The 72,089-nt window shown below is 39.0% G+C and overlaps 1 protein-coding gene across 2 annotated transcripts; it reads right to left on the reverse strand.

Annotated features, from left to right (window-relative positions):
- Window positions 1-19,581: 19,581 nt before the first annotated feature.
- Polr2K (DNA-directed RNA polymerases I, II, and III subunit Rpb12) lies at window positions 19,582-59,221 on the reverse strand. Of its 2 annotated transcripts, none has more exons than XM_067154985.2 (3): window positions 59,074-59,221; window positions 33,664-33,727; window positions 19,582-20,089 (listed from the first exon to the last, which is right to left on the reverse strand). In XM_067154985.2, the coding sequence occupies exons 2-3, from the start codon at window positions 33,713-33,715 to the stop codon at window positions 19,974-19,976; spliced, it is 168 nt and encodes a 55-aa protein (XP_067011086.1). In that variant the 5' UTR covers window positions 33,716-33,727; window positions 59,074-59,221; the 3' UTR covers window positions 19,582-19,973. The 2 variants fall into 2 exon arrangements, with proteins under 2 accessions (XP_067011086.1, XP_067011087.1); XM_067154986.2 differs by lacking the exon at window positions 59,074-59,221 and adding an exon at window positions 54,781-54,987.
- Window positions 59,222-72,089: the final 12,868 nt, after the last annotated feature.

The following is a 72,089-nucleotide window of genomic DNA, read 5'->3' on the forward strand; positions in this document are numbered from 1 at the left end:
GGCGCACAATAATGTCACAAATTACAAGAGTAGTAAACACAATTTAAAAAATATAATCACCACACTACACAATAAAAAATTAAACTCACTAGCGGATAACTATCAGCTATCAACTATCAACTATGTACAAAGTATGGTGTTGTTTGTTACTATCCTCACGGATATATTTGCAAAGTTTCGAGTTAATAAAATAAAGCACATGATCTGCTGTGAAAATAGAATGTAATATCATGTCAACAAAACACTCTAAAATACATCATACAAGGAAACTGAATTAAACATTCCTTGGAACAACACTACGCGCTGAACTGTTAAAAAAATCCTTCAAAGATCTTCCTCATGGAGACAAATGTACGCATAACTTTTCTTACAATCTATCAATTTAAGTAGTTATTACCTCAAAAGAAAGCGCTTGATCCACTGAGTGTTTTAGACCAAAACAAACTGCATACCTCAATTAGAACGAAAGATATGATTGCTTCAATGAGAAAAAATGTTGAAGAAATAAATGAGACGTCAAATTGAATGTGCACTCATAACTTTCCTCAGAATCATCCAATTTGAAAAGTTAAGAGCTGAAATGAAAGAGCTTGATCCACTGAGTGTTCTTAGGCCAAAATGAATTCCGTACCTCAATAAGAACCAAAGATATGATTGTTTAAAAGAGACAAAAATTGAAAATTGCAAATAATTTAAGGAAGGCGGAAGTTAAGTGATTTATAGTACCTGATAACAAATCTGTTAATGAATACTTTTCAGTTAAAAAAATAACGAAGGAAATTGACCGGATGGAATGGCCGGACTGACTGACTTGAGTTTTCATATTTTTTTAAATATATAGAGTATCAAGCCAACAAGCACCAAGACCGACTCCAATCCTCAGACCGTAATATAAGAAAAACATGGCGGCCGAAGTAGCCGAATTACTGGTATTGGCTAACACGAAAATATCACGTGCATTTCATATAAACGGCGGTAATTTAATATGATAAATGAAACATCGTAAGGAAAATCACTTTTACACGTATGAAAACGCTTCGCCAACAAGTACGCACCACATATAATCAACTAGAATCACATATATTCTACTAGAAAAGAGACCAACAAGCTGATTATTTAGACATTTCATTTCTTCAAATAACGTTTTCTCTTAGATTTCACTTCGCTGGATAGATGAAAATACATGATAAAACTGTTAAAATGATATTTCTAGCATCTTTTTGAATACTTCAAAATAAATTAAGGTGCAAAATTCCTCGATTTACTCGCTCTCATGAGAACTATGAAACACAAACATAACTTGTTGTCTTAGTTTTGAAATGGTAGATAATTTCTTAAATTCACCACCCAATGAATGGGAAGTACACCCGAAATCATAATGTTATTCGTTTTACGTCCTACTAACTACATTTTTTACGGGTTTCGGAAACGTCGAAGTGCCGAAATTTAGTCCTGCAATAGTTTCTTTACGTGCCAGTAAATCTACCGACACGAGGCTGACGTATTTGAGCACCATCAAATACCGCCGGACTGAGTCAGGATCGAATCCAGCAACTTGGGATCAGAAGGCCAGCGCCTTAACCGCCTGAGTCACTCAGATTATTGCTAGTTTTTTGCTAATTGCTTTACGTCGCACCGACACAGATAGGTCTTATGGCGACGATGGGGCAGGAAAGGTCTAGGAGTGGGAAGGAAGCGGCCGTGGCCTTAATTAAGGTACAGCTCCAGCATTTGCCTGGTGTGAAAATGGGAAACCACGGAAAGCCATGTTCAGGGCTGTCAACAGTGGGTTCGAACCTACTATCTCCCGAATACTGGACACTGGCCGCACTTAAGCGACTGCAGCTATCGAGCTCGGTGTCACTCAGATCAAGTACACCCGAAATGATTATGTTAACATGATGTTAATATAATGTTGACATATGGCGTAACAGCACTTCACGCAATGATAGTAACCTTAGTAATGAAACTTTCAGACACTAAAGATATAGCCTAATAAGTTTTTACCCATTGAATAACATAAGTGAAAAAACTCTATTGACTAAACATTGATATTTGACCACATGCACGAGCTTCAGTTCGGTACAGTCTGCTTGATATAAGATAGTCATAGCATGAATCGGAAGGTGTTGGTAGTGTAAAACCCTACAAACCCAGCTAATCCCTCTAAGTCACTATTTCTTTTGTGTAACAGTATACAGATTGCTCCATCTGTCACACTTATAAGTTTTGTTATACTCCAAGATCCAGCCAAACATTTCCGCAGGCAAAGCACAGATTATTGTAAAATACACTTGCATCTAAATCACTAGACACTTTGAAGTACATAGACACTGACGGAATAACACAATATCAATTATATTCTATCTAAGTTAATATTTTTCAAGGAACACGAATAGTTTGGAAGTAGAGAAATACATTTCCTAACCTCATACTTATTCTCAAAATGATGTATGCACGCTACGGTTTTGCCATGGATTTCAAAATAATCACGATGTATGTTCCTAATCGATTTCTCTTCTAATGTTCTATTTCGTAGTTGTATGAGAGGCATTGCTATAGTTAGACTAAAAACTGGTCCACCTAGTGCACTCATGTTATTTAATGAGTAAAAATACGATCAAAACAAGCACATTCTCACATTACTGCGTATAATTACAGATACTATGTACCTACCGACTCATATAAATACACTCGCACACTTATATTCTACAAAGAAACAAACATTGATCGTCAAATTTAATAAAATTACACTGACTACATACGATAACAACAAACCAAAACAAACCCACGTTTCCAACAATTTCGGCTACTCGATTCGCCATCTTTGAAGGATCGAGAGTAGCATTAAGGTCTGAGGATTGGAGTCGGTCTTGCAAGCACCTTATTGCAAACACATTGCCAACATTTACGACAGAAAACAATATAAATAAAACTGGAAATGCGGCAATTTGCTGTATACAGCTTCCTGTTAGTTAGTAGGAGGCCAACGCTCCAGCGGCATTATGTTGAAACTCTCCAATTACAGCTTTATGCATCGAGGGATCCAGTCGGCCGTGTATAGAGTCACTGTATTCACAACGAGTAGACAGGTTCTGTAGATGGCAGGCAAGTAGGCATTAAATGAGCGATATTAATAATTTAAGGCAGTTTGCCTCGAAGTGACGTATTTCAAGTCTAACCTCAATCAGGGGCCCTTGTAACAAAGAATTAGTCATATAACGTCAAGCATTATGGACAATAATGCTGGATTGCATCGAATTCGACTTTACCCAATCGATTAACCTTGTTCGAACTCATATCGATTTTATGCGATAGTGCCCATGCTGGGGCCTATTCCACGAACGAACTTTGCAACTTTTCACTTTGCACTTTGCACTTTTCAGTTCAAATTTTGTTCCACCATCACTTTTCAGATTTAGCTTGCAAAGTGAAAAGTAAAAAAGTTAGGAATCTTTTCACTTTTCAAGCCTGTTATGTTCCTTCATTGGTACAGAAATGCAAAGTGCAAAGAAATGAAGTGAAAAGTTTTCATAAATCTTGCAAAGAGATGATTCCCTTTTCATATGTTAATTAACAAGTATGTACACTAGTTTCTCGGCGTAGAATTTGGTTTAGTGATACAAAAACGTTACGACGTGAGCTTTTATTAGCATCAAGTGAGGACAGTGATGAAGAATCCAATAAGAGAACGTACAAAGGCGAGATTAATTTTCATAACCTCACTTCGACGGACTTTCGCGAGTGATTTCGTATTACCCCAACACAGGCTCACTATATTCTTGATATGATCGGACATTTATTGAAACATGTAACAAAAAGAAGTCAATCCCTTTCCGGAAAAGCACAAATTCTTATATGCTTACATTGGTTAGTAAATGGTGCCCAGCTGCATGGTGTAACATCAATGCATGGGACATCAAAATCAATTATTTGCGAACTGTTACCAAAGTTCCTAACAGTACGTTGGCCTGATAATCCACTCAATATAGCGACGGCATTTCTAATGAAGGGTGAATTTCCTTCTGTGTGTGAATGTGTTGACGGCAGCCTGCTCTCGTAAATATTGATGTATCATAATTTGAGAGGTTATCTTTAAAGTTGTCGATAAATGATGTCATGTTTCTCCTTGACAACTTCCAGCACAGCCAGCTACTTGTAATAACTTTTTTCCCATGATAAAAACTTAAACGGTACGACAATTATACCGTCAAATTCGCCGCGAAAAGTAAAGCATTAAAATCGTAGAGTATTAGGCCTGTACAGTTTGCTCATGGAATAAACTCGATCGGATCACTCATTCGCAAAGACTTTTCACTTTGCGAAAAAATTGAAAAGTACAACCTAGACCATGGTGGAACAGAAAGACTTTGCACTTTGCAAAATTTGAAAAGTGAAAAGTGCTAAGTTGAAAAGTTGCAAAGTTCGTTCGTGGAACAGGCCCCTGGTTTGAATTCTGTGTCTATGTGCCTGCGCAGTGATGGGAATATCGAATGTTTTAAACCACGGTCTTAGTTCGTGCTGGTTACCGGTGGTGAGTTGACGTGTGTTTGAGGCGCTAGCGGTATACTGTGCGTGTTGTGCAAGTAGTGTTCGGGTTTAGTGTTGTGTTTTTTCCTTCTTTCTGTTCAATGGGAGTGGTGAGAGAGTTTCGTAATTGTTATATGTGCTAATTTTCTGCCTCACTCTTGGCCTCATGGCGGAGTCGAGTAGGGGTAATAGTATGGAGGAGGAGTCTGTTGTAATTGACAGTCGAGAAATACCTATGGAGGAAACTATTGTGCTTCCTGATACTCCCCTACCTGTAACTAATTCTGCTCTAGCTATTAATATCGGTCCTTCCGTTCCAAAACCTGACGTCCAGTCATACGATGCCCACCATAGCGGTCCATATATAGTCTTTGTGGAAGCCCTTGACGAAAGTAAAAAATTGGGTAGTATGCATCCAATGGCCCTTAGAAATTTTTTTATGAACGGAAATTTGTTGATGTTACCCCGATCTCTTGTAGAGGTAGACTCGGATACAAATTGAATTTCAAACCCGAACCAAGGCCAATCTTTTCCTGTCAAATTCTATTTTACAGGAAAAGCATCTTAAAGCTTTTATTCCTTCAGCTTCTATCTATAAGGTTGGAGTGACCAGAGGGGTGGATAGGGATTTGACCGAAGAGGAAATTTTCAAATACGCTGAAACGTCCGTACTTATAGTCAGAGCTTAGCGGATGAACAGACGTTCCATGCAGGATGGCAAGGTCACATATGTTCCCACAGGAACCATTAAGATAACCTTTCGTAACCAGATGCTACCTTCATTCGTTTCTATTTATAGGGTTCGAACCCCAGTTGAACCCTTTGTTTTTCAACCTACAATCTGCCGTGTCAACGTTATGGACATACTAGAAAAATTGTAGTGCTTAAAGCCATAGATGTGCCAATTGCGCACAAAATCACGGGACCCAAGAGTGTACGGATTCTCGTAGACAATGTATCAACTGTTCTGGGGAACATCCAGTGGGATCCCTTCACTGCCCCGAGCATAAACGCCAACATAAATTGAAGAAAAAGCTGGCTATGGAAGTTACTACTTCAAATCCTGAGTCTTTTTCACCACTGTAGGAAATCGATTCGGCCCACTCATGTCCCTCCAACAATTTCCCCCTCTCCCACGAACTCCTTCTCAAGTTCCACAATCTCCTCCGTCCAGGAAAAGAAAATTCATGGCGGTCGTCACATAGCCTTCGCCTAAACACGATCGCTCAGCAGGATACGATGTACGGGGACACCGTGCAATTCTCCAAATGCCTTCCTTCTCCAGGAGTGCATTTCCCCCATGCCTTCTGTATCTGGGAATCGCACACCGGTTCCTCCTAGGTCGGTGGATACTGATGATACCACGTCCAAAGAACGCTTCCTGGACTCGCTGCCGGTTACTGCCACAATTACCGCTATTTGCGATAAAATATCTGCCTATCCTCGGGCAGCAGAAAATGATTCTAAATGGTCTAAGATGCTTCTAACCATGCAGGAGGAAGACATGGCACTCTCAATTCTTTAGCACTGTCTTTCTCCAATCATGATTATTCTACAGTGGAATGGACATAGTGTCGTACATAAGAGACACGAACTATTTTTACTGATTGATTCCTATCACCCTCACATAATTTTGCTCAGTGAGACTTGGCTGGCTCCAGCCAAACAATTTAATATCCCAAACTGTACCTGTATTGGACATGATAACTATGGTTATAATGGGGCTTGTATTTTGGTGTCTAACCATCTACGGTTCCATTCTACACCTTTGCATTACTGAATACTTGGTACACAGGTGGTCACAATTGCTGTCGCAAACATACATTTTATTTCTCTCTAATGTGCACCGAAAACCCAAGGCTCATATTCTAATTGGACACATATTTTCTCGCAACTTCCGCACTCTTTTATCCTCGGGGGTCGATCTAAACTGTTACCATCAGAGCTGGGGATGCGAGGTCTCTTGTCTCAAAGGGAATAAAATAGCTAAAATAGCTGCATTATATAATTTACGCATTTTGAATGACAGTTCGCCTACTAGAGTGACGTCACCTTTTGAAAAGAATAGTGCTGTTGATTTAACTATTTTTACTAGCGATCTGGCGCACCGAGTCGAATGGGAGATATTAAAGGACACTCATTCGAGTGATCATTTCCCCATCTTTATTGTTTTTGCTGAAAGTCAACCTGCCGCTATGGCCCCGATTAAAGTGAGTAAGAGCATGTTACCCTTCAATACAACCCAGTTTCAACATTTTTTGGTTAACAAGTTATCTGAATTTAACGGTCAACAGATGCCCTATAATACTTTTACGTCAATTCTCACTCAGTATTTAGATCTATACCATCTTAAACGGCCACATTTCCGACCCAAAACTATATAATATGTACGCTGGTGGAATGCTGAGTATGCAGCTTTAATTTCACAACGGAAGACAGCACTTCGCTCCTTTCGACATTTTGGAACTTTCCAAGCATACTTACATTATAAGGTACTGGCCGCCGAAATTAAAAAGGTATTTAACGAAAAACGCCACCTCGCTTAGAAAGCCTTTATTTCCTCTCTTAATAGACAATCATCGTCCAAACATATATGGCGAGCGATTCCCGGCCTGTCCAACCATTTTCTTCGTACTCCATCTACTGTACACTTCAATATGGAGGCTCTTTTACGTTTCTTTCATCAACTAACCCGGATTTTGTATCCCCAATATAGTTTCCATATTCCTTCTATCTACAATAAATTTTCTTCTCTCCTTAGTCCAGTTGATATCAATGAATTAAATCTGGCTATCCAAACATCACACACTTCGGCCCCTGGACACGTTGATATATCGTATTCAGTATTAAAACAACTTCCACTCTTGGCACGGCATACCTTACTGCAGATTTTCAACCGTTGCCTCGAGTCCGCTCAGATTCCTTCCACCTAGAACGAATTTTATTTGGTTCCCATCTTGAAACCAGGGAAAAACCACTTGCTTCCCGACAGTTATAGGGGCATATACCTTGGACAATGCCTTCGGAAAATTTTCAAAAAAAATTCTTCTTGAACGCCTTAAATGGTCTCTAGACTATTACAATTTACTCCCGAAATACCAATTTGCCTTTCTACAGGGTCGTTCTGCCACGGATGCTATTAACCTTTTGTTAACCGATATTACTCTAGCACGCTATCGGAAAGAACCCTTGATGGCAATTTTTTATTTACGTGATGCTTATGATCATGTTGACCTCCAACTGTTACTTCAAAAATTGCTCCTTTATAACTTCCCACCCCTTTTGGTTAATCTTCTCTTGAACATGCTTTTGCACAGAATTCGTCAATTAAAACATTTTCCTCATATCTAGGCACGCATGACGTCTACGGGGCTTCCTCAAGGGTATATTTTCAGTCCTGTTTTATTTGCACTATATACGATGTCCCTAGAGAGAATTATAACACTCAGTGCTCGTATGTTACAATTTGCCGATGACCTGGTTATATATCTTAGTCTCCCGTCCCTCGAAGATATTTACAATTCCTTACATACGACTCTTCTGGAGTTTGCTACTGGGCTTCACGATCATCAATTAGAAGTGGCCTACGATAAATGTAGAGCGGCAATTTTCTCTTGGTCCCAGCGTACTGATCACCCGCCTGTCCTCTATCAAAGTTTTTCGATCCCGATTGTCCAGTTGACTAAATACACTGAAGAAAATGGAAATTGCAACACCCAGAAGGAGTGGTGCTACTTTGCTGTAACTGAACATGCAGGATGAGTATTCGGTTGTGCTTCGACGATTACACTTTCAGGTCCCTCTGATCGCAAGTTTGGACAACAATCAGTACAGGATGTGCCCACCACGAGCTGCAATACATTGATGAATTCGTCGAGGCATGGAGTCAATAAGGTCCTGGATCGCTTCCTAAGAAATTGTGGCCCATGCTTGCTGCACTGCACGGGTCAGTTGTTCCAGAGTTGTGGGTGGCTGAGGACGGTTGGCCAGTTGTCGACCCAACATGTCCCACACATGCTCAATAGGACTGAGGTCCGGGGATCTGGCGGGCCATTCTAAGGTTGTGATGTCGTGCAAAGCTTCTCTGGAGATGCGTGTGGTGTGATCCCGGGCATTGTCCTGCTGAAACATCCCATTAGCAATGTTCGCCATCATAGGGACAACCACTGGATTGAGTACCCTATCAACGTACTGTCAAGCAGTCATAGTGCCTTCAACAAGCACTAATTGTGATTTCACATTAAAGCCAATAGCTGCCCAGACCATAATGCTTGGTGTTGGCCCTGTGAGCAACTCGACAATAAGATCTGGGCGACCCCTCTCCCCGGTACGTCGGCGCACACGATTCCGGCGATCACTGCGGGCAAGGCAGAAGCGCGATTCATCACTAAAGACGACCCTATGCCATTCGTCGATCCACGGCGATCTTTCTCGACACCAGGCCAGCCTTACACGTCGCTGTTGTGGGGTCAATGGAACACCTTCTGCAGGGACACGGGCTCGTAAGCCAGCTGCACGCAGGCGATTACCAACTGTTTTTTGTGTAACGTGGGGTGCCACAGCTGCTCGAATTTGCGCTGCTGTTGCATGGGGTTCCATCCGGGCCATCCGAATTATCCGGTGATCCTCTCTCACAGTTTTCTGTCGCGCTGGGCCTGTGCCAGGTCTATGAGAGTGGGTACCTTCATTTGACCACTGCTGCCATACACGTTCTACCGTAGATGCCTGTCGGCCAACACGTGCAGCGACAGTCCTTAGCGATAATTCAGCCTCACACAGCCCAATTATCCGAGCCCTCTCAAACGGCGACAGTTGTTGATAGCGTGCTCTTCTCTGTCGTCGAGGCATTTTTGGCGGGGAACACTTCACTGCACAGACTGCAAGTCAATTACGCTACACCAGAGTCCGTAAACTGGAGTTGATTCCTTCGCGACCAATCACGTGAGGAGACCTGTAGTTGGGTCTGAAACTTTGATCATTTACATACCTACACGGGATCGTTCAATATCATGAAAATCAACACAAACGACCAATGCCTTCATGGTGTTGCAATTTCCATTTTCTTAAGTGTATTTAAGTATTTACCTCGACAGGAAATTTTTATGGTACTCTCACATTCAATACCTCGTGGGAAAGTCTCTTCCGAAAAAACATTATTTTTTGCCTTACGGCAGCGATCTTGGGAATCGGATCCAAGTACAATGCTACTGTTGTATCGAAACATCATTCGCTCGACGTTTGATTATGGCTCGGGTTTCATAGACACGGCAGCCAATCAAAAGATTTCTAAATTGGACTCGATTCAGGTACAGTTTATTAAACTCTGTCTTGGGGCTCTGCAATCTTCCTCCAATAATGCGACCTTGGTCGAGGCTGCGGAATTTCCATTATATTTGAGGAGAAAATAGCTTGCCTCCAAGTTTCTCTCTTACCCACTCCTTCCCAAATCAGCATTACTCGTACGCTACCAGCAGGAACGTGGTGCTCCCCTACGCCGTTACCCTGCCCTTGCCTGACTTCCCTCCGCACTTCTATTATTCGTACCCCGTCCACATCGAATTATCTTCTTCCCTTTCAAGCAAACTATTGTGTCCCTTCCCTTATTTTACCATCATTCGGTGGTTCTCAACCCTTTGGTCAGTTCTGGTCACACAGTGCTAGGAAGTACGTACGTCTAACTTTGTCCCAGGATGTTCATTACCTTTCACCAATATTCTATACTGATGGGTCCAAACTTCGCAACCCTCCAGGTGTAGGGGCTGCTGTTTTCTCACCCTATTTACACATTTGAAAACAATATTCACTCCCTACGGAGACAGCTGTTTTTACGGCGGAGGCTTTTGCAGTCCGTCAAGCCTTACTATGCATAAAGTATTCGCCACTAGACAATGCCTACATTGCATCTGATTCCCTGAGTGTGCACCAAGCCTTAAATAATCCCAGTTTCCGGAAGGTACATTCAAAATCTTCGCAAACTCTGTTTCGATTTACACCAATTAGGTAAAAAAGTTACCTTAATTTGGATTCCGGGTCATTCAAAGGTAATGAACAGGCTGATGCCTTGGCTCAGGTGGTAGCTCAAGGTCAAGGAGTTGCGTACCATTTGGCGTTACCCTTCACTGATTTTTGGAGCGGTTGTCGCGACAAGATCAGACAATTATGGCAGGATGATTGGAGTCACCCCTCGTGTCGAACAGGTCGTAGTTTGTTTACGCTCCTTCCGACTATTCCGAAATCTCCGTGGTTTACTCTACATTATTATACTAGACGCCACATCACTAATATTATTCGTTTGCGGCTAAATCATATGTGCACGCCTGATCAGTTATTTCGTATGAAATTGGTCGGGTCTAACCTCTTCGGTTGGTACAATTAACCATATCTTGTTTCAAAGTCCGCTGCTAGAAGTTAGTAGAATAAAATGGTTACAGCCGCTCTTTAGGCAACAATTCGCGTTACCCACTCAATTGTCATGTTGGATACCTAATCCCACGCCCACTACGGTGGTAGCTCTATCGAATTTCCTTTCTGACACCAACACTTTCTTTTAATCTCTATCCGTTTGTCTCTACCCTTTATGTTGACCCGGTCATGTTCGTGTGGTAGCAAATCGCCGAGATAACGATCTGGCGTGAAGCTTTGTACCTTGTGTCCTTGCGCTACTCCTGTGTGTTGTAGATTAGTCGTAGATTTCATAACCTCCTTTTTTTGTTAACTTTATCTCTTGCGCTTTCGCCTCTTCCATCCTTTGATGTTCATTATAGGGTCAGTGACTGGGTACGCCGCTATCACGCAATGTCCATTAAATTATCAAGACAAGACAAGACAAACCTCGGTCTTGTTTAAACTATCGGTAGACTACTGATTGTGAAGCGTGACTATCGAATGAAAACATTCGATAGTTTTTATTCGGTTAGAGATCTATATAACTTGTCCTGACTGAGTGACTGATTCTTCAACGCCGAGCCAAAACTACTGGACATAACGAAATGAAATTTTGAGGATACATTTATAGTACAATGTAGGTGCTCGCTAAGGGAGGATTTTTGGATATCCCGTCGCTAAGAGGGTGAAACGGGAGAGGGGTGAAATTTTAAAATGAGTGTATCTATATCTCAAAACTTTTAAAGTTTACAGACGTAACAATTGGTATTTAGGGTCTCCTTTAAAAATAAGGAAACACGTATTATATTGTTTTCGGAAAATCCCAATGGGAGGGGTGAAAAAGGGAGAAAAAAGGGTTGAATGCTTTTAATCAGGATACTTACAGTATATCTCAGAATCTAAAAATATTACAGACAGGAAAATTGGTATTTGGGATCTCCTTTCAAAATAAAGAAACACGAATTTTTTGTTTTTGGAATATCCAATTAATGGGAGGGTAAAAGGGGGGCAATTTTAAAATGAGTGTATCTATATCTCAGAACTTTAAAAGTTTACAGATGTAAAAATTGGTATTTAGTATCTCCTTTAAAAATAAAGAAACACATATTTTTTATTTTAAGTAAATCCTAATAGGAGGGGTGAAAAAGGGATGAATGCCTTTAATGAGGACACTTATATCTCAGAAACTGAAGATATTACAGACCTGAAAATTGGTATTTGGGACCTCTTTTAAAAATAAAGTAATATGAGTTTTTTGTTTTTGGAAATTTCAATTAATGGAGGATGAAAACGGATGTGAATTTTAAAATTGATTGTATCTATATCTCAAAACTTTTAAAGTTTACAGATGTATAAATATGTATTTAGAATCTCCTTTAAAATAAAGACACACGCATTTTTTGTTTTCGGAAAAGCCCAATAAGATGGGTGAAAAAGGGTGAAAATGTGTTGAATGCCTTTAATGAGGATACTTATATCTCAGAAACTGAAGAATTTACAGACCTGAAAATTAGTATTTGGATCTCCTATAAAAATAAAGGAACACACGTATTTTTTGTTTTTGGAAAATCCAATTAATGGGGGGGTGAAAAAGGGGTGAATTTTTAAAATGAGTGTATGTATATCTCAAAACTTTTAATGCCTACAGATGTAAAAGTTGGTATTTAGAATCTCCTTTAAAAATAAAGAAACACGTATTTTTTTATTTTCGGAAAATCCTAATAGGAGGGGTGAAAAGGGTGAAAAAGGGGTTGAATGCCTTAAATTAGGATACTTATATCTCAGAAACAGAAGATATTAAAGACCTGAAAATTGGTATTTGGGATCTCCTTTGGAAATAAACACGTATTTTTTGTTTTTGTTAAATCCAATTAATGGGGGTTAAACAGGCGTGACAAATTGGGGTGAATTTTTAGACAGACTATATATACAATATATCTCAGAAACATAAAATGTTACAGACGTAAAAATTGGTATTTTAGAATCTCCTGTAAAAATAAAGAAACATAGGTGATTTGTTTGTGGAAACACCACTTGAGGGGAACTAACTATAAAGGTGGGGAAATATTAAAATGAGCATTTCTACAGTATATCTCAAAAATTTAACATGTTACTTAAGTGAAAAATAGTATTTTTATCTCTATTAAAAATATAGAAACATGTATATTTTGTTTCCTGAAAAAAACACTTGGGTGGAGGGGTAAAGGTGACTGAAAATGGGGTTGAATTCTTTTAATTATGATATTGATATCTCAAAAGCTGAAGATGTTACAGACGTGAAATTTGGTATTTGGAATCTCCTTTAAAAATAAATAATACGCTTTTTTGTTTTCGGCAATTCACCTGAAGGGGTTGGGGAATTGAAGAATTAGTTGTTTTATTTGTATGAGGATACTATTATCTCAAAAACGAAAGATTTTGCAGACGTGAAAATTGGTGTTTGGAATCTGCTTTAAAATTAAAGAAACACGTATTCTCAGAAAATCCAATGAAAGGGGGGGGGGGATGTGAAAGAATTGAAAAATTAATTGAATTAATTGTTTGAGGATACTTACATCTAATAAAAACTAAAGTTGTTACAGACGTGAAAATTGATATTTGAATCCCCTTTAAAAACAAAAAAAGCGTTTTGTGGGGAAATCATCTTGGGGAGTGGGGGTGAAAAGGAGTTGAATTCCTTTTATGAGGACACATATCTCAAACACTGAAAATCTTAGTCGTGATAATTGGTATTTAGAAGATCCTTTACTATTAAAGAAACGAGTATTTTTTGCTGGAAAATTCACATTAAGGGGGCGCGGGCGTGAAAGGAAGTTAAGAAAAAGTGAATTCATTTTTGGGGATACTTATATCTCGGTTCTGAATTTAACAGGCGTGAGCACTGGTATTTGGCATCTCCTTTAAACATAAAGGAACACGCCTTCTTTTTTGGGGGGGAGGGGTTAAATAAACTTAACGGCGGTGGGGTGAAAAACGAGTTGAGACCAATTGATTTTACTGTTCATAACGTCCTTTTACTGATCATAAACTCATTTTAATCTTTCGTAGTTTCGTTTTCAAGAACCATCTTTTCATTTGGAGAACGAAATGTTAGATTACTGTAGATTATCCTGGCATATAAATAAACCTTTAAACACATTTGAAATAAACGACAGGAATGATAGTGACCGTGCAATTGTTCACCTATATAATAAGGTCAATAATGCACGGAAGTATATCACTCGTGTCGTCAGAAATCTCGCGCACTTGCCTACGCGCGACGATGGTGCTGGTCACATTGTCAGCAATGACAATGGCAGCAGATGTAATTTACCGCCAGGTAGCAGTCTTGCATCTTGCTGTGGGGTCCAGAACACAAATAATAATAATAATAATAATAATATTCTGGTCCGTCGTCATAATGTGCGGATTGTGCTGGAAACGGGTCCTGGCCGAGTAATGACTAGGATTCTAGTCCGGCCGCGGGTTCAGTACTGCCAAGGCACCCGAGACGACACCACGCCGGATCTCCTCAACGATTTCATCATACACTGACTGACAGAGCAAATGCAACACCAAGAAGGAGTGGTTCGAAAGGGATGAAAGTTGGGGAAAAACAGAGACGGCACGGACGAATAATTGATGTTTATTTCAAACCGATATGCAGGTTACACAATGCGCACGGCATCGACTCAGTAGGATGTAGGACCACCGCGAGCGGCGATGCACGCAGAAACACGTCGAGGTACAGAGTCAATAAGAGTGCGGATGGTGTCCTGAGGGATGGTTCCCATTCTCTGTCAACCATTTGCCACAGTTGGTCGTCCGTACGAGGCTGGGGCAGAGTTTGCAAACGGCGTCCAATGAAATCCCACACGTGTTCGATTGGTGAGAGATCCGGAGAGTACGCTGGCCACGGAAGCATCTGTAACACCTCGTAGAGCCTGTTGGGAGATGCGAGCAGTGTGTGGGCGGGCGGGCATTATCCTGCTGAAACAGAGCATTGGGCAGCCCCTGAAGGTACGGGAGTGCCACCGGCCGCAGCACATGCTGCACGTAGCGGTGGGCATTTAACGTGCGTTGAATACGCACTAGAGGTGACGTGGAATCATACGCAATAGCGCCCCAAACCATGATGCCGCGTTCTCTAGCGGTAGGGCGCTCCACAGTTACTACCGGATTTGACCTTTCTCCCCGCCGACGCCACACTCGTCTGCGGTGACTATCACTGACAGAACAGAAGCGTGACTCATCGGAGAACACGACGTTCCGCCATTCCCTCATCCAAGTCGCTCTAGCCCGGCACCATGCCAGGCGTGCACGTCTATGCTGTGGAGTCAATGGTAGTCTTATGAGCGGACGCCGGGAGTGCAGGCCTCCTTCAACCAATCGACGGAAAATTGTTCTGGTCGATATTGGAACAGCCAGGGTGTCTTGCACATGCTGAAGAATGGCAGTTGACGTGGCGTGCGGGGCTGCCACCGCTTGGCGGCGGATGCGCCGATCCTCGCGTGCTGACGTCACTCGGGCTGCGCCTGGACCCCTCGCACGTGCCACATGTCCCTGCGCCAACCATCTTCGCCACAGGCGCTGCACCGTGGACACATCCCTATGGGTATCGGCTGCGATTTGACGAAGCGACCAACCTGCCCTTCTCATCCCGATCACCATACCCCTCGTAAAGTCGTCTGTCTGCTGGAAATGCCTCCGTTGACGGCGGCCTGGCATTCTTAGCTATACACGTGTCCTGTGGCACACGACAACACGTTCTACAATGACTGTCGGTTGAGAAATCACGGTACGAAGTGGGCCATTCGCCAACGCCGTGTCCCATTTATCGTTCGCTACGTGCGCAGCACAGCGGCGCATTTCACATCATGAGCATACCTCAGTGACGTCAGTCTACCCTGCAATTGGCATAAAGTTCTGACCACTCCTTCTTGGTGTTGCATTTGCTCTGTCAGTCAGTGTATAAAAATGCTTATAGGAAAAGATGACAAAGATTTAGGGACCCAATTGACCGGGTGGCATATCTGGACCTAGCTCGGGAAGTACGAAATCGATTGCTGGAAAGAAAGATTGTAAAATGGGAGAAACTTCACCGTAATCTCTCAGAAAACGAGTAAGATCACGAATTTTGGCGGATTATATATAAAACGTTAAGCATTAAATTATAAAGTTCGGTATAATACCGTAGCGAAGCACGGGTATCTTGCTAGTCGGTTATAAAGTAGTAATATACGTTTTATACTGCGGTAGTATTAGTAACTAGTAATAAGTCATTTGCTAGTAACTACCGAAATGTGGATTGTTGTATTAAATTACCGATTATTTTAATGTGTTTCTTTTGTTAGTAGTGATATAAGCGGAAATATTGAGACCAGTAACAAACGTTACACAATTTTCGAGTGAAGTGATTGGAAACTGAAATACCCACGTTGGTCTATAAAATAAGATAAAATGTCCCGATTAAAGTAGATGTGGTCATTACGTTTCATTTTAAATAAAATATATTTTTGTGTCCCTAACTACAAGTTAATGAATGTAAGATCGTCTGTTCATAAAATAACAAATGTTTGGTAATTTCAGACGAAGGTTAGGTTTACACCTTGTTGTAATGACACCACGTATTAAAGTAATGTGAATACAGCAACTAAACTAAACGAAAATACATTTTCTTAGAACCAAGTAATTATGCATATATTAATTTTAAATTAATTCCATTCATTTAAGGTTAATGTTCAATCATTAGAGGTTCATTGTTAGTATGTGGAAAGTATTTATAAAAACTATAATATGATTATCTATTGACAAAGTGCACATTAATAAAACTGCACTTATCATTATTCAACTTTGAGTCAGATAACTATTCATTTATAATAATAAAAGACTCCGACTTCACTCTATAACGAAAGTGGAGGCCGATTTTAGCGCTGACTAGTGGAAACAATTGGAATTTGCGGTCCGAATGAAAAACCGAATGCAAACGGGAACAATCGTTTGTAACGGTAGTTGACGACTATCGAATAATTCGGTATTTTTCATTCATTCGATAGTCCGGTCACTATGCCTGCGTTGATGGAAATCCAGCAAATAAAACGAGAAGAACAACTTGGCATGAGTTCTTACTGAGCAACGCTGCAAGTAGGTTGTCTCGTGTGAATACGGTGTTGAGTTTAGTGCTGACCGGTGCGTGTTTTGTAACACATATACTGTATCTTCGTCGTACTACATGTGAGTGATGGCGGCCTCCAGTGGAGGGACTGACCCGCCCGTTAATTTACCCTTACTTGTGAGTCATGAAGAAATAGTGAATATGGATGAAGACGCAATTGTGAATCCCCCTCCGAGAATTCCCAACAAGTGCAACCAACTATAATCAGGGAGAAAACGATAGTCAACCGACCCCACCCATCGTTCAACAAGAGTACTATCCAGCCTCATATTATGGCCCATTTATCGTGTTTGTTGAATCCGACAATGGTAAAAACATCGGTCAGTTGCACTCTGTGGCTTTAGGGCGCATGTTTTATGATAAGGATATTTATGTCAAGTCCATATCACGCAAGGGACGTTATCGGTTGCAAGTCACATTTAACTATGCGGCCTTTCTACGTGATCCTATACTTGATACACTTAAAACATGCTGGTGGGAGGCCGTTAGGAGGTGACTGCCCTTAGAGATGTTCATAACACTTCCCCACAGTGTATGTTGACTTTAACATGCGACAAATTATCAAATTGGGAATAAAATTTAGACCATTGTGGTTTGGAAATGAAAATGTCTGGGGGACAATAGATGTTAATAATATGTAAGTTCTTGCCCATTAATCCTATGACAAAAGTGTTGGCGAAAAATAGGAGATAGCCGTGTCGACATATGTTGACAGTGAGCATGAACGGGTAGGGTAAGAGACATGCTAAAAAAAAAAACACCACACTTTTCTTCGCATTTTAAGCTTACATGAATGTAATAATTAATCAGTTAGAGAATATCAGTCACATAAGTGTTGAATAAGCAGAAAATATTTAAAAAACTTTATTCAAAACGTAAATGTGGAACAGTTTCGTCCCAATTTAGAATGCATACTGTTTCAAAACAAAAGGACAATATTCGTATGTTTATAGTACTTGTTATACACACAATACAAAATTTTGAGCAAGTATGATCACTCTGAAAACAGCAAAAAAGGAAAACTACGAGTAGATTTTCAAAACAGTTTAGTCTGCGTTTTGAGGTTACATTCTGCTTCTCTTCAACCAGTCTTTTTAGCGTGAGTGAAATGACTTGAAGCAAAGGACGTGGCGGCCAACGTTACATTTTTGCACTGTTTCCTGGTAGCTTTACCACAGTGAGCGCACCGCACTTGCTTCCCTCTTGTTTCGAGGTAGTGGGATACCCCATCGGAACGCACTTCTGGCAACACGCGTGAAGATACTTTCGTACTCGGTCTTCACGCGTTAGGACGCGTAGCGGCACGAGATAGGATATATGCCCTAACGATGTAGCGTGTGAAGCCGAGAAGGTCTAAATTGGGGTCAAACGGTAAAGTTGCCATGCATTATCCATGGAGACGTTCAGAAGGAACACAATTAGATGCCAGTACCATTTCTTATTTTTGATGCTGATGCGGTAACAAGATACATTTTGATCCAATTGATCGATGCTTCCCATGTGCATATTATGCAGAATTATACATGCTGGCTGAGTTACTGTTATGTATTTCATTTCAGCATTACCATTGTACCATTTTCACTTATTTTTGTACACTCTAGTTCAGCATCAGCCCGGAGTTGATTACCAGAGAGTCTGTAAATATCACCACAAGACTCATCATCATCATCGCTATCCCCGTCACTATGGAAAGCATTTTCAGGTTGTTCTATGTATATATTAGCATCTAGGATGTTTTGTGATTCCTCTAGGATGATTACGTTCTGCTCGACGGTCACTCTGAGAAGAATAAATGAAAATTGTATATCAGTACTGAGGCAGTCCCATTCGCGCCCACTGTCGACATATGTCGATGTGGAAATTTTTTGCTCTGCTAGACAAAAGCAACTATAAATCAGCCATAAATGAATTCAAAATCTGTTAAAGGCATGTTTCGTTATTATGTTTACCACAACAGTCCGATCTTACTTTCAACTGTAACAATATTATAAGAAAATATTACTCACCGCGGTGGAAGCGTCATCCTCGAGTGTATACGGAATGATATTTCATACGCACCCACGATATAAGGCGCGAAAACGAGCGATTCTTGTTTTCGTGCTGTGCAATAAGTATCAAACTATGAACTGTAAACAATGCACCTCAAAAATATTATTTAGGTTTACCGATATAAGATCGACAATATTCAGATATTAACGTCGACAAATATTGACAGTGGGCACATATGGGTTAAAGTACCATCAGTAGGGAAAGGTTTAGAGTCACGAAAAAATGATTTTTAGCTTTCAATACATAATATATGTATACTACAGAAAGTGTATCACAGATAATGTTGGTATGAATACATTATTCACTTCTGGCATGGTAATAATAATTTCAGGGAACTAAATACCTAAATATTCATACAAACACAACAAAGAAAAAATCCCCTTAAGTTCCAGGAGGTAAAGGTTGCATTTAGTCTGCTCATGTAGTGGGAGTGTGTGATATGGTCAATAACAACAGACACATCATGCAGTTGGATAAACAAAATATTTTACAATTACACAAATTTTAATACAATCCAGACTACCAAAACTACAGGAAGAAACAAATTTTACACATTCATTTTTTTCCTTTTTCTTTCCTGATGCCACTTTAAATCAGAAATTCAAATATCCTAATTTTTAATAGTATTGTATACAAGTCATATAGTCCTACACATCACAAAAGATTATCATTATATATTTCTTTTTGAAAAGTCTCATGTAACTAATGTTGCTTGTTTTAGTGACACACACAAGTGTATTCACAGCAACTTGAGGTGCAATGTTTCTTGTAACTTAGGTTAAAAGATGTTAATGACTTTCACTAGAAAACCAAGTTTATAGGCCATTTAATAAAGTTCTGGAGACAGTTTTCAACTTCAACGAGCATCGAACACGACCAATCGTTTTGTCCTCTTCTTGTACATGATACGGTAGCCACATTCACGACATCTGATGGGATCTCGAGCCCTGATCTCATTCTCGTGGTGACACTCTATAGAGAGAAAGCAAAATAAAAAATCAATAAACTGATAAGATTCGGATACCAGAAAAATTCCCAGAACAATGTACAACAACTATAATTAATCCAATTCATAAGAAAGGTGAAAGAAGTAATCCAGACAACTATAGAGGTATTTCCATCCTTGACTGCACATATAAGATTTTCTTTAAGATACTATATAATCGGAACAACTTGATCAAGAGTTAGGTGAATACCACAGAGGCTTCAGACCTTGGAGAAGTTGCTCTGAACAAATAATAACTTCGAAGCTAGTCATGGCATATTAAATAAAACAAAACAAGCCCCTTTTAATAAGGTTTATAGATTTCAAGAAAGCTGATGACTCCATCTACAGACCATCATCATTAAAAAATGTAAGACATTTCAGACTTCATCTAAAGCTAATCAAATTGATTGAACTTACTCTAAATAATACAATTTATAAAATTAAGTTCAGAGGAGAACTTTCTGAACCATTCTTGGTAACAACTGGTTTAAGACAGGGTGACGGATTGTCACCTCGTCGTTTTAACCATGCACTAGAGTTACGTTATGAGGGAATGGTACAAGAACAACTCAAAAAAAGGATAACCAAGAAGGATAACATACATTTGAACTGTCTAGGAATTGCTGACGATCTAGCTCTTCTGGCCAATGTTATTCAGGAAACAAAACAACCAATAAAATCTTTACAAGAAATAGCTCAAAATATTGGTTTGAAAATTTCATTTGGAAAAAAAAAATAATAATAAACCCAGAAATTATGCTAACTCAACTTCAGCTTGCAAACAAAATTAAGCGGGGAGACCAAGAAATAAAAAAAATGTAAAAAAATTAAATATTTAGGTGAATTAATCACATACAACCTGAACGAGAAACCAGCATGGCAAAATAGAATAGATAAACTGGTTACAGCACAGCACGGCACAAAGAATACATATAATAAAAAGTCTCTCTGAATAGCAACCAAACTGAAACACTACAAAACAGTCACTCAGCCACAAATTACAAATGCATGTGAAGTATTATTCAAAACACCAAACACAGCTGCAATAGATACAGTACTGAAGTTAGAAAGGAGAATAGTGAGAACCTGTTTAAATAAAAATTATCAAGTTAATGGAGTCTGGAGACTAGCTTCCAACGAAAGAGTTTGTCAAGAAATAGAACCTGTGACTAGTACAAGGAAAAAGGAACTAATATAATGAATATCATTCTTAGGGCATCTAATATGGTCACCAGAAAATAGAATCGGTAGAAAAATGAAAGAAAAATTATGGAAGAGTATGAGTAAGAATAATATTAGATGGATCACAAAACTTAAAAGAAGACATGAGAGAGTTACATACTACAATACAAGATTTAAAATACAAAACAAATACACTCAAGATATTGAAAGATAAACACATTAGACTACAGACGATCAACAAGCGGAGAATAGGAAGAGTGATTCCAGAAGCAGAAAGAAAATTACGTTCAGAAACGATGAAACAGTATTGGGCTGACAGAAAGAAGAAAATCCTCTATAAACCTGACTAAAGAAGTTCTATGTTGGCTATAAAATAAAAATGAAATAAATAAACAAACATTTTAGTAAAGCTAGCAAGAAAAGCTGTAGATGAAAGAGAAAGCTTAGTTTACCATAGGCAAGGGATATAAAGGGCCCAGCCCCATGGTGTAGGGGTAGCGTGCCTGCCTCTTACCCGAAGGCCCCGGGTTCGATTCCCGGCCAGGTCAGGGATTTTTACCTAGACTTGAGGGCTGGTTCGAGGTCCACTCAGCCTACGTGATTAGAATTGAGGAGCTATCTGACGGTGAGATAGCGGCCCTGGTCTCGAAAGCCAAGAATAATGCTGAGAGGATTCGTTGTGCTGCAGGCCTACGGGCTGAGCAGCGGTCGCTTGGTAGGCCAAGGCCCTTCAAGGGGTGTAGTGCCATGGGGTTTGGTTTAAGGGGTATGAAGGGGGGGGAAATCCATCACGAAATGAAGAAACATGTCAGACTGTAATAATAAAGTTATCATGCCTGACAGAAAAAATTATCAACAGCATTCCACAGCAATAACTAATCTGGTTTAAAATATTCAATGCATAACAGACAAAGTATTTGGAAGGGACTAGATCAGGTTTCAACAATCAACCATTGAAGTTGCTATTGCAAATCAGTCTGCCAATCCCACTGGAATGCATGCACCAACCGACTATGGGTGATATTTTCACACCAATCATAACAGGGACTGGCTGCATAAGGAATGGTATTACTTACAGTAGCATCGCTCATACCTCGGTCACTTTCATATTGTCAAAGCCAAGGATGAGACTGAGACAGGTCAATGAAAGTAACAAATCGCTCTAGCCCATACCACAAGACATAGCGCACTGTAAACACTACATCTTGCCAGCAAGGGCTCGCTAACAAAGAAAGAATTGTAAAACTTCAAAGAGCATACAAAATTACATGGAACAGATACAATAAAATAACTATATCAAAAATGTTTTATATAGCAAGGACTGGCTGAGCTTTAACCCTACAAGTGTCAAGAGTCGAATTTTCTACTCTTCCGTTTGCGTTGTTGTGCCAGGCCCGAAAAAATTGACCCTGGCTACGTGCGTGTTTTCAGACATCTTCTTTTCGCAATTCTTGGAAGCAGATGGTGACGAGGAAGTTTCGTGATTGTGTTCAGTTAAGCTCGTACTCTAATAGGATATGCATTTCTGTTGTATTTACTCGGTGAGGGTGAAGATGCGTGGGCCATGTGGTCATTGTAAACAGATATGACTGACCAAATTGAAAACATTGCAGGAGATCTTGAAAGAATAAGTAGTTTACTGGAAGATGAGAGTGATTTTAGTGATGTACAAGACGGTGAAATTAATAGCAGTGATTCTGAAGAAGATGATAACAGCATACATGATTTTAGGGATGGTGGAGGTGATTTTTTGTTTTAAGAGGAAGTACAACGAGGTAAACGTCCTCTCTGAACAAATTAGTGGAAAACAAATTTAAAATAAAAAACAAAATGATTTATTCAACAAAGGAATTTGGAAACGCAGTACAAAATTTTAAAAAAAATTATAGAATTAGGCCAAAAAAATTACTAACGAATCAAAAGGGAACCTGCGTTCCCTGACTTGTAATTTATATACCCTTGATAAGTCCACTCTCGCACATAAAGCGGATTACATACGGATGACGAGATCAGCAGTAGTCGCGTCATCGGCTAGTATGCGGACGAGTGTTTCCTGCAGGCTGAGGCTCCGTTGCCACGGTGAAGTCGGCACCACAAGAACACACTGGGGGGGATGGGGTCTCCCCTCTTTAGGAGATAAGAGTGCGTAGATCGTAAATGACCTATTTTAGGGACGTCCGAACATTTGAACACCCTGATGATGAAGATGATCATATACCACTGCTGGAATGCCTCCATCGTATTATTAATTGTAATCCAGTTGATTCCATCAGTGATACAATCAGTCATTCAGTTGTCTCATGGCAGAAAGTTAGTGGACCACAGCCTGTAAAAATGGTATCGATTTTATGCCAAGAAAAACTGGCTTCCAAGCTAACATCCCAGAAATTCAATATGATCTCTTTTTACCTGAAGAATTGTTGGGGATAATAGCTAGTGAAACAAATCATTATGCTGCTGAATTCTTAGAACAGCATTCAGAATGAAAATGTTCAAATCTGTAGATAAGGAAAAACTAAAAAGGTGGTTAGGCATTTTTTAAATTATGGGTTTAAATCCAAAAGAAAAAAAAAAAAAAGGATGAAAAGAAACACTGGGGCAATATACTTTCCCAGTATATGCCATTCTTTTCAAATGCAATGTTTAGGAATGACTTCCAATTAATTAACAGAGTGGTACCTTTGAATTCAAATGCCACAGCAGTTCCAAGGATGAACCTGGGTATGATTCTTGGTACAAGGTGAGACCATTGCTAGACTTCCTAAATTCTTTGTGGAAGAAATTGTATATTCCTGCACAGGAAGTCTCACTAGAGGATTCCTTGATTGGAATGAAAAATAGAGTTGCTTTCATACAGAACATGCCAAACAAGAAACATACTCAATATTGAATTTTCACAACCGCATTGTAATTGAAACTGACTTTCAACCTATTAGGTCGTGTTATGTACATTTAGTACATGTTGAAGAGATGTTAAGTACAGAACAAAAATGGCCAACCGGACACCAGTGGGATCCGATTTCACGTCAGGAGGTTGTGGGTTCGGATCCCACTGGTGTCCGGTTGGCCATTTTTGTTCTGTACTGAACATCTCTTCAACACGTACTAAATGTACATAACACGACCTAACAGGTTGAAAGTCAGTTTCGATAAGAAACATACTCGATTTGGCATCAAACAGTTTGAACTGTGTTGCATACTGAGCTGTACAATGGCAAGTACTTTTTTTTGCCTCAGTTGACCCAGACAGCATGGCACAGAAAGTAGTTACCATTTGTTTACTGATAATTTCTATACAAAGTGTCAGTTGGCAGATGTTCTCCATCAGAAAGGGGTCATGCTCACAGGAACAGTCCGAGCAAATTCTAAGGGCCTTCCTAAAGAGCTCATGAAGACAATACTGCAAGTTGGTGATGTCCTCTATTATAGAAAGGGGGAGGTGCTAGCTTGTTGATTCAAAGAGAAGAAATCCAGAAAGCCTGTCATGCTGAAACTGTGTTGGTAAAGGCAAAAAATGGTAAGGAGGTATCCAAACCATTGCATACTGCCAAACACTACAATAAACACATGGGTGGAGTAGACCTGAAGGACCAGAAGGTGCATCATGTAGCTGCAAAACATGCTACAAGGAGATGCTGGAGAAAAATCCTTCAAAATGCTTGACATGACAATGCTAAATTCATACATTGCCTACTGTGACAACAGACATCTGCCTCCAAATGAATCGTCACGACTACATTGTTGAAGTAGTGGGGACACTGGCAAAGAAACAAACCCCAGCTAGGCCTAATATTCCTCCAAAGCCATCACCTGGACCGTCTGGAGACAGTACCATTACTATGCGAAATTGCTTGCACGTCAAGAGCGAAAGTGGTCCAACAAGAAAGAGGGGAAGATCATCACACTGGTGTCCAGGGAGCTATGAGAAGTGTTGGGGACATGTAGAGCACTATCACAGATCCAAAGGACTTAAAAGTTGCCATGTGACTAAAGGCTAGGGACCTAAAAATTGTTGAATCTCTATGTAGTGTTCAATTCGAATGTTCTTCAGTGTTCAGGACACAGGTACACACTTAGAAGCCTGAAACATTGTGTGATGTTAGTTCATGATATTTTCAACAAATTGTATATTACAAAAGTTACTTACTAGGCATTTTTTTTCACAAAAACACCTCAAACTTTGAATCTAAAAATAAAAAATAAATTTAAAAAGAAGACTTCTGTCAAAATGTTTTGAAATAGGCTATATAACTTGTATTGATGTTGCAAATAATGCACTATGCTGTATCATTTATAAAAATGTGTCCATTAAAAGTGATTAAAATGAATTATTATTCCAACAAGTAATTTTCTACATTATTTGCCTGGCACTACAGACTATACTGCATGGCACTTGTAGGGTCAAATGAAAGAGTTCAAGGCAATAAAGTGCAACAAATATTCAGCTTTTGCAGAACACATTTATAACAATAATCATAACTTTTTAGGAATCGAAGAGGACATGAAATTAATTGTTAAATGTAATTATGGATTTGAAATAAATACCCGCAAAAACATGGAGATATTCCTGGCACAGATAACGGAAGCTGATAAAATTTTAAATGAAACAGTCGCAAGCAACATATTGTTCACAACCTTGAGGTGATGTATTATCATGTGCTTCCAGCATGCCCTGTACTTAAAGTTTAATGTTTGTCTAATACTAGAACAACAGCCGGAACACGCAAATAACCCAACCCTTCTTACGGTATCTCATAATATTTTTTACATCATTATTATTTTTTTAAATTTCTTTTATGTACTGTGTGCATACTTTTAAACTGGTTTTCTTTCTCTTTCTTATTTTACAGTTGATTTCAACAGGGGTCTATTTTAACCTTTAAAACTCAATGTGACAACACACTCATGTAAAATCAAATGTTTTAAAAATAATTTTACCACTGATGATGGACCTTAAGAGTCCGAAAACTGGTTTTAAAATAAAATTTTATGTGATGATACGACTGTACATGATTACCGTAATTATAAGTACTGTCATCAGCACTGTTAATAGCACGGCTTTGATATTTTATGATGATTATATCAAACAAGGCAAAATTATGACATTAAAACACAGTAGTTAAAACAGAAGCACTTTACGCATCTGAAACTATAATAATTGGTGGCAGATCTCAAATAAAGTTGATCAAAAAACAAGAAAGAAAAGTCCTCAGGAAAATCTTACACCAAAGTGCGAAAATGGAATTTGGATGAAAAGAAATCACATGAAATCTACCAAGTTACAGAAAAATCGCAGATACAATCAGGAAATGACGATTACAATGTTACGGTCACAAAAACACACACACAGAAATGCTGTCAATTGTGTATGTTATTTTATTTACAAATTATATACACATTACACACATATTAGTAAACCAACATTTTGAAAAAACACTTCTACGAAGAAGAAGAAGAAGAGGAAGAGGAAGAAGAAGACTGCTACATTAACATGTCAACCGATCACCAACATAACAAAATCACAACGTAAGTTCACATACTTGACTAACAACTTTCACTAGCAACTCTTGCTAACAACTCAACTACAACTCCCAAGACTGCCTCTTTATATACATTGCCCGGTCAGACTTCTAGAAAAGTATGACGTGTTTTCTCGTGATTTGTAGAGTCTCCAATAACCTATGTACAATGAATGGAATTTTCTATACAACTCTAGTGACAAGATGTGTTGTTCTGGATTCTTACCGTGTGTTGCACAACATTTCACTGGATTTATACATCATATTTACAGGTAATAATAAATTATATACTATTAATTACGTGTTCTTACATTAAGTCAAGTCACATTAATATACATACAGCAGACGTGTCATGACATAACCTCACATGTTTTGTTACACAAATAATACGATCACGATTTATGCCAAATAAAGCCTGAACATAACTACATAAATAATAATAATAATAATAGATGTAAACAACTTCTTAACCGCACCTCACGTCATAACTTAATAATACCACCACCACCTACTAATTGAGCTCGATATTTCTACTATTTACCCATGGGTTAGAGAATTCTTTCCATGTTACACTAGTCCATTACACTTGCATCAACTTATATAGAATGGACATAAGAGGCTCACAAAGAAAATTTTAAACTTAGCCTTATCAATGAAAAATCACAATCATTGGCTAAAAGAGTTCAGTGAAGACCTAAATGAAATTGGCATTAATGAAGAAAGCATTCAAGATAGAATAAAATTCAGAATCCTAATTCACAAATACAAATTTTCTGTAAAGCCCACCCAAATAAATACAGAATGGACTGAACAACGTAGAAAGGAACACAGCGAGCGGAAGAAGAGATGTTGGGAAGAGAAGAAGAGAAACCAAAAAAGTGCTAATAAATTCAAACATGCTCCATAGTTGGGCATAACTAATCAAGAAGAAAAGGGCTTTGAAAATACCGTACAAAAGTAAAGTCTTAGCAGTTTCCAGTAAGTCGCACTGTACAGTGATAGTAACTAGCCATGAGCTGTACATATCTGGAACAACTATTGTTCAGCAGCTGTAATTTGCATGTGTGTTGTGATGTTGAGATGACAATATTATGAGCAGCTTGACAACCTCTGTTCTGCCAGAGAAGTTCCCCACGCTACCTGCTAGGATGTGGAACGCAGCCACAGTGAATTTTAAAATCTGTAGTCTGGTGCTTTGTGCGGACAAGTTAACTACTGAAGTTGCAAGATATTAGTATCATTCCATATTGACACTTTTTACTTTACACTAGAAACATTTTTATTATATTGTCCTGTTCAATACATGTATCCACCTTTTGATGGAGTGATTTTTAATCAAACATGTTTTGGCTCATTTTGAGCCATCTTCAATGAAACAATTATTAAAAAGTACATGAATTGACGTTGAAAGATTATAATTCTTCCTCCTTGGTTTTAATGATACTCTTTCAACATCAATTCATGTACCTTTTAATATTTTTTCACTGAAGAAGGCTCAAAATGTTTGATTAAAAATCACTCCATCAAAAGATGGATACATGCATCGAACAGGAGGATGTATAAAGACTTTTCTATTGTAAAGTAGATATTGAAGAGCGTAACTTCTTACTGGAATAATTTTCGAGAATGGAACAGCAACACTGAAATTGTTAAAGAAAAGTTTTGGAACACATTTCCAAATAAACCTTTGCCACATCGAGAAGTGGTCCACACCTTGATAAAATTTAGAGAAACTGGAGTTTTATTTGATGCAGCACGATGTGAGAGACCTCGTCTTAACAGAAGATAAAATTGTGAAAGTTTGGACAAATTGTTGCAGAGTCCTTCTAAATCAAGTAAAAAACTGTCTCAAGACCAATGCATCAATACCTGCAGCTCATAGAACTGTGAACTGAATATTTCGGTCTACATGCAAAGAAATGTCAACTCGTGAATTTAAAGTGCCAGATCATGACAACAGAGTTTATTACCAATGGTTTCAGAATTTCATTAGCAAAGAAATATTGAAATGTTAAAATTCTGTGTTTTATACAGAGGAAGCTTGGTTTTACCTCAAAAGCAGTGCTCATTCTCTCTCATAACCTGCTTAATGTGAGGTGGCATGCGACTGCCTTGACGTGCTATTGTGAGCCTTGCATACAAATTGCTCGCTGCGGAGAGAATACTCGAGGGCACTGTATTATTTAACACAGGAACTCCGTCCAATCCAAAATTTATTTTCTGTTTTTACAGGTTTGCGGTATATAGGAGGCCCAGTTAAGGCAGGTTTTGCTGTAATGATATCTGCAAATAATCATACATCATCCAAGCTGCTGCTTCAACTCCAAAGTGTAGGCTGAAGAAAATGCATTAAAAAAATATATGTAACTATATCAATTACAGTATTTCCACTCATATTGATTTACCTGAGAATGTTTATAAACAATCAGGTCACATGATTTTTATTGAGAGTAAATTGTCCGCTCCCCTTATAAATATCCCAGCCCCAGTTTTGAAGCCAGTGATTTAAACAATCATAGAATTAACAACAGAGTTTAACCAATTGGAGACGAAAGACAGGCACTGCCCGTCCTCGGCTCCTAATTGCCGTAATTACAAAAGGTGGACGGGCGCCCATCCGCCATTTAGATCTCAAATTTCTTACTCATAAATATAGATAGCACTGATTATTAATATCTGTAGTGTGTATTGAAGTGTTTGGAAGTCCCTTGACCACTATCAATTATTTCATGTATTTTCTTAATCTTTGGTGGATATCTTTTCAGATACGCGTGTGGTTTGTTTATATTGTGATCATGGTGGTGCCAAGGCCTGAAGGCAATAAAGTCTATCGAATCTGGTGAATTTCTTGAGAGGGTGAACAAAGTTCTAAAGGAAAGTGATTGTGATATAAATGATGAGGAATCCAGTAAAGGTAATTTTGATGACAATTTGAGTGAAAGCAGTGAAGATAGTGAGGAGTGTGTAAATGAAAACGATGTATGCGCGAGTGATTGGGCCTGGATTCACGAGCCAAATAATCCAATAAAATTCCATTTCAACAGTGAATGCTGAGTCAATCCATTAATTTCTCGACAACTGCTTGAATCTGGAACAGAGTTAGATGCACTGTACTTAGTCAATTCTTGAGCGATGATTTCTGGATGGAGATCGTAAACGAAACTGATAAATATGCACACAATCCATTTCTGGATTGTAAAGATTGTGGTAATACATAGAAAGATGTATCTGTACATGAAATGAAGGCTTATTTCACTGAATACAAAAATAATGTAAATGATTTCTGGAGCACAAAGAAAAGTTTTATATTCCAGTGCACAAAGTGCCTTGTTCCTCTTCATTTGGAAAACTTTCAAAACATACCACCCAAAGAAAAACTTTGGATGCCTCTGAAATGTTTTATTCGGTTTAGCCACACAAAACCTATTTTTAAGTTAGGAAAAAAAAAAGGTAAATATTCCAGTGTTCTGATCCTTACATTAGAATTAAGCTAAGCTAAGAAATATTCAGTCACACAAGTCAAACAAGTTCGGAATTAATTCGGATTTCAATCAGTTAAGTGTGTTCAGCATCAGCTATTTAGAAAGAACAGGGCAGAGTAGGAAAGGTTACTTTCAGGAAAGAGAAACTGTGACCATCCTGTGTCAGGGAAGTGTGATGAATATGTAGAGTCTCTTCAGCATAGAAAAGCACCCAGTTTCACTAAAAAAAGATATTTGTTCGTGGCGTTGGCCTATGAAGATCTTTTGCCATTACTTTCACCATTTGGGAGGAACCTGTGTGTAAGTGGAATTGCGGAGGTATAGAGTATTGAATGTGAGGCAAGGAACATTAAGGATGACACAAACGCCCAGTCCCCAGGACAGGGATATTAATCAGTTACAATAAAAAACCCTTGACCCAGCCGGGAAACAAACCCGGAGCCACCGGGTGACAGGCAGACGCGTTGCCCCTTTACCGCAGGGCTGGAGGACAGTTTCCACTTTAAGGCCTATACAAACTTAAGCACTCCGAACAGTGATGATGGTCTGCCCGATTTAATAAGACCCAGTATTACCTCCTTCTCAAAGATACTGTTGTGTAGATGTGTGCAGAATGACTAAAAGCACACACATTCAGCATCTACCATAATGCATGTAAAAGAAAGTTCTGTTGTACAATGTTACTAGATTTGTAATCCTGTCTTGATCAGTCAGCTTATGAGAGAGAGGCCGCTGCACGACCATGCACCGAGACTAAACTAGATTTATTATGCTTTCCCCACAGGGGAGGGTAAAACCTGGTGTCTGCACATAACATACTCCAGTCAAATAACACCAAGGAGTCCACCCAACGTTTAACATCTCCATGTGACGGACAAATCAACATCGTCATGTATGATCAATGCAGACAGATCTGTAATCAGCCATTCCGGGTAAAGCGGGAATTCTACGGAAAAAATATTTGTTTATAAATATGTTCTATTTTCATGCAGTGAGTAGATAAAACTTCTAATTTAAGCATTCTGCTTAGATATTTTGAAAAATAATATATTTGATATGTTTTATTGCTAACAGACGCAGCTGGTTGTAGTTGGAAGTATATGGCCAGTTTTATTCACTGAAGTTGGAAGAACTTATTGACATGCAGTTCAACTGTTAACTCCATTATCAGGAACTTTACTGCTGATTTTATGTTTTGAGACTCTACACACTGAATTTCAGAGACCAAGGTGAGCAAATTTATTGATTAAATGTAAACCAGTAGTCAGATGTACATGGTGTAACATCTGTGACAAAAAAGAAGAAACTTTTTAAAAATACATCATTGAACTAAATTTGTTTTTGTCAAAGGTAGAAAATGTTGACTTTCTATTAAAATAATATCCGAGTTTAAATAAGAATATAATAGGCGTCACGGATGTTACATTTCTATCACCACTGATACATTTAGTTTAAAGCTGTCTAACTTTATGAACTATAATCCATGTTACACAACATATAACCGGGAAAATTCAGACAGATTTACATTATATTGCTGATGTGTAGAATTTGATTTTATTAAGTCACACAGTAAAATGAATTTAATTTTCTTTATTCCATCTATAATTTTTTAAATGATGAAATGTCCTTAAAATTAATGGTAGGTACACAGAAACATAAAATAACCTATAATTTAGTCTAAACTCATGTATTTTCTTGTAGATAATGCCACCTGCAAAGTCTGCTCCTAGAATGGCAAAAATGAGAGCTAAAATTAAATCTAAAAATCCATAGAGATGGGCTGCATATTTGGAGAAGGATAGGGGAAGGAATAGGTTAAAAAGGCAAATGTGAAAAAGACAAAATCCTTTTGAATTTGAGGAGAGAAAAGACTAGACTGAGGGTGCAGGAGTGGAGGAGGGAAAAACCAGAAGCAATAAATATTCTTCAACGAGCACACTTCGAAAAGTTGTCCACAACGCACGTAAGGCTTTGCCATTCAGCCCTTCAAAAAAACAGGCTGTTGTCAGGCAACTTTTAAAAGAAGCTTTCCCAAGTCCAACATCCACATTACGAAAGTTACAGTGTCTCACAGGGGACGATCATTCTGAAAATAAGATTTGGAAACAGTGAAATCATTTTTTGAAAATTATGACATCAGCTGGCAAACATCTGGCAAAAGAGACTGCGTTGCAGTAAAAGATGAAGTCACAGGGAAGAAGGAGAAAAGACAGAAACGCTACCTTGTAATGAATGATGCAGAAGCTTACCAACGATTCTTGGAGATACATCCTGAAGTAAGGATATCTCTTTCAAAATTCTTTGAAACACGTCCCAGACATGCGAGACCAGAAAGACAATCCCCACAATCTATATGTTTGTATTAAGCATGAAAATTTCAGATTTTTAGTTCATGCTATTTCTCGTTTCTGTCTTGATTATCAAGGAAATATTTTAACACCAAGGGCACTGCTACGGAAAATGTGCTGCAATATTTGTGAAGAGCGGGAGTGCCTGCATTTTTTATTTCGGAAGCAAAGTCTGCTTGTAGAAGTAGTATTTGTTAAGAAAAGTCTTTAAAGTCTTATTCATGTTATAATTACAAATTGGATAATGACCACACATTACCCTTTTTTTCAGTCCATGGTTTCTTCCATCCAATAAATAAAATAATTTGCTCTGATTTCTATTTAGAGGCCTAATAATTTATTACTGCATAACTGTGTTAATTATACAATGTAATATTAATATATCATGCATCATGTCAGATTTAACATCCGTGACATGAATAAAGCAGTTATAAAATCAATCCTTTTTCAATTTTTTAAATTAATATATCAGAATTAGGATCTTTAAAGCTTTCAGATCAACACAATGTGTGTAAAATGAATGCTGTCTAAGGCACTAACCTGAATTTTTAATTTTAGTTCATTGCCTGTAAGGTGAGTTCACAAATTCTGTAACATCCGTGACGGAACATTTGTTTCAGTTTCCGGAATAGTAATAAATTTTACTCAACATAGTTTCTTTTGTAGGGAGTTCATTAGCATTTACCGTGTTTCATGTTTAAAAAATTCGCAAAATGCATTTACAGTTTAATGTTAAGGGCTTTGAATTAGTAAAAATGTAACATCCGTGACAACTGGAATGGCTGTAATTTAATACAGGCTTCTGGCATGCAATCTAATGTTGTTTCCTTTTCTGCTGGCCAACATTCTGATGGTCAAAACTTTTTTCCAACAACAGAACTCAAACTGGCTAACCATGGCGTCAGACCACTGTTACACAATATGGCTGAATCCTGTGCTCTTTCAAAACAGCACAAGAACATTTTTTATTTCTATATAATCTAGATAGAACTAAATGTTTTGTTTAGCACATGAAACATTTAATTACCTCCACATGTGTACACCATTGGATGAACAATTTCCTTGGGTTGCTGCTCCATGTTGATTTATGCCTGAAACAAAAGTAAATGATTAGGCTAGACTTAGCTTCTAGTGAAGGGCAATCCAACCGCTAGCTACTTTGTATATCTCCAACAATAAAAACAAATTGTTCCTTACATCCTTAGACGAAACAGTTTTGTTACCTAGGAACACAAATCACGAGCGATAATCGGAGCATAACAGAAGTCACGAAAAGGATAGCAATGGCAAAGAGAGCCATCTGCTGGCCAACAAACATACTCGGAAGGCCTTTGCAAAAACCTCCCCATGGAGTGAGCTTCTGTATGGTTGCAAAAGGTGGAAATTAAGAGAGCAGGAAAAGAAAAAACTAGAGGCAACTGAAATGTGGACCTGGAGAAGAATGCAGAGGATAAGTTGGACGGCAATGAAGAGCAATACTGAGGTCCTCAGAGAGATAGGAGAAAAAAGGAATCTGATAACTGAAATTGAAAAACGGAATAAAATTTACTGGTGACATTCTGCAGCATGAGGAGTTCCTTTGTAACATCAGTGAAGGAAGAATTACTGGAAAAAGAGGAAGAGGACGACCCAGAGTGTCTTATATCAAGAGTCAGCTTCTGAGGATAAAGTGCAAGACAGTTTCTGCACTGGCATTTGTTTTAGGCATCCCAAGATTATCTTTGCAGTATCGTCCATCGATGTGGATGAATAATACATTTTGTGCATTATCTCTTGGTACTTCCTATAATGAAATTAAATTGCCAGCAAAGAACCACAAAGAATGAATGCCAACTGTAGCAACAGTAATACTGTACCCATCTGCCAAACCAAAAAAAGAGTCTTCCTGTTCTTTCCAAACATTTTGTCATGCGACTAGCAAGTGGCAGGGAACAGAAACCCGAAGTTCCAAAATTTTATAAATATTAACATGTTGTGAGAAGGGACTAGGAAAAGCCCAGGAGATGATGCAAGTAGGAAATATATTTGTTACACTTCCTCTAGCTGCACCCTAAAATTTCTTTAGGCAGGAAGAATGTCTGTATTCAACAAACACAGTATAATTAAAAAAAAAAAAAAAAAAACAGCCTCCCAGCTTGCCTAAGATTATTTTTAATGGAGACAGTTTTGTGAATGAGGTTGAAAAAACATTTTCTCTCTTTCATATCTGGGATATGATATTCAAGCAGGCAGAATGAATATACAGTCTAAACAACTCCAAAAGATTCATCAATTAACGGTCATTATAAACGATAGTCACACAAAAGGGTCTTTCTTTTTGTTGCTAAAAATACAATATCTAAGTTTTAGGCTGCATAGTTAATTAACAGAATAAGTTAAAATTTCAAAATACAGCATTTGTGGAGTGGAACAGAGAGGAAACAGTACGTACAGCAATAACATGTCAGCAGAATATAAAATAACTAGCTGATGTACCCGTGCTTTGCTACGGGATTCTCAGAATAGAATAGAATAGATTTATTTATCATCAACAGGTTATTTTCCCAATTAAAGATGATTCAATAAAACATAATATACAACAAATACACCTTAAGTAAATAACAATAATTTCCTAAAATAATAACCAAGTTCAAACTAAATCTAGAGACCTTTTTATATGCATATTTACAAAACCTTAAATAAAATAAAATAAATAATAAATAAATAAATAAAATGAAATCTCCTTAAATAATTGACATTATTAAACTACATGTAGTAACTTTTACTGACTTTGTGGTTTTCCTAACTGAAGTTAACATAGGTCATCACAAAAAACGTCAGTAGGAATGTAGCGATTAAAAGCAATGTTATCACATAAAATACTCGATCAAATGAAAAACTGCACATTTTCTCACTTTTAACGAACAGTACTATGGTGCCGATCTAACAGTCCAAACTTCCAGAGCTGAAATGACCAGGCCGCAGACAGCCGTGAACACTTCCGTTAAATATGCACACTTCTCATTCCAATCAGTGCCTCAGAGTAGGGACTGAATAGCTAGAATGCTATGATGAACCAGTGTGTTACGTACCAGTAGTATTGGAAAATTTATGAAACAGAGGAACGGCATACTAAAGAAGAAAGTTATCTAACTCCCCAGCTACTTCCCGCCAATATTCAGGCAGGCTCGGTAAGAGTGGGCGAGTTGGCCATATGGATAGGGGTGCGCATCTGTGAGCTTGCATCCGGGAGATAGTGGATTCGAACTCCACTGTCGGCAGCTCTGAAGATGGTATTCTGTAGTTTCCCATTTTCACACCAGGCAAATGCTGGGGCTGTACCTTAATTAAGGCCAAGGCCGCTTCCTTCACACTCATAGCCCTTTCCTATCCCATCGTCGCCATAAGACCTAACTGTGTTGGTGTGACGTAAGGCAAATTTAAAAAAAATACTCGGTACGCAGCAGTAATCCTATTTATCGGAGATGAGTGGCAACAGAATACAAAGCATATCACAACAAACAATGGTCAATGTAATGTTACTGTTGATCAATTTTCTGAGCTTTCTAAATTGTAGGCCTTCACATTTAGTTTTCTTTCGACTCTGTGATATTAGGCCATCTTATAGAATTATTTATAGTGTAGACTGTAGTTCCTTATTCTCCGACTTTATATACCGATTTTCATTAAATCCTGTTTACCCATTTTCTCTTGACTTGGCGCTGATAAGGACTTAGTCACAAAAATCCAAATTCATGAATATCTCTGATCATAGCCGGTATGGTAACAATGTATAAGACATAAATGATCGGAAATATTATACAACGTACTACATAACTTTAGTTATGCAGTATTTATCGATACGACCACTAATAACATAATTATTTGGGAATTAAGTTTTAGGCCTACCCCTAACCTACCATTTAATTCAGCGTGAATAACATTATTTATGGCCTAGATCATAGCGACTTATTCTCGAACTTTGTGTAGCTATTTTCATTAAGATAGGACCACTAATAACAAATATGAGAATTCCATTGTATGTCTTCCCCTAAATTATAATTTTTCTCAGCGTTAATACAATTATTTATGACCTAGATTATTGCAACTCATTCCCCAATTTTGCATACCGATTTTCATTCAGATATGACCACTAATAACATAAATATTTGAGAATTAAATTATAGGCCTTCCCCTAAACTACCATTTCAGTCAGCATGAATAAAATATTTATGGCATAGATTGTAGCGACTTATTACCCGACTTTGTATACTGATTTTCATTAAATTCTCTTCAGCCGTTTTACATTAATAAAAATAATCTATAGATCATATCTCAGCCATAATGCCAGAGTCATTAGAAAAATTATTTTAGCTACCTATATTAGGCCAGTTTTTGAAATACCACATTCTAGATACTCTTCTACACTATAAAATGCCTTTTTCCTTAAAAATTGTGACAGTACACTGTTAAATGCACTATTGTCTAATGTTCAAATTGGTAGTAGAAGCTTATCGTACATCTTAAGCTGTTGATAACAGTGGCAGTTTGTGCTTTTACTAAGCCTGGAGTGAGGAGTATACAGATCATTCTTGTATCTTGTGTCGTGCATGTGAACTGTAGTTCTTTAAATTTGGAAAGAACTGTCATAATTTTTAGGCTCACAAAGAAGGTTTTACAGGGGTCTCTAAATTCTAATCCAGCAATTAGACGGACTGCCTTTTTCTGCCAAATAAATACATTATTTGATGTAGGACAATTGCCCCATAACCTGATCCCATACAGTATATGAGGGTGAAAGAAAGCATGATAGGATGCAAGTAGCATATCCCGACTGATGCAGGTTTTCAGTTTCCGCAACAGACACCACACCCTGGCTAATCTCTTACGGAGTTCCGATGTATGTATTTCTCAGGTAGTCCTGTATCTACATGTAGGCCTAATTATTTAACAGAATTACGACAGTCATTATTTACAGTGTGATCCAAGGTAAATAGGATATTTTCTGTTTTAGTGACTTTGTTAATGTTACTGTGGGCACGACTGATACAGAAATACCATCCTTTTTAAATTCTGAGCAATGTATAGACAAAACTCTTATTTTATATATATATAGATAATTGAGGAAAGATATAGCAACAATGTAGCATGGTCTTGGCTTCTCTCTGTCCTTTCATGTTGTAGAAATCGGGGAGTGTGATACACCCAAGTCCTTCGCGATGCTGATGTTTGATTCCCCATTTTGTAATCGCCGTATTATGTGTGACTTTTCTTCAATATTTAAAAATTTTCCCTGTCTTTTGTGACGTCTACACAGCGATGCAACCATGTGACAGACTGGTGTGAAAAGGGGAAACTATGCAAAACCATTATCAGGGCTGCCGACAATGGGGTTCAAACTCACCAACTCCTGAATACAAGCTGATAGCTATTTGACCCAAAGTGCACAGCCACTTGTTCTGTAGTTGTTTATTAATGCATTTTGCATTTAAAGTATTCAACTCTAGGTTGGCTATCCTGCTTGTCTAATAGATGTGCTACTTTCACTAAAGCGCAGGTACGATGCCCATTCTTGACATTACAGAAAAAGCATTTCTAGAAACACAAGAATTTCTACTTGCTGTAAATAACCTAATATGATGGTTTGGGTTTAGCCCTATTTAAAAAATGGTTGTGCCCATTACAGATAAATCAAATAATTAAAATTTGAGGGTTAGCCCGTTCTTTCTGGGCATGTCTTCAATTGCTAACAATTTGACTTCTGACCCATACTATGATTGTGTCTCAATACATTCTTGACAAAAATGGATTCGCAAAATTGTCCAAACGACCAAAACCCATGAGAGATCTGTGAAAATTTCCATCACAACCATGGCCATGGGACATGGCTCCTAGTTGAGAGACACCACGAGAAGAACACTTTCCTGGACCTTGAGAAAGCCTTTGAGTGATCTGGGTATCTATCAGTTGGGTGCAGCTGCAGGAGAGACTGGTAACTATACTCTGAGCCACCTTTGGAGCAGGCTAAATCCGAAGAGAGGGGCAAGACGGGGGTGAGAGGCGCTGCAGCTACGGTGTTGTCACGTGGTAGGAGAGGAGAAAATGGGTGCACGTTTCATGCCTTCCGACAGTAGAGGTTACGGCAATAGTTGTTCCAATGCACAGCTGCCATAGATGTCTCGACCACATGGGTGCACTTACTATCACGGTCCGTTTAAAACAGCATTACAATAATTTTCTCAGAGTGCTTCAGTAGCAGCGACTGGGAATTACAAGTGAAGAAAAAAGCTAACAAAGGCTTGAAGCGAATTTTGACCGAGAGGTTGAGAGTTTACTGACAGTAATAATAGATTTTTTGAGATTTTGATTTTTCACTATACAATAAAACTCTCACCAAAGGAACAATATTACACGAGTATTACAGTTAAATAGAAGTATGGTGTGATTATACAATTAAAAATCATTTAGTATTTGACTACATGCTAAGAAACTAACAAACACTAAAGAGACTGCCAGACTGATGACTGTGTGGGTGAATCATACCTCCGAGTCTATGACCTTATCCCTGCTACTCTTCCTCACAGCACATGCAAAGTGTCCACTACTTGCTGTGGCGCTATACAAATCGGTTACCAATACGAACAACATTTTGTGTGCATATTCCCTAATAATTAAAGAAGTCCGCCTCTGTGGTGTAGTGGTTAGTGTGATTAGCTGCCATCCCCGGAGGCCCAAGTTCGATTCCCGGCTCTGCGATGAAATTTGAGAAGTGGTACGACGGCTGGAACAGGGTCCACTCATTCTCGAGAGGTCAACTCAGTAACGGGCGGTTAGATTCCCTCCTCACCCATCCTAGAAGTGGTTTTCTGTGGCTTCCCACTTCTCCTCCAGGTAAATGCTGGACGGTACCTAACTTACGGCTACGGCCGCTTCCTTCCCTCTTCCTTGTCTATCCCATATGATCTACCCGCCCCACCACAAGCCTCTGTTCAGCACAGCAGGTGAGGCCACCTGGGCGAGGTACTGGTCCTTCTCCCCAGCTTTATCATCTGACCGAAAGTCTCATGCTCCAGGATACTGCCATTGAGGCGGTAGAGGTGGGATCCCAAGTCCAAGGGGAAAAACCAACCCTGGACTGTAAACAGATTAAGAAAGAATAATTAAAGACAATAAAGAAAAGAATTAGTTGATAAGACAACATTTTGCTCTTTTTAATAATTTCTAGTTTCAGCTGGCTAAAATGGAATAAAAGTGTAATTGGGGGGGGTGGGGGCATCACCCCTCTAATCGCCGCTACTGGTGTGCTTCCCTATAAAGAAGACGTGTATTTACATATTGTGCACTAATGATTCAAGCCTCTTTCACGTTTGTTGGTTTATTCTTACTCTTTCTCGTTGTTGGATATTATTGTGTGTACATACACTTTCACGCAATGGATCCAAACAAAAAGTCACCAGTTGAAAAAGAATTTTACGTCCGGCGAGAGAAAAATGATTCTCTCTGTTTATAAGCATTTCCGAGCAAAAACTGTTGTTGGCGGGATTACTACTGACAGACCCCTCCAGCCGATGCAATTCAAATACTTGGAGTTAGGTGAAACATCATGCCTTCCTGGTCTGGTCTTTGACTGGAATCAGGCGATATATTTAGATAATAATAGTGACTGATAAATAATAAAATAATATACGCCTAATATATATTATGATAATAATAATTGAATGTATGCAATGTTTATTATGCATGGCAAAGTGTAGTCTGCAATGCTTTAAGCATGAAATTGTGGTTAATACATAATTTAGTTCAGTGAATTAATTATCTTAAGATGTAGCCGTTAAGTGGCGGTATGGGACTCCACTAATACAAATAAGTTAATACATTAATTCTTTTAAATGTGCTTAAGTTACAATCTGTGAACTCTGCTGCAGTACAATTTCAATCGCGCGCTAATTCATTTGGCAACCGAGGTGGGTGTGACAAGGCCATGACGTTATTTCCTCATTAGTCTGTTCAAAAGGTGGCCTGGAGAATAGTTGGGCATGGCACTATCATCACTTTTGATCATCCTTTCAATGGACACATACAGTAGACCTGCACTAACACTTCTCTACACTGATGTTATACTAGCTGCTGAAAATAACCTTGATCTCCCATAACAAATCCAAGTATGGAAAGACTGAAAGTGCACCACACAGTCCTGCGCTGAGCCAAATCACCGGGTTTCCAGCCCGATCAACTATGACATCAACCTGACACCACACACACTATCAGATGGCCGCTTCATTCCAACCTGGCTCACACCAACTGTGTGAGGGGGTACTTTGAGGCAGCTTCTTCTAACGAATTGCGCACGCAACAGAATTTCTGACTCACTGCAGCTCAAGTCGACATTTTATTTGAGGCTACCAGGTTCTTACAGCCAAGAAATGTTTATTGTTCTGCGACCATTCCCGTTTCATAGGCAGAGTTCTTCATCATAATTAGAACCAAAAATATCTGGGAGTCATCTTGGACTGAACACTCTCCTTCAAGCAACTTAGCTCAGATATTCAAGACTCATAACATTCTTCATAAATTATGTGGAATTACCTGGGGATCTTCAGCCTCGAGATTGGTGTACTCAAGTGCTGTGTATTGAGCACCTGTTTGGATGAACAGTCATCATACAAGGTTTATTGACACCTAATTGAACACCACCATGCGCATAACATCTGGTGTAATCAAATCTACTCCATTTCACTGGCTTCCACTGCTGACGGGTATAATACCACCTGATTTGCGCAGATCTCCTGCCCTTATCAGAGAATTCCACAAGGTCTCCAGGATTCCTAATCTACCTGTACACAGGGACCGGCCACTTTTAAATCTTAAAGAGGCTATAATCACTTCAACCAACTCTGCGTGATGCTGCTGATATGGTCTTGAAGAATGGAAAGGTTGGTGGGAAGCTGCAACACAAGTGCACCTGCATAACATCATCTCAGGTGCTAAACTTGCAAGTGGATCTCAACTATCAGGCAAGAGCTGGACTGCCCTAAACAGAATCAGATGATGCTTGTTGTTTAAAGGGGCCTAACATCTAAGCCATCGGTCCCTAATGGTATGAAATGAGATGAAATGCAATGACAATTTCAAATTCTAAAATTCATCCACAGGCCAGAATTCAAAACATGATGAAGAATGAATGGATGAATCCTTCTTCTCCATCCATTCTCTTTTCCAGATTCTCTCTGGGTAGGGTAGTGTACCAAAGCCCTCCACCTTACTCGATCTTTCCACCATTCCTCTTCTAGTATTTTATTGCTATCGACTCCTCTATTTGCAATACAGTCCACAACAGAACTCCTCCATTTCATTCTAGGCCGTCCCCTAGGCCTCTTTGGAGTCTCTGTATCCATGAATATTCTCTTTGGTATTCTCACTCCTGGCATTCTCATCATCATGTGTCCAAACCATTTTAGCTTTGCTATATCAATCTCTTCTTGATATGTACACACTCCCACGATTCTCCTTATTTCCTCATTTCGTATTCTATCTCGTCTTGTCTTTCCCTGCACGCTCCTCAAGAACTTCACTTCAGCTGCTTGTATCTTACTTTGGTTCTGCTTAGTCAATGTCCAGGGTGCTGAAGCATAGGGCAATATACTGTAGGTTTATAATAGGATGAGTATAAAACCTTCTTGCACTTCATTGGCACATCTTTTTTTCCATACAATGTCTGTATGAGAATGAATGTAAAATAATCAGCAGATCCAACTCAAAATATTAAAAGTTAAAAATAATTCCAAAATCAATTCACTGACGAATTCAAAAAGAGGACGATGAATGATCATTAACTTAAAACATTGGTATATACTGACCAAGGGGCTGCTTTCAGAGCACAATCCCGAATCGATGGTGCTTGTTGTCTCAAGGGGTCCAAAATCCAGGTCAACGGCCCCTCATAATGGTACTTATCTCGAGTAAAATAGAACTATGGTATTTCATGGTACTGACCACAAGTAACATAGACCCACGGTGTTCCACATATTGTGGTACTACTCACATGTAACGCAGACCTATGGTGTTTCTTATATAATGGCGCCACTCATAGGCAACGCAAACCGATGGTGTTCCTGACAGTGATACTAATCACAGGCAACCGTACTGTTTCTCACGTAGTGGTACTAATCACAGGCAACGCGGACCCACGGTGTTGCTCATATAGTGGTACTAATCACAGACAATGCCCAGACCCATGGTGTTCCTTGAAACGCAAACCAGTGGTGTCCACAACCAGATGCTGAAACACCCCAGTGAAGAGTCTTTTTTTCTCCTTGGGGTGTTCCAACCAAACCTGGACAGAGAGGAGCCTTCGTCATAGTAGCGGATACTATACACGGGTACTGTAAACCCATACCGATCCATCCACAGACCCAGGGTATTTCTCACATAGTGGTACTAATCACAAGAAAAGTCGACTCATTGTGTTCGACATGTGATGGTACTAATAACAGGTAATATCATAGTTCTATGTCATCATCCCTTGGTCGCCCCTTTTAGTCACCTCCTATGAAAGGTAGGGGGTACGGTAGGTGTATTTTTTGCCTGCGTCCCCCCACCCACAGGAGGTGAATTAAAATGGGCCATGGCAGGTGCAAAGATGCACTATACAAGAGGAACAAGCTGCCTACTCCAGACTGTGACTGTGTAGCTCCACGCCAAACTATTCACCACATTGTCAGCGACTGCAAGATTCGGGCCTATCATGGTAGTGAAGATGATTTCCTGCTGGCAACTGTGCTGTGGACATTCAGTTGTGAAGCACATGTAACCCTGCTGAGCCTATTGTTTCTCAACTGTAAATATGTATATATTTTTATGCATTTGTTCTTAGAAGTGTGCATTAGTCATATGCTAAATAAAATGCAACCGTTTCTGGTGCAATTTGACAACCATATTTTTGAGCAAGATAATATCTGCCCTCATACAGCACGGGATCTCCGGCCTACCTTTGTGATGTCAACGTACTTCCTTGGTCAGCAAGGTCTGCAGATCTCTCGCCCTTTGAGAACATTTGGGACCAGATTGGATGGCAACTTCACAGCCAGCAGCAACTACAGCATCGGTTGCACCAGATGTGGCAGGATCTTTCTCTGGAGAACATCCTGACATTTGTACGTCTCTATGTCTGACCGTATTGCCGCCTGTCTCTGTGCTATGTGTGCTTAGTGTGGTACAGTATTGTGATATTTTCTTGATACTACCATATCCTGAGCCTGTACCCACTTAGAATGCCCCTGTGATAGTTCTATGTTGTGCAAAATAAGCCATTTTTATTAAAGAAACAATTTCTTACATTTCCTCATCTTTAGGTTTTCCACTCTTTTTAATCTTCATTTCCAGCTCAATTTGCTTGATTCACAACTCCTCTTTTCCCTTGTTTCTATAGATACAGTTCCTCATCCTTTCTCTTCTGTCTCCCATCAACTCAGCTTCTCCAATTCTGTTTCTCTTAGTTTTTATTCTCTGGTTGTTTCTCTTCCCTTAGCACTGGCCCCATGTATTTCTAGATCCTGCGACATGTAATGAGATTTTTCTGGGTTATATGACAATCACCTCCAGACTGTCCTGATAATGTGTCTGCATTTATGAGCACTGACAAGCGCTTGCATGCTATTCAAGGAAGTAAAAACACAACGGTTCCACCTGATCGAGACTTTATTTACCTTAGGCAAATTAAATACTACAGAACATGTTTAATCTATTTTGTAGACATCTCCAGCTACATATGTTTAGGCGTACTTTATCATTAACAAGGACACACATTCTTACTATCTTAATGCAAACAGCACAGGTGTGGAAATTACATACCGCTATGACAGTGGGGGGACTTTTCAACCAGGCCAGACTTTGCTCCAAAAGATTAACCTATTCCACCCGAGTCAGAGAATTGCAATATGCAGATGACAATGCTTCTCCAGCCCACACACCAGAAGAGCTTAAGAATCTGTCATCTGCTTCAACAGAGCTTACGAACGTTCTGGCCCGAGTGTCAAAATTCAGAAGACCAAAATGCTTACACAGCCTGCTCCTGGACCCACCCACCCGGATTTTGATATCACCATATCCAACTTAGTTCTGGAAAGGGTGGAACACTTCTCGTACCATGGGAGTATTCTCTCAATGCACTGTACCTCTGGATGTGGAAAACAGAATACAGGCTGCCCATGTGGCCTTTGAACGTCTCTCAGATTGCATATTCCAGAACAAAGATCTAAGTATCCACACGAAAATAATGGTATACCGAGCTGTTGTTATTTCTACGTTAATCTACAGCTGTAAAACCAGGACCCTATATTGCCGAGACTTCAAGAAACTGGAACACTTTCATCAACAAAAACTTAGATCCATCATGAACATCTAATGGGATGACTATATAACTAATCTAGCAGTTCTCGGGAAAGCAAAGCTAAACAGTATCGAAGCCACCATCGTTGGTCATCTGCTTAGATGGGCAGGCCATATCCATCGTACAGCAGACTCCCTCGGCAAATCCTGCATGGTGAACTCAGCACTGGCAAGAGGACTCATGGTGCTCCTCTGAAGCGATATAAAGACCAACTTAAGCATACCATGGGAAGAGTAGATATAAACACAAATACTTGGCATACTCTCGCACTGGATCACTACCATCTCAGCTGCAAAGTTTGAGCAGGAACGTCAAAGAGAGGAAGAGGAAACTCGCCAGAGAAAGAAGCTCAATTTATATAAAACACTTTTCTGCCTTGTCAATACTTTACATTTTATTATACTTAATTGCCGTACATGTTTCAAGAGCTAACAAGATTGAACCAACATGGTTAAAATAATCAATTAAGAGAAAGAAGTTACGACAAACACTGCCAAACATTCCATCGGATGCAAAATGTGTCGCTGCATGTTTTATGCAAGAATTGGTCTGATAAGTCATCAGTGCCACCTTCGTTGTGTGGACTAAGGATTACAGAACTGCAGGCGAGAAACGAAAACTCGGATATGAGTATCGGCCGCCCCCAAATGTTAAAACACACATTAAAAACATTAAATTTTTAAAACTTAATTATACAAAAAAAAATATGTGTAATGAAAAAAAGTGTGTGGGAGTGTGTGGGGGAGGGGGGGGGTCATTCATTGATGGAAATATGGTACATTAAACTAATTCTCAATAAAATATCTTGTTAATAAAAATAGCTTAAAGCTATCAAGTTTACCACTGTCACTGTTCATGTGTTATGCAAAAACTCCTTGATAAAATCTTTGTAACAAATCTAGTTACAATTCACTAAGTGTATGATTATTTGGTGACCTCCTTTAGAACACTACTCTTATTGTGTTTGAAAGGGAGCTTCTAATGTTGCCACTGTTCCGTTGAGAAATCTTGTGACTGTCCTATATTTGACTGCTGGCAATTTAGATGGTGTATAAACACGTGTGTAGGAAGAAATTATTTGTGTGAATGACTGGCATGCTCATATTGTTGGAAAGATAGAAGGTTTTCAAGTGTGTCCCCATCTCCTAATTCTATTGCTTACCATTCTCACAGTGACCAGCCATTGTGTTCCTTTCTTATTCTCCTCTATCTTTCCCTCTGATTTATTTGACACTTGTTTGTTCCTTTCCTATGCTAATAAAATCAACAATAAAACTAAGTACTATAATTAAATGCAAATTTTAATAGTAATCCTTTCAAAATTCATACAGAACTCCTTGATTATATGTTTTTGGCATTAGACATTGAGAACGAAGAGTTTACACTTGCTTTTGATGATGATGATGCTACTTGCTTTATGTCCCACTAACTACTTTTACGGTTTTCGGAGACGCCGAGGGGCCGGAATTTTGTCCTGCAGGAGTTCTTTTACGTGCCAGTAAATCTACCAACACGAGGATGACATATTTGAGCACCTTCAAATATCACCGGTCTGAGCCAGGATCGAACCTGCCAAGTTGGGGTCAGAAGGCCAGCGCCTCAACCGTCTGAGCCACTCAGCCCGGCACACTTGCTTTTGACCCTCCTGATTTTCTTCACACAGTAGATTTATATTTCATGACTTTTAGATGCTGCAAAACATGGCACTTTTTTCGTTGTTGTAAATTTCACTGATGTACACGTACTTCACAGAATAGGATTGACCCATCAGTCGATGTTTTTAATGTTACTGGTTCTTCGGGCACGGTGGAATTACTACCCTATAACTATCAAGATGGAAATACTGAACATTGTTATACTTTGCAGAAATACCAGCTTTCATGAATGAAGAAACTGAACGCCCGGCATTTTACTGCTGTACTTTATTACGGAGAATGAGAAAACATTTTTACCTCTATCGGTCAGAATTCTTAAGAATACAGATTATTTAAAACCCCTGCGTGTTCTTTCTAACAAGTAACAGGGGAGTGGAGTTGCTGACGTCTGTAGGTTTTAACCTAAAATTACCCTACTCATGCTCCCTGGGTGGTGCTAAGCGAGCAACAGCGATCAGGCTGCCAGACTATCCTAGTGATCTCCTGGCTATTTTATATGAAAATGAAAAATCATTCAAATGGTTCTTTTCACAACCAACAGGCAAAGACTTTCGGGCCTACACTAAAAGTCCTTCATCTAAATATAGAATGCATAAGTAAATCCAAATGCCATTGCCATTCAGGAAATGCATGCTGCGGATGAACACCAATTACAAACAAGAGGGCTAATATCGGGATATGATAACGTAGGTGCAACATATCACCATGCATACGGTACAGCTACCTATGTCCATAGTACTATTGAAAATGCCTCATTGCTCGCAGGTAACTCGAAAGACAACATACATACCGCTGTCATCAAAGTTGGAGATATCACCATCATAAAGCCTTCACCTTCACCATGGCCCTCCCAGATGATTCAGGTACAGGACCATCCAGCCATCTATGTGGGTGACTTCAATAGTCATCATGAAGAATGGAAATATAGTGCCACTGATTCATATGGAGAAACTCGCATGAACTGGGCTGAGGAACATAATATTCATCTCGTATTTAATGTAAAAGATAGAGGAACATTTATTTAGATCTGCTGCATGGAAACAGGAATACAACTCAGACCTATGTTTTGTTTCCAGTGATCAGAATAATCAACCTCTGCTCACATCACAGAAAGTACTTCAAGATTTCCCACATAGTCAACATCATCCTGTATGTCTTGAGGCTGGAATGCAAAACCCCCTGGTAACTTCTTATCCTCGTCCACGATGGAACTTCAGGAAAGCAGACTGGAAAGCGTTCTCATGTGACCTTGATAAATGTTAGATGGATACCACCAACAAGTAACAATTATGAGAGATTCGTGGGTGCTGTGATTGCCACAGCAAAAAAATTCATTCCTAGAGGCTATAGGAAGGAATATATTCTTGGCTGGACTGATGCAACTGAAAAGTTATACGAAGAATTCCTTGCCAGTGGTGAACAAGAAATCAGGGATGAACTGCTTCATAATCTAGATAATGCCCGAAGAGAAAGATGGACTGAAACTGTAACATCTATGAATTTCAGAGAATCGAGCAGAAAGGCACGGTCATTGTTACGGAAGCTTGGTGGGGCCACTCCCATCTTTCGTAAAAGTTCTACAGTCACTCCAAACAAAATTGCAGCTCATATAGTTGATATGTCTAGAACACCGAGAGACAGAAATCATACAAGAAACATCAAAAACCAATTAACCAGTCATAAGTCCACAAGCACCCCTGATTCGGAATATACTAGACCATTTAATGTGATTTGTTTACATGCTGGCTCTACTTATGATCATTAGTGTGGTTTCTTATGATATTTTTACATCGTTACTAAGTTTCTTGTGACTTTAGAGAGATGTATTTCATGTTTTACAGAACGGTCTTCTGCTCGTTGCTTTAAAAAAAGTTATTATGTAATTTTATTTTGTGGGGATTATTCTGTTTAAATCGTTGCTACGAAACAACGAAGTTGAGGTTCGTAAAATTACTATTTTATAACTTAATTGGTTTTATATTTTGGATTGCTTCGTTTCAAGGTTTTTATTCTGTTTCTTTTTGAAAGTTTGTAGTTTTTATAGACTCTGTTTGAATTTTGAATGCTATCTACATGAATGTTTGGAACATAACCTTATACCAAGGATGGACAGAAGAGATACTGAACTGTCGCAAGCTAATTGTACACTGTGTAAAAGGAATTTTAAGAATATTATTTGTCTGCGTATACACTTATCAAAGTCGCATATAGACAAATTAACCTCTCATGCTAGCCACACTGATTCATTACTACCATCATCGACGTTAGACCCACCATCAACATCACCTTTGGACACAGGAGTCAATTCTAACCTGGGTAGATATCATTGCCCTAATTATAGAGAATGTGATTCAGAATCAGATGAGAGTTTAAATTCTTCTATCAATAATATATTTGAAACTATCAGCAACATTGAGGAACACCATAACCTTAAATGGGAACAGAGTAATACTGAATTGAAAGAACCTGATACTTGTCCATATTGTGGTAAAACATTTCGTTGCGTCAATATTCATATAGTTCATACTCATCCCGATATACACAGGCAAAACATTACCCAGCGATATGGGGTGCAGGATGATCTGATACCCCGTCCTGTCAAAACATATAATTCGGACACGAATTCCGATAACGATAATTTGATGTTTTGGGAACAACAGTTCTTAGAAATAAAAAATGGAGTTAAAGATGAAGAAAAATTTGACAGTGTAATAGAGATGTTCACTGAATTTCTGTGTAGGGCAATATCTAAATGCAAAGGTCCTGAACATCCAGCAGTAAAATATTTCAGAGCTCGAAAGGCTAGGCAAATTAAACGTGAACCTTCAAAATATTCTACTTGTAGCAATCCACAGCGCCATGATAAACGGTTAGGGATAAGAAACAAAATCAGTATAAATATGATCTGATTCAACATTATTACTATTATAGAAGAAAGAAGGTTGTTCAAAATATTATGACAAATACTGAAGGTAAACAATGTACACTTCCTGCTTCGGAAGTATATGACTTCTATTCAAATTCCATAGGCACAGAAAATCCTGCTGTTCTAAGTAACTACACTCCTTCTGATGATGAGGGTAACGAATATGACTGTTTCGTGACAGACGAGAAGATTCAACAAGCTATGATACTGCTCCTGGCCTTGATCGAGTATTTTTTAAGGTCATAAAGGAAATTGAATGTTCAAAAATCATCAGTATTATAGCAAATATAATGATAACCTGGGATTATGTTCCGCGAAGTTTTAGAAGAGGTCGAACTATCCTGTTATTTAAATCAGGAGATCCAAATGTAATTAGTAACTGGCGTCCAATAACAATTTATTCTATTTTAAGAAGGTTCATTGAGGGAAGTCTGGAAAGAAAAATTAGACCTTTCATTGACTTGTCACTCCAGCAAAGAGGTTTTGTGTCTACACCAGGTACATTCATAAATTAATCTTTGGTCAACAGTTGTCTTCAAGACGTGAAACTAAAAAAAAATTGTTGCATCACTTTTCTAGATGTATCCAAAGCGTTCGGTAATATTGGTCATAATCATTTGGAATATGCACTAAATTCGACATCTGTTCCGAAGAAGCTAAAGTCTTTAATAATACCTCTTTTAATTAGATTCATGTGGAAATAGACGCAATCACTCGAACTAAGGAAATTCAAGTTCATAGAGGAGTAGCTCAAGGATCGCCTCTTCTGTTTAATTTGGCAATTGATTTCATATTAAGGGAGTTAGACGACTTAGAACATGCTTCTCAAATCGACTACAATCTTGTGCAAGATATCGACAACGTGGCAGCGCTAGGTTTTGCTGATGATATTGCGTTAATATCTAAAGATAAAAAATCAGCAGCACTTATGATTGACACAGCAAGCCAATTGCCTTTCCAAAGTAGGACTCGCACTGTATACTTCTAAATCAAAAGCTAAAGTTATTGAGAATGGGCAACTGATAAACTTTGTTATTAGGACTATCAGTGGACTTCAGGTGTCATGTATTGATAAGCAGGAAAACCTTAAATATTTGGGTGTTACATACAACAACAAAATAATATTAGATGAAAGGAACATTATAACTAAACTAAGCGATAATTTATCGAAGCTTGTGAACTAAATTTTTCTTAAACCAGATCAGAAAATTAACATTATAAATCAATATATTTGGCCGAGTTTGATTTATCCTTTACAGTGTGCACCCTTATCGAAACTCAAACGCGGGTATTTAGATGATGTTGATAAATTAATCAGAAGTACAGTAAAGGAAATAATTGGTTTACCAACGGATTGTCCAGATTGTATGCTCTACAGCTCAAAAAAAGTTTGTGGATTGGGCATTATGAGAGCATCATGGGAAGCTTTCCTTCAACACATTAACATCTGTAACAGACTGGACTCTGTTGCTGACCCACTTCTGGTACAAACAAGAAATTTTCAACAAGAAATAAAGTCTGAGAAGCCTTGGCTTCACTCCCGATGAACAACCTAAGGTACAGACTCTTCGGAAGAAACCAAAGATCAGCAGTTTGAAACATGGAAAAAACTACCACACCGTGGAAAAGGTGTCTCACATTTTTCAGAATGGACACAATCAAACACCTGGACTTTCAACTTCCCAATGGACTAATGCCATTAAAATGAACTGCAATATGATAGCAGTCCGAAGCGTTCCCGATAGAAGCCAAGAAAACCGTTGCCGTCACTGTAACGGGATAGAAACCCTCCCTCATGTTCTTCGTTTCTGCTTGAAAGGGGAACTATTGAGAAATAACAGGCACCATAGGGTCAGGAGCAGTATTGCAGAACTTCTCAAAAAATCTGGCAGATTTGAAGTCTTTGAAGAAGTGCACTGTATCTCTAGCGATGGATCCAGTAAACGTGCAGACATTGTCGCGATTGACAGGAAGAGAAACATCGGCGTTGTTATTGATCCAACAATAAGATTTGAGAATAACAGTTCACAGGCCAAAGAAGTTGATTCTGAAGAGACACTACGAACCCATTTTTTAAAGTACTTTGAATAAAAGTATCACATACCTGCCAGTTCCTGGGAAGTGATTGGGTTACTCTTCGGTGCGCGAGGATCTGTCACAAAATTTTCAATGAATTTCTTCCTTTGTTTTGGTATTCCCGTTTCGTGTCTAAAAGATATTTGTTTAGATGTTTTACGAGATTCAAAGGCAATGGTAAATCATCATTTGTAGGGTATGTGTAAGGAAAAATAAAGTTTTCCTGATCGGGGATAGCTGTAGGACTACAACAGGGGAAATTCAAAATTTAAAAAAAATATATATAAGCTCATTTTATCCTAAGATAAATATGTGAAAATTATTATCTATTTGATGCTGTTACCAAACGGTACCCCTTGTTCTAGGGCAGCTATCCCTTGTGGATTCTCTCTCTTAAAAGATATAAAACCGGGCGAGTTGGCCGTGCGCGTTGAGGCGCGCGGCTGTGAGCTTGCATCCGGGAGATAGTAGGTTCGAATCCCACTATCGGCAGCCCTGAAAATGGTTTTCCGTGGTTTCCCATTTTCACACCAGGCAAATGCTGGGGCTGTACCTTAATTAAGGCCACGGCCGCTTCCTTCCAACTCCTAAGCCTTTCCTATCCCATCGTCGCCATAAGACCTATCTGTGTCGGTGCGACGTAAAGCCCCTAGCAAAAAAAAAAAAAAAGATATAAAAACTGATAAAGCACCAGGATTTGATGGGATTCATCCTGAGTTTCTAATTAATTGTGGAGCAAATACAAAATTATGGTTATCTAGGTTTCTAACCTACATTCTTAGAACAAGTAATCTACCTCGCTAATTTAAAATGAGTAAAATAATTGCAATCTTAAAGCCAGGGAAGCCTAATGATGCACCAGAGAGCTATAGACCAATAGCATTGCTTAGTGTATGCTATAAACTACTTGAAAGGCTAATCTTGAATAGAATTGGTACAAAAGTGTTTGTAATGATCCCTATTGAACAAGCAGGATTCAGGCCACAAAGAAGCTATGATGACCAGGTCTTGTCACTAACTACCTTCATTGAAGCAGGATTCCAGCAAAGACTAAAGACTTCAGTAGCATTTATTGACTTAAAGACAGCTTACGACACAGTATGGAGAGAAGATGTAATCAGTAAACTCCTTAAAGTGATTCCACATAAGAGTCTGGCTCATCTTATAAATAACATGTTGAGTGACAGAACATTTCGTGTAGTCATGGGGGATGAAATCAGTAAACCCAGCAAACTAAACAATGGACTCCCGCAAGGTTCAGTGCTTGCCCCATTCTTATTCAGTTTATATATTTCAGATATACCCTCCACAAAATTTGGGTATGCAGATGATTGGGCTCTTGCCAACAAAGACCTATGTTTCGAGCAGACAGAAGAAACGTTGACAAAAGATCTCTCTGTTTTAGGAAAATACTTTTGAAGATGGAGACTCCAACCAATTATAAGTAAAAAAGAAGTTTCTTGTTTTCATCTGAACAACCGAATGGCTTCAAGGGACCTCAAAGTATACTTCGATAACACTGTCCTCTGCCATAATAGACACCGCAGATATCTAGGTGTTACACTCGACAGAACACTGTCATTCCAAGAACTTCTGAGAAAGAGCGCTGCCAAGATTCAGACACGTAACAACATAATTCGAAAACTGTGTGGTCCTTCTTGGGATGCAAGTGCAACTACTCTACGCTGCTCAGCTCTAAGTCTGGTTTACTCTACTGCAGAGCATTGTGCCCCCGTTTGGATGAACAGTCCTCATGTGAAGAGAATAGATGTTAAGCTAAATGAAACAATGAGAATGATCATGGGCACGGTCAGATCAACTCCAATTCAATGGTTGCCCGTATTAAGCCATATTCCTCCACCCCATCTCCGTAGATGCATTGCTCTGATGAATGAATACAACAAGATCCAGAATAATCAAAGACTGCCTATTCATGGGGATATCCTCTACCTACATATAAACAGACTTAAGTCAAGACGTCCACCCATCTGCACAGTGGGGAACCTTATAGCCAGTAATTTCAACCTGACAAAGATGGTCTAATGAATGGAGACAATTTGCTGAAGCAGAATCCTTAGAAATGCCATGCATTACACAGAAGGTACCTGGCTTTGAACAACCATGGTGTATGTGCAGATCTGCTGTATAAATGGAGGAAAAAGTCATCATCCTTCTGCGACTGTGGTGCTGAGAGGCAAACTGTGAAGCATATCACACAAGAATGCCCACTGAGACGTTTCAATGGAGAAACAAGTGAATTTTTTCTGGCGATGCCACAGGCGATTACCTATGTAAATAATGTAGATATAAATCTGTAATTTACTGTACTGTTCATGTATATGCCATACGATAAATAAAAAATAAATAACAAGTAACAAGGTAAGACACAGATACTAAGTACTTTTTTTTTTCTTTTCTAAGAGGGATTACAGGTCAACAACACCCAATCACGTCTTTGATTAGCATGACAAATATAAGAACAAGTGTGAGGACTCCTTGAGTTGAAGCATACCCCGTCAGGCAGCGCTAGAGTGGGCAAGCTCCACAGTACCGATCAGCTGGCCTTAGGAATGAAGCCATAGAAAACATTGTTCTGTAACTGATAAGTATATACCGGTAAACTGTCTTTTAAAAAACAATGAGAGATTACAATTAACATACCACAGCAAGGTACAAGGGGAAAAAAATCATACATGGAAATAAGATCTACGGCCTTCATCACATGCTGCGAAAGGCAAAGGTTACTGGAGTGTACAGTACATATACAAATCAATTTTTTTTAATTTTTTTTTTTGCTAGTTGCTTAACGTCGCACCGACACAGATAGGTCTTATGGCGACGATGGGACAGGGAAGGGCTAGGAGTGGGAAGGAAGTGGCCGTGGCCTTAATTAAGGTACAGCCCCAGCATTTGCCTGGTGTGTAAATGGGAAACCACGGAAAACCATTTTCAGGGCTGCCGATAGTGGGGTTCGAACCTACTATCTCCCGAATACTGGATACTGGCCGCACTTAAGCGACTGCAGCTATCGAGCTCGGCCATATACAGATCAATAGCACATAACTCCCAGCATATTAAAACAAACAACCAAAAACTATTTAAAGGTAATACTCTACTTACCAACTCAATTTGTCAGTTACTGGACTTTCAAAAGCTTGCGTGATGATTTGGTGGATGTTCAAGATTGTAAATCTCGCTGGATTTCCTTCGTTCTGAAGAAAAACCGGCACTTCTGGGGATTATATCCATAACATGTTGAAGGCAACAGCCAGCTCCTGAAGGATCAACTGAATTTTTTCTACAGAATCTATACAATCAACAATATTTTGCCCCACATTGATTTTGAGTTCAGTTTTCCATTACTTTCTCGGCCTGGAAAAGAATGTCACACACACTTTTTGAAGGACGTGTTAAAACACTTCATTGCTGTTTGAACCACAGTCTTTTATTTCGGTGAGAACTGAAAATTTCCCTTGATTATTCTCATGTAGAGACTGGGCACGGGCGAACACTCAATAAATTTAGAAGAATGATTAACAACTGGATCTAGCTTGAATAAAAGTTCGATTAGCATTTTTAGGTACCATTTTGAGCGATATTAGTCTTTTCGGCATCAATAAGTACACTAAAATGAGGCAGTGGTGGTGATTATTGTTTTAAGAGGAGAACAACTAGGCACCCAAATTTTGATCAACATTAGACTGACCTTTTAATTCCCCATTCGCTGCTGCACTCCCGTCTTCTATCTCCTTTCCCTGATAGTGTCTAGGTTATTTTTCCTGTTGGGAGTTCCACGGGACTTAATCTCACTTGAAAGGTATTTCGGTAAATAAGGAAAAAAGTGAGGCACTGCTCCTGGACATAATTTCCATCTCACATGACACCATTCAGTATAAAATTATCTGATTCTACTATCAAATCATCAGAGAAATGAACACAACAAATTCTGCTATTGCGCGTTAACTCAGTATCCACCCGTGAAATAACTCTGGCCCATTTTAAAAATTGACTTCTATCCTTTGGTGGTGAAAAAAAGTCATATCATCAACTACTCTACCATAGCCTGACTTACAACCAGGCACAACACAGTACACACGCTGAACTCTTTTTTTTTTTTTTTTTTTTTTTTTTGCTATTGGCTTTACGTCGCACAGACACAGATAGGTCTTATGGTGACGATGGGACAGTAAAGGGCTAGGAATGGAAATGGTGTGAAAATGGGAAACCATGGAAAACCATCTTCAGGGCTGCTAACAGTGGGGTTCGACCCCACTATCTTCCGAATACTGGATACTGGCCGCACTTAAGCGATTGCAAATGCTGAACTATTAAATTAACCCGGCAACAGGTGCATGGCGAGTTGGAACGGGAGCGGGCGCATGGTGAGATTTCCTCTCTCCCATGAAATGAATGAAGAAAATCATCTTTATAGTCATATTTAGATTTAATTGGTGATTTAAAGCTTTCTGTATTTATTTGCATAAGAAGTATTGTATTTTACAATATTTTAATTACAAATGTAGGATATTCTACCTTGCTTAATAATGCCAGAAATAGTAATGTAACAAGGCGCAAGGTGAGGGAAAATCTCACTGAACTGCAAGGATTACAACAACGCACCGCAAATGAAAATAACGAACCTGAACCTTCACCACTAAGCAACAGTTGCAGACTTACACGGAAAACAATGAACTTGGAATACCCAGAAAGAGAGACTCGTTCGCAAAAACCATTGTGCAGTGGGATGTGACGAATTAAAGGAGTGAGAGATTCCCTCACGACACGCCCATTGCAGGGATAATCAAGCCACGTAAGATACATGCTTGAAGTACACAATACAAAATGAACAGAGTTTAGGAAGTGAAGGCAAGGAAAATTCAACTTATTTACTGAAATATCTTGCATAGTAATGACTCCCGCACTTCTCTATACCCGGCTTGCCAGAACTACTGGAGCACGTGTTGGATATAATCGCTTGCAGTGCTTGCAGTGACGGGACCGAAAACTACCAAGCTATAATGGCTGAGCCCTCACACCTGGTCTTATATTCCTCACGATCCTGGTCTAAAAAGCCAAGATTAACAACCAAGAGGATTTGTCGTGCTCACCACACGACACCTCGTAATCTGCAGGCCCTCGGGCTCAGCAGTGGTCTCTTGGTAGGTCAAGACCCTTCGGTGCTGTTGTGCCTTGGTGTTTGGATTAAGTTAATATTGTATAAAGAAAAACAGGCATTGCATGTTATAGCCTAGGCAAAATTATCTTTGTTGTAAACAATCTAAAGATTCCAAAAAGTAAATTTATATGAAATCAAAAATTTGTAAAAATAAAGCATTATAATTTTGCCTAACATCCCGTTTATACTTGTGAGACTAATTGCTCTATAATCCTCACACGCCTTGCAGTTGACAATCATTCACTGGACAAGATGCATGTGTCATTTCTCTAATGCTTACTTTGGACAGCAGTTTCAATATTTCCCCAACGATATCAATTGGCCTCCCTTGCTTCTTTATTTTTAGATACTGGCAGAGCTCTTATAACCTCATTCCCCAATCTGGGGGCAAGGGAAGTGTTTATTCCATTTTCAGCCATGATATTTTCCTCCGAACAAAGCAAAGTCATCTCCGTACAGGCTATGAAGGCCCTTGGAGGTGTGGAAGGTAAAGGCTTCCACTATCCATAACCTCGGCCCTTGATAGGGTAGAGTGGTTAGCTCTACGCCCGGCTGCCTTTACCCCCAGGAATTAACCTGGTACTCATTTTTGGTGTAGGCTGAGTGAACCTCAGGGCCATGTGCACTTTCGGAAGTGGAAATCTCGTTTCTTAAATTTTACGATTTCCTGACAGGGATTCGAACCCACGTCCTTCCGGGCAAACCAAGCACGCCTTTACCGCCTCGGCCAGGAAGCCCCTTTCCTCAGAACAAATAACAATGATTCAGCTCCACACATTACTGTCAGTTCCCAAACCCTTGCAGCACTTAAGTCATTAGCCCCAGGCCAATACAAAGCTGCTGTCCTCGACTCCCTTAGGGAGTCTGTTTATGCAACACTGGCAGACACTATGTGCTCTTTTAGCTGCATTTTAAGACTGTAATTTATTAATTCCAACAATTCTGGAAATCTTATAGATTTAGTCATCAGAGCAAGTTCAGCCACAAGTTTTAGTTATGTTCTTATGGCCTTTCTCATTAAATATCAATTTGAGTAAAGCTCCCTTACCTCAAACCCTACAAGTAAGTGATACAATAACCAAAATGCCTTGCTTTACGTTACATTGGATGCAACTCCATGAATCGCCCAACTCGAGGAATTCCCATTTGATTCAGAAATTTCAGCACCCAGTCAACAATAGAACATTTCTCTCCATCATTAATTTGATCACTCTTAACTTTACAACAAGACGAGACAACAATACTGATTCTAATTTGCAGTAACAACACTGATGTCATGCGCTGCCTACACCCAGCTCTCTATGGCAATAAGGAATTTTCAGTGCTACCAACAAGTGACACTCCCTGTGCAAGCCATAGGGTGATCCTAACTAAGCTCTAACCTTGTCACCAAGAGTCCTTACCAGGAAACCAGAATCTAACTACCAGTCAACATCAGTAATTTGGTCAGAAACATTAATCTAACCATTATTATTACCAATTTTACCACTAAAAGTAACCTAACCATTCTTATCAGTAATTGTGACAAGTATCAAGGCCGTTGTCACTAATGGTAAACCTCAGAGGTCATAATGGGGAGCCAATGGCAGGGTATAGCAGACTGAAAGGGAAGACGGCGTGACGTAAATGTATTTACAACTACCAAAAGGATAAGATTTGTACATGCACTCTTTAGAAAAAAAGGTACTTCAGGGTCAGCAAATCAGGATAAACTGAGGTGAAACTATCAGCCCTAGTTCCCTAGCTCAGGGTTCAAGAAAAGGTTCACGTACTTATACTAAGGAATTGAATTATCTTCTTTATATAAAGCTTTTAACAGCAACTCCAGTTAAAGGCGTATAATAACAACTGGACAAGAGTTCTCTACCTCTACAAATTTTGTTGCATACAAAGAAAAAGAATATCTCATCGCCATCAACTTGCTATGATAATTTCAGAAATTGAGGTTAACAACGGTCGCTACTAACACTGTCTCAAATGGAGAATGGGCAACTCCGTTACCATGGTGTGAAGAAATTCGTTCATTAATCTGCAATGTTTGAAATGGAATATACTTTGTATTGTTTTTCATTTACATAAACATTTCAGACATCGAGACTCTCTTAAACTCCCTCGTGTGGAGATTCAAATTCAGCTGTCATTTCAGAAGGTTATTTTGGGACTAAAACCAATAACATGTAAAACAGATGCCAACCTATTCCTATACGGTCATAAACAATAAAATTATAGAACATTACCTCAATCCAATTTGTATATATCCGCTTTGATCTTATCTTTAACAGAGTGACAAAAATGTTGTTGTTCTCAAGGATCATGTAAGAGAAATAGATCCGTCACTCGTGTATAATAAAGTTCTTCTTCTTCTTCTTCTTTGGTTGTTCTTGGACTCTGCGCAGCGCACTACGTCCAGTCACTGGGTTGTTTTAAACTTTACCAATCAAAGTGTCTGTTACAAAAAGGGATAGATTGGAGGGTAGTGGGAAACGGAAGTACACACTAGTGTATTGAGAGAGGTTGTGTAGGAAAGAGACATGAGGAATATTCGAGGCGTCTAATACTACAGATATGTACAACAGAACAAGTTGACATGTGTTAGGTTGCAGGGATTTAGCACGGGGACACAGGGTTCTACATCTTCACGCCAGTGTGATCTATCACGGCGATTTACTACTATAGACATACATGACCAGATCACAAATAAGGGAGGCAGGATCGTACAGATTAAATCAGGATATTACATGCGCGAAAAAAGTTAGTCAGTAACTCAGCTAAGCGAACTGTCGGATGGTATACTAAACAAGAAATAGTGAGAGGAAGTTGAAATCCGAGTGATAGTAAAGTGGAAATGAGATGTTGTTGCTGTCGGGGATATTTCTCACATTGAAACAAAATATGATTTATAGTGCCGACAAAGTGACCACAATTACACAAGTTGTTTTCCTTAATCTTTAAACGATACAGATGTTCCGGTGTACAGGCATGATTCAAGCGAAGTCTGACTAGAGTAGTGATATGACGTCGAGTGTACTTGCCTTTTGCGAACCATGGTTTAATAGCAATGTTATTTTGAATATTGTAGAAATGTGTACCTTTAAATTGTGCAGATTGACGCCAATGTTCGTTCCACTTTTCTCGGAGAAATTTCTGACAAATTGTCCATACATCATTGTGTGGGAGTGCAATATGGTAGCGTAGGCCTTGTCCATCAGCTGCCTCATTGGCCAGTTTATCGGCCATGACATTGCCTGTTATGCCAGAATGTCCTGGCACCCATGTAAATAATACGGAACGATTTAGTATAGTTAGATCATACAATAGTTGTCTTAGATTTTCTATATACCAATTGTCCGCCTTTGTAGGATTTTCTAATGCTTGAAGAACACTGAGAGAATCTGTACAGATGAGGGCCTTTTGGATCGTAGATTGTTTAATATATATTAACACTTGACGAACTGCAAATATTTCAGCTGTGTAGATGGATGCGTATTGGGGTAAGATGAATTGTTTGGATAATTGCTGCAGAGGGGAATAAAAAGCAGCTCCTACGTCGGATGTGTCTTGATGTTTTGATCCATCAGTATAAAATGGAATGTATTGATTATATTGATCTATAATAATTTTGAATGACTTAGTTGCTATCAGTCTGTTTAAATTCTCGGAGATACTGGAATCATCGAATTTTGTACGGATGATATTAGGTAACTGTACAGTCGCAGGAAACATGATAGAGTACTTAGGGTGAGTTCTTGTTTGAACAACGTGAGGTCGTAAATATATAAACTGAACATAAGCCCACAGGAGTGCCGGATATTTGTGTTGTACTACAGGTCCATTTCCAAAATATTCAGATAATAACTGCAGCTTGGGAAGAATCGGATGATGATGTCGGGCCATTTTCTTGAGAATATATTTAGTAGCTACATGTTTGCGTCGTAAATGTAACGGTGGGTCGGTAATTTCAGCTAGTAAAGCATTTGTAGGAGTCGAATTCATTGAACCTGTAATCAGTCGAGCAGCTTTGTACTGTACTTTGTCTAATCGCTGTTTTTGATCCAACGAAGCCATATCTATAAACTGACTACCATAGTCAAAAACAGACCTGATAATGTTTTTATATACAGTTAAAAGGGTAGCTGGGTCAGCTCCCCAGGTTCTGTTCGTTAAGGATCTTAATACATGTAGCTTTTGTTCCGTTTTGCGACAGATCTCTGCAATATGATTTTTCCACGATAGTTTATTATCAATCGTTACCCCTAGATACTTAACGGTTTCTTTGACGGAGATTTCCTGTTCACCGCATCTAATGGGAGACTTATCATATATACGTTTGTGGGTAAATATGAGAATTGAACTTTTTGCCGGTGCTATCTCTAAACCATGTTGTATCATCCACGTCTGCAGGAAGTCTAAATTCTTCTCTAGAGTAAGACGACATTCTTCTATGGTATTTTGAGTGCAGTAGATGACTATATCATCGGCATATTGCAGTATCCGAGCCGTTTTTACAATTTCCTTTTCAAGATCCGCAGTATACAACATATACATAATCGGACTTAAAATGTCCCCTTGTGGAAGCCCAACGGATACAGAGCGGCAATTGCTTTGATGAGCGATTTGAGGGAGACTTGCGCGTCGATACGTATATAATTGTCCTAAGATATTAAGCAACGTGGAAGGAAAATCCATAGTACGTAGTTTCTGGAGTAGGATGGGAATATGAACATTGTCATAAGCCCCTTTAATATCTAAAAAGGCAGCCATAACGTGTTGTTTTCTGGATTTTGCTAACAATATATCGACTAATAAGATATTCAAAGCATCTGTCGTGCTGCGGTCTTTGAGGAATGCAAACTGGTACTTCGGTAGTAAGTCATAATATTCTAGAGCCCACATTATTCTGTTGAGTAAGATCTTTTGAAACAGTTTCCGAATACAAGAACTTAGACAAATTCCTCTGTAACTAGTTGGATCATATTTCGGTTTACCAGGTTTCTTGATAGGCACTAATACGAAATAGTTCCACGCCATAGGTATAGTACCAAATTCCAAGATATAGTCAAATTTGTGAAGGAGGATATTCTTAGCTTGTGGGGGTAAACTTTTAAGCATATGATAGGGATATATAATCCAGTCCTGGGGAAGTGGTTTTCGTATGATATAGAGCAACATCGAATTCCGATGGGATTATTGGTCGCAGCAAGGTTTGAAATTTATGGGTAATACCAGTTATCGGATATTGGAGCTGAGGTACGACATAATCAGGAGTTAGAGTTTGATAAAATTGAAGGAGAGTCGTACTATCCCAGTCGTTATGGGGTGGATTATTGCGGTTGGAGTTGCATAAATTTCGAATAGCAGACCAGACGTCTTGAAGAGGAGTTTGCCTATTTAATGAAGTTGTGAACATTTTCCAAGCCAATCGTCGTTTCTCATTGAATAATTTTTGGATCTGGGCGGCTATTTTCTTGTATTGAAGATAAGACGCCATTGTCCCGTCATGCCGGAATTTCCTTAAAGCATTTTTTCGACGCTGTACACATGCCGAACATTCTTCATCCCACCAACGAACGTGTGGGGAATATTGAGACGGGTATTTAATTTCAGGTGGATGGTACGTGTCTAAATACAGCGTTATAATATTTAGTAACGTCTGGTATTGATCATTATTCCTTTCGTTATCGACAATGGACAAGTTATCCTGAATATACCTTTGAAATAAGGAAGTATCCATATGTTTCATTTGTCGTACTCTTCGGAAATTTTTTTTGCTTTCGGAGCTCGGTGGATGTGATAGTAATAAAAATAGGAAAATGATCACTTTGGTGGGTATCATTCCCTGTTTGCCACAAAAGCTTATAAGCCAAATCAATAGTTGCAATAGTCAGATCGACAGCACTGGGATTAGTATTGGGCGCAGTGATCCGTGTCGGTGATCCATCATTCAAAATTGTAAGAGGGGATTTATTTATGATGTTCTCGATATCCCGGCCTTTTCTGCAGCAAGAAACACTTCCCCAAATTGGATTATGGGCATTGTAATCGCCCCCAATAATAGTGGACGTGGGTAATTGTGCGAAGAAATTCTTCCATTGGTCATATGTCGGTCTAATTTTAGGAGGACAATATAAGGAAACGACGGTTAAATTATTGATAGTAATTGCGATTGTTTGAACATTGGGAATTTCATATTTGATCTCTCTGACTTGGAAATCGATACTATTTTTAATAAGGATACACACACCATTCGCAACATAACCATCTAAACGTATGACATTGAAACCAGTGACTCGGAAGTGATAGTTTCGTTTGAGCCATGTTTCACTAAGGATAACGATTTGTGGATCAAAAACTTGTATAATCTGAATTAACTCGTGTTTCTTGTTTAAAATACTCCGACAGTTCCACTGCAAAATTCTCATTTTTAGTGATGTGTTAATAGAGTAATAACTTCATCGTGTAAAACTTTAAGTAAATGACGCCACTGAACATCTTGTCCCATTTGATTCATTATGAAGTCAAATTTTTTCGATAATTCTTGAAATTTCCCCTCAGACTGAATGCGTACATTAGAAGATTCACCCTTCTTAGAGACAGAAGCCTCAGGAACACAGGTCCCAGAACGGACTTGGTCTGTACTAGTAGAACTATGAATTTGGGGTACATTCCCAGAGTTAAAAAGTAACTGAGATCTGATTGCCGGAATAGATTGTTGGTCTCGTGGAGGGTCCCTTATCAAATTCATGTAGTTACTTCTATCGAAACCTGGTGTACATGGTTTTCGGGGTGGGCTAGTTACAATAGCAGAAAACTTCCTTTTACGAGGGGTTAATGGTTCAGATGTACTAGAAGAAGGTATCAACGAGGGGAAATGTTGCGGTAATGTTAAAGGATTAAAATCCTGTTCCAAAGGAGCAAAATAATTTTTTACCTCCAAGAAAGACTTATTCTCAACACTCATGATCCGTTTAATTTCCTTCTGTCTCTGATGTTCGGTACACCTTTCATCCCCTGCCGGATGATTTCCGTCACAATGGATGCATTTCACCAATGCCTGTGTACACTCCTGGGTGTTATGAGTTAATGCACATTTCCCGCAGCGAGGTTCCCTAGCTCTGCAATTTGTCGATGGATGGCCATATCTTTGGCATTTACGACAAATGAGAGGTGCAAAAATGAATGCTTGGACTTCCAGAATGACATTAAAGATAGAAACGGTCTTTGGTAGTTGTTGAGATTGAAAGATGACCTTTACCGTACCGGTAGGTGTATTCGGTCTTACCCTCTTTGGACGATCTGCGATTCATTCTTTGAACCTTGATCACTGGGTATGGTGAATCAATGTACTGTAATAGTTCAGTCTCTGATATAGTTGTATCTACCCCCCGCACCAGACCAACTCTGTGGATATTTGAGGAAGGTACAAATGCCTTCAAGCGTTTCTCTGCAAGAATCGGGTTGGAAAGAAAATTATTGGCATCCTTTCGAGTGCTAAAAGTAATTTGAATTCGATTTCGGCCCTTTTTATGAATGGCTTTGATGTTGGGAATCTGCCGTTCATAAAAAAGTCTGCCTAAAGCCATCGGGTGTAGGTATCCTTTTTTTTTTTTTCAGGATCATCCGATTCGACATAGACAATATACGGCCCTATGTGCATGTCTGAATAAGTGTTGAGTTTATCATTGTGAGACACTGTATTATTATTAGTGTTAGGAGTTGTAACTCTGCCTCTATCCATAACTTCTGGATTAGGTATATCTTTATCCACAATCATCCCTTCTAAAGAAACTTGTTCCAGGATTAGGTTTTCTTTCGATACCGGAATCGAATCTGGAGGTCTACCCAAACCACCACCTCCACTATCTAGAGACATCCCGTAAAACTATGCACTCTATTACTTATCTATAGGTAGCCAGTGACAGGACGTAGTCGCGTCACACACTCCGAACAGTTCAGCACCAGTCAAGAACAGCGAACACTATCAACGATCTGCTTCGGTTGAATGCTCGCACGACACTGACGATATAATAAAGTTGACTGAGAAAACAGGTCATGGAAGCTATGGTGGCCCCTTTTTCTCTGCCAACATAAGGAAATAAATCCCACGATAGTACCTCGTAGTAAACTTAATGATGACAGTTGTTACTTTGTTAAAATTTTAATTGTAATAGAGATAATGATTGCATTTCGGCAGGAAAGTTGTATCACAAGCTTCTCTCGTGTCTTTTACTTGAAAAAGTAAACTGAAATTGCCGTACTTGTATGTTGGCAACCCTTAAATTATGCTAGCTTGTATCGTCGTTTCACCGTTCGCATTTTAATGTAAATTTTCATCTATTAAGCAATAAATGCAACAGTGATTGCTGAAAATGTTAATGCAATTCATATTATAAAACCCCAAGACGCCCATACTTACCTAAATCACGATCTGACATAACCTCATTCTTTTGCTCGTTCGTGAACCCTTCCCACGACTTTTTTACATAGGGATGGAAAACAGAAGGAAAGGAAGCAGTAAAACACAGCATATAAAGTACACAGTTTATATTTTGAATTCATTTATTCCAAACAACAGGTAAGAAACACAAACACATACGTTTACACACAACAGCTAGGTAGTTCAACACGAAGTAAGTTCATGGTCAATAATATTTCTTCATACTAAGAACGCGTATAATTCTAATTTCACTCCATATTCTCAAAAAACAAGTAAACCTTGAAAAAACTAAACCTGGAATGAAAGAAATTAATTTTGCACAAACATCAAGTAGGCCTAGGTTATTCACATAAATAACTCAAAATATGTAAAATAAAACAGCACCAAAAGCAAATGTTTGCACTCGAACTAGAAGGCTCAACAAACGTAATCAAGGAAATGAAACTTGAAAACTGAAGTACATAGTACCTGGCACTCAATCAAGTTGCCAAATATTGGAACACGTGGCAAGACCTCATCAGTGGCCATATGACAGTTTGTAGAGGGGGAGGGGGGCAGACCTGGGGGTACGTAGTATTTTTAACATTTTCGAAGATACAGTAGAGTCTCACTCCACCGACCTTCGCTTATCCGACACTCCGTGTTATCCGACACTGGTAGGCTTAATTTGAACTTTAGGTGGATGCAATTCTGGGACACGGGGTGTGGAGGGTGCGACTGTGGGACAAGCACTAGCAGTCATGCGGTAGGATTTTGCAATGTATTGGTTGGGTGCGGATGTTATAGTTTTCATATCCATACGTAAGAAAGTGATTGTTTCTGTGGAAGACAAGTACAGTGGGTTAAAGAGACTGGACAAAGGGGAAACTCTCCAAAAAATGGCTTCAGATTATGGTGTTGGACGTGTTACAGTGGGAGACTGGAATCATACGAGGGAATAAATTGAAAAGTGGTGCTCTACCAGAGCAACAAGTGATGCACTGAAAATTAGAAAAAAAATATGAAAAATGTGAGTACGAAAAAGTAAGTGAAGCACTATTTCTTTGGTTCACTAAAAACCAGGAAAAGGGCTTGTCAATATCTGGCCCCATTCTGCAAGAAATGGCGGTGTATATCCAGAAGGAGCTTAATAAAGGGACCCTGATTTTACTGCTATTGCTGGGTGGCTTGATTGGTGGGAAAAACTGTACGGCATTGGGCAGCTTAATATCTGTGGAGAAGAACTGCCAGCTAAATCCGATGAGGTTGTGAAATTTAAAAGACAATTTCAAGAAATAATTCTTGCTGAAGGATTAACCGGTGATCGGATTTTTAATTGTGATGAGACTGGGCTGAATTTCAAGATGCTGACATCAAAACTCTTGCAGCCCAAGCCAAGACGTCTGCACCTGGCTACAGGCGTAGTAAGAAAAGAGTACTGCATCTACTGTACAACTGAATTAATAAGACAATAAATAGAGTCCCGTAAAACATAGTACGTAATACAGTATAGTCTTCCTGTTTGTTTTAGTTCATTTTCAAAGTTATTCTGTATTATCTGACATTTTCGGTGATCCGACGTACTCCAGGTCCCGTTTAGGTCGGATAATCGAGACTCTACTGTAAATGGAGACTTGTATTCTGTGGTAGAATAACCCACGGTGTTCCCTGCCTGTTGCTGGGGAACGATACTACCGTTTCTACGTAATACTGAGTTTTGAATCATTTTCTTGAAAGGAAAACACCTGACTAGAGTAGATTTTTGCCTTTCCCAGAGAGCTACGGGGCGGGGGGGGGGGGGGGAGGGGGCGGCCCCACCTTGCCCCCGGGTATGGGCACCCTTGTAAGACCTGAATTTTTTGGGGAATGTTATATTGTTTTAAGCATTGTGTGGAAGAATGTGAAAAGGGGGTTCAATTAATTCCAAAACATCATATCATTCTCCACAGGGTCATGTGGAGGAGTTACAGGCTGATCGTTACCACTAGATACCAGATGCTTGACAAAATGCCTAACTTCAACAAATGCACATGTTAAGTAGAGAATAGAACTGTGCAACTAGCCGCTGATTAACTTACAAAAAAATAAACTAACAAAAATAATATTCAGGAAACAAACATGTAAATAAGTACAGTACATAAACCAGCACCAACTAACACATCTAACACAGTACAACTTCAAATAATATCACAAAAGTGACTGACAGCAAGCCAACCACCCACGTGGCGATAGCTCCCTTAACCCGCGAGTGGTCGCTATATGAGATTTTCTCTCACATTGTTTTTTATTGTGATATTACTTCACAGTGATGAAAGGGAGGCAATTGTTCCCTCTTCTAGCTGAGTTTATTACTGTCGTGACTAGAGAGATTCACATTTGAAGGGTAAGCACACCCTCCCCTAGTCAGAACAAAGGTTCATATGTGTCCGGACATGCTGCGTGAGACTTACTCTCATCGCGCGACCAATGACGTTGGTGTTATGTTCAAGTGGAGCGGGAAACTTACTCCTGTTGTACGCGTTAGTACTTGTATTATGAGCACTTCTTGTTTTTGAAGATGTTATTGTGTTCAGAAACATTACTTTGTACATAAATATTACTAGATATAATGCATGTGTGAGATTTTATTTTTTACAACTTCGGGACGGAAGTAATCTTTATGTACATTGCATATGTTATTTTAAGTAGTAATTTGTGCCTTTAAAAACAGCTAATCATATCATTTTTATGTCCGGCTCCATGGCTAAATGGTTAGCGTGCTGGGCTTTGGTCATAGAGGTCCCAGGTTCGACTACCGGAAGGGTCGGGAATTTTAACTATAAATGGTTAATTTTACTGGCACGGGGGCTGGTTGTATGTGTCGTCTTCATCATCACTTCATCCTCATCACAATGCGCAGGTCGCCTACGGGAGTCAAATCAAAAGACCTACACCTGGCGAGCCGAACTTGTCCTCGGACATTCCCGGCACTAAAAGCCATACACCGTTCCATTTTTCTTATTTCATTTTGATAGAAAATATATAAGGTAGAACTTGCGTTTCATTTCAGCAGTAAATTTCAGCCTTACGCCCCCAAAAAATGTGCAAAATGTCATACTACTTTAATGTGAGAGAAAGTCTCACGCGCGACCACTCACGTTACATTTCTGCTAGCGACCACTCGCGGGTTAAATGTGGCATCTCTGTCACCGTTGCCATAGCAACAGACCATTTTCAAGCAGCGTTAGTCAAATTTTTCTTGCCGGTTGCGCTAAACGTCAGACTCCAACTCTCGTGGACCCAACTGAAACCACTTCTTTGCATCAAAGCCTTTCCCCAACAGTGACAATTCCATTAAATAAGTATATAGAGTTAGATGAAAAATATTTGTACACACAATCATCAATGATCTGCATTTAGAACTGTTGCACAGGTGAGAGCTTGACTGTCAATTGTTGGCCTAGTCTTTTCGTTTCTTAAATGATTGCAAATATCTTAGAAATTTCATTATATTCTTGATAAATTCATAACACAAAATAAAAAAATTCAAAATTGAACTGCAGGAAAAAGATAGGTACTTGTGCAATACTGTACACACTTATTACAACACAAAACATACGTAGTTAAAATATATATATAAAACTCTACTTTTATACACCACTTTAAGGTTTTCCACAGTTCTCTGAAAGTCACGACTCTCTATGTATATGAATTACATGTAAGAATACCTGTGTCCACAGCAAGCAGCCTACATATTAATTATAAATAAAATAAGTTGCTTTACGTCGGACCGACACAGATAGGTCTTATGGCGACAATGAGATAGGAAAGGGCTAGAAGTGGAAAGGAAGTGGCCATGGCCTCAATTAAGGTACAGCACCAGCATTTCCTTGGTGTGAAAATTGGAAACTACAGAAAACCATCTTAATGGCTGACAACGGTAGGATTCGAACCCACTATCCCCCAAATGCAAGCTCATAGGGACGCGACCCTAAATGCACGACCAACAAGCTCGGTCGTCTTTGAAAATGTATCTTTCTATCAGCAGACGATTTTTTAAAATCGTCATGTTTTGTATAGGCTACCCCAGATTAGCCCACTGGTTTTCTGATTCAATCTTTTTATGAAAGCTATTGAATCAGTCGACTCACTTATTCGCTGTTCACTGTCCACGTGCACAGGTGACCTTGTGATTCGATTATTGAAGTATTGTGCAACGATGCGACATAGGAACTGAGAGAATACAGAGCTGTTCTTTCCAATATAAAACAGACAATTTCGAGTGGTCATGAGCATGACTCATAGTCATAGGGTAGGCTACATAATGTTATTGGCTTTACGTCCCACTAACTACTTTTACGGTTTTCGGAGACGCCGAGGTTCCAGAAATCCCGCAGGAATTCTTTTACATGCCAGTAAATCTACCGACACGAGGCTGACGTATTTGAGCACCTTCAAATACCACCGGACTGAGCCAGGATCGAACCTGCCAAGTTGAGGTCAGAAGGCCAGGCCTCAGGCCTGGTCTGAGTCACTCATCCAGGTGGGCAGGCTACAGAGTTGAGTTTAATTAACTGTCGAATGTCAACTAGTTCTAAAAATACTGATTGATTAAACTAATACGGTAAAGAGAATAACATAATAGCCTACCTACTTACAAGCTATGTACTTTGGAATTATGTTTCGACTACCTTTTTAACACTGCAAATAAATCCATCTGTTATTATTTACTCGCAACAGCTAGTTCAATGTGAGAAGTTCATGATCATACTATTTCTTTACACTAACAACGCGAATAATTCTAATTTCACTGCATAGTCTGAAAAAACAAGTACAATTTGAAAAAAAATTAAACCTGGAATGAAAGAAATTCCCTTTGAACAAAATTAATATTTTTATTTTAACTGCCCATTTTGCAAATATACTGCCTAAAATAGTGTCTTTTAAGATACTTTCGGGGATTTTCGCCAGCCTATTTTGCAATTTTTAATTCCTAACATTGGTCTCTCGTAATCACAATCTGTCAACATTTCAAGCCGACATAAGAAGCTGTTTGGTACTGCTACAGTGTTCAATTTCTACACTAAGGGTTCACTGATGGAATTCTATAAGAGACACTTGTTACATTTTTGTTTACCTTCAATAGTCTTTTTTCATGACCACTGTTATAGTTATGGACAAAATTGTGAAGGAGACAAAGATAAAATCTAGGGACAGGGAGCTGAACGTAATGATGTTTGAAGATGATTTTGTGGTGTGCAGAGCAAACAGAAAGAAAGTACAAGGGCAACTGGGCATTTTAAGTGAAATTACTGAAAATTATGGAATGAAGAGCATAGAAAAGAGGACAGTGGTAATGACTAGAAGAGAAAGGGAAGGGAAAAACATTCTGTACAAAAATAAAGAGAAAACCATGAAAATATGGATATCTTCAAGTACCATAGTTGGGAAGGATACTCGTGCAGGATACAGGGCTGGATGTGGATATCAGTAAAAGGATTCAACAGAGAAATTCATTCTACCACAGTGTGATAAATGTGTAGAGAAAGAAAGGAAGTACCTATGAAGTGTAAAGAAGTGATTTATAAGATGTACTACTGTCCAAGACTAATACATGCAGCACAGACCTGGACAATGACAAAAGGAAAGAATAAAATCCAGACCAACTAAAGGAAATTTTTTAGAAGTATGATAGGAGAAAGAAGAAAGGACAGGGTATGAAATGAAGATGTCAGGAAGGAAATTGGAGAGAAAAGGCTTTGTGCAGAAGATCCTAATGGTGTTCATTTTGATTGGTGTTTGGTGTGCTCTTAGTGCAAGACGAATAATTGGGCCTTTTTTTTTTTAACAACGGTAAATGACGACATTCTTCCATCAGTTAACGTAAAAAGAAAAATTGCAGGGGTGGTTTCAACAAGATTTAGCCCCTGCTCATATAGCAGAAGATTCCTTTCTAACAACCTCGGAAGTGTCTGCAGACAAGAGTGATCAGAGCTGATCAATTTCCCCCTCGTTCTCCAGATCTAACAGTGTGTGAATTTTACTTGTAGGGTAAACTGAAAGAAAAAGTGTACCGAACAAATCCTCATGCATTGGAGGAACTGAAAGAACAGAAACATTACAGTTATTGAACTCACTCGCGTCAGCCAGAATGTGGTTACCAGATACACCCAGGAAAGAAGACACTTCCAGCATCTTTTATAAGGTAAGATTTCATATCAGATTGTATACACGCTTAAAGCAGGGTGACCGCGCGACATAAGTTAGGCTGAGGCAGCTGCCATAGCGCAGAATATAAACAATGTGTGTTTGCTGCGAGTTTATATGAGAGATCCTGGATAGAAGACGCTTGCCGATATTACTTCTGCTTAAAACAATAATCACCACCACCACCACTGCCATAAACATCCCAACATGGAAGGAGCTGAATGAGGTGGTGCTGATGATTGTTTTAAGAGGAAGTACAACTAGGAAACCACCCTCTACATAACACTAATCATAGAGAAAAAAATGCAGGGGTCAGATTCTTCGCGCCTCTTACGACATGCAGGAGACACCATGGGTGTATCCTACCTCCCCACCCACAGGGAGTAGCTGGATGAGGGAAATGGATGATGGTGATGATGATTATGATGGAACAGGTTACATAGAAACGGTTTATGGAGAACTTAATCCCGCGCCAGTGACCACACGTTACACAAAAAAGGTTCACAGGGAACTTAGTCCTGCACCAGACAACACGTTATAAAAAAAGATGTTCATTCAAAGGTCCAGTTAGCCAGAAAGTTGACTTTCTTCATGGAGTCTCTTCACTTTGGTTGTGATGAAATTCCTCGCAAACAGATTAACAAGTGTTGTCAC

Source organism: Anabrus simplex, chromosome 10 (assembly GCF_040414725.1).
Source record: "Anabrus simplex isolate iqAnaSimp1 chromosome 10, ASM4041472v1, whole genome shotgun sequence".
NCBI classification, from domain to species: domain Eukaryota; kingdom Metazoa; phylum Arthropoda; class Insecta; order Orthoptera; family Tettigoniidae; genus Anabrus; species Anabrus simplex.

Excerpts from the sequence above, each read along its gene's own strand:
- Polr2K (XM_067154985.2), bottom strand. The coding sequence starts at position 33,715 with ATGGAGCAGCAACCCAAGGAAATTGTTCATCCAATGGTGTACACATGT. Across the intron at positions 20,090-33,663 it reads AATGGTGTACACATGTGGAG|AGTGTCACCACGAGAATGAG; the intron begins GTAATTAAATGT and ends TTCTCTCTATAG.